The 72,089-nt window shown below is 32.5% G+C and overlaps 2 protein-coding genes across 2 annotated transcripts; both read right to left on the minus strand.

Moving 5' to 3' along the window:
- Positions 1-17,919: 17,919 nt before the first annotated feature.
- LOC132739968 (uncharacterized) lies at positions 17,920-42,692 on the minus strand. The gene is made up of 6 exons (XM_060727820.1): positions 42,062-42,692; positions 32,491-33,085; positions 27,967-28,125; positions 26,663-26,797; positions 22,715-22,784; positions 17,920-22,166 (listed from the first exon to the last, which is right to left on the minus strand). Exons 2-6 carry the CDS (start codon positions 33,064-33,066, stop codon positions 18,715-18,717), a joined length of 4,392 nt encoding a protein of 1,463 aa, XP_060583803.1. The 5' UTR covers positions 33,067-33,085; positions 42,062-42,692; the 3' UTR covers positions 17,920-18,714.
- Positions 42,693-52,456: 9,764 nt separating this feature from the next.
- Positions 52,457-55,469, minus strand: LOC132739967 (uncharacterized). The gene is made up of 5 exons (XM_060727819.1): positions 55,294-55,469; positions 54,835-54,921; positions 53,815-53,934; positions 53,035-53,086; positions 52,457-52,538 (listed from the first exon to the last, which is right to left on the minus strand). Exons 1-5 carry the CDS (start codon positions 55,337-55,339, stop codon positions 52,535-52,537), a joined length of 309 nt encoding a protein of 102 aa, XP_060583802.1. The 5' UTR covers positions 55,340-55,469; the 3' UTR covers positions 52,457-52,534.
- Positions 55,470-72,089: the final 16,620 nt, after the last annotated feature.

Raw genomic sequence — 72,089 nt, forward strand, 5'->3', positions numbered from 1 at the left:
AACCTTGACTATGTTTAATATGGAAATTGTTCTTGTTACAGTTCCATTAATTGCAAACAATTGTGTTTTATCTTATTTTATTTTTTATTTTACAAGTCAATGTACGGTGCATATATATTGTACATAGCATTATGTATGTACTGATGTACTGATAGCGTAGTGTTTGTTTTATAAGAAAATAGTGGGAAGTAAAATTTCAAAATTTCATACCCTACTGGAAACTAGTTTTGTAAGAGAGGGGAAATAAATAATATACAAATCAATTCTGTACAATTCTTTATTATGAGAAGTCACACATTCATGCTATCAAAACCAATCAAACAAATTCTTTAAGTAGTCCAGATCTAGAATCTAGCTCTTCATAATAATAACAAAACCGGCAAAACAACAATGCTCTCTATAAAATAAAGCTCCCATGACATATAGATTTATATATTGCTTATATTTTGTTAACATTTCTCTATACTGATATCCATGCAACTATTGTTGGATAAATTTATTTGATCTATCTGTTGTATCCATTCTGATGAAATTTTAACTTTTAAACCTATAAAAAATAGAAGACCAGGCATTTTATAAGACAAATATAAATCAATCAATGCCTTAAGTCTGAAGTAACTTATTAACATCCAATTCTTCATTGAAGCAAGCTAGCTAATTTCAATAAATAAACAAAGTTCCAAATAAAATGAAGAGAATAGTTGTAAAAATTTCAAGATTGTTTAGTTCTCTCCTGCCAGTTATATGCTAACATAACATATAGATCTACTGAATACTATTTGCAATGAACATTTCCAATTTTAAGACTTATAATCAATTGACATAACATAATCAATCATTAAATTATCTAAACTATAATTGCTTAAGCATTAACATAGCCAATAAAGATTTGTTATCATGCACATATAATTACATGTATAACAAGAGGGCCATGATGGCCCTGAAGTCGCTCACCTGTATATAGGCCCCCGGAGCCGGGCCAATTTAAACCCCGGGGCTTTTATTTGAACAAACTTGGTAGACACCCATTAGAAGATGTTTCATGCTAAACATCTAAGGTCTAGTTCGTTGGGTTTTTTAAAAGTTTTTCCTTTACACATATAGTTAAAAACAATGACACACCTTGGGCAGGGCCAGTTTTGACCCCATGGCTTTTATTTGAACAAACTTTGTAGACACTTACTAGAACTGGTTTCATGCTTAATATCTAAACTCTAGCTATTTGGGTTTTTTCAGAGAAGATTTTTAAGTTTTTGCTATACACATTTAAGGAAAATCAATGACCCCCGTGGCAGGGCCAATTTTGACCCCATGGTTTTTATCTGAACAAACTTTGTAGACACTCACTAGAAGATGTTTCATGCTTAATATCTAAACTCTAGCTATTTAGGTTTTTTCAAAGAAGATTTTTTAAGTGTTTGCTATACACATATAAGGAAAATCAATGACCCCCGGGGCGGGGCCAATTTTGACTCCAGGGCTTTTATTTGGACAAACTTGTTAGACACCCATTAGAACAATTTTCATGCTAAATATCTAAGCTCTAGCTCTTTGAGTTCTTTAAAAGAAGATTTTTTAAGTTTTTACTATATGCATATAGGGAAAATCAATGACCCCCTGGGGTGGGGCCAATTTTGACCCCAGGGTTTTTATTTGAACAAACTTGGTAGACACCCATTAGAACATGTTTCATGCTAAATATCATAGCTGTAGCTCTTTTGGTTCTTTAAAAGAAGATTTTTTAAGTTTTTACTATATGCATATAGGGAAAATCAATGACCCCCTGGGGCGGGGCAAGTTTTGACCCCAGGGCTTTAATTTGAACAAACTATGTAGACACTCACTAGAAGATGTATCATGCCAAATATCTAAGCTCTAGCTCTTTGGGTTTTTTAAAAGAAGATATTTAAAGTTTTTTCTTTCAGTTGCTATGGTAACCAGAGTTTGGCATGGAATTAAATTCTTTGAACAATTTTTAAAGGTGACCACCAAAGGAACATTCCTCTGAAGTTTGGAGTGGTTTATGAGGAGATGTCATTTAAAGTAAAAGTTTACGGACAAACGGACGGACGCCGGACGAAAAGCGATCACAAAAGCTCACCCTGTCACTTTGTGTCAATTTGCATCTTTTTCGATAACACAAATTGCCTTCTTGTTGTTATTACGATCAGTTTTGGGAATGATATATAGAAAAAGAAACAAAAACAAAACAACAAAAACAAAACCCATACTGTTGCAACCGAAACGCCACTTCACCATTTAAATGTTAGATATTTCATCGTTTCGTTACATGAAATTGAAGATATCTGATCAATAGAAATTTGATATTGATAATGCTTCTAAAATGAATTTAAATATGTGGGATTTCATTCTATTGAATTTTGATCGATTGTGTCGTTTTCAGTCACTGTGACTCTTATACTGATTTGTTTTACTTTAGAGTGTCTAGCTATTCTGTTCGATATAAAGAATATTTCATTTAACTAATACATTTACATGTAAATCGTTATTCATAAAAAATAATACAATAGAAGATGTTTTGTCACAGTTGGTATTTCTTTAAATAAATTATTTACTAGTATTTATAGGCGACTCTAATATTGAGTTTATTACGAGCTTATCTATTTACTAGCTGCTACATGTTTAGAAAATTCCATTTAAATAATAAGAAATACACATCTTCAAAAAAAACAACAAAAAACTGGAAAAGTGATACCTCAGAAGCATTAATTGCAACAAAACTACATGAAAATTGCAGACTCGGTTAGATTGAGTCTGTACATGACGGATACTGAAAATATGAAATATCCCTCACGCCCCTTACACCGGCTTGCGAGGTATTCAATTTTCAACACTTGCAGTGTTAGAATTAATAATCTCGAAGGCCCAGAAAAATGTAACTACTAAAACTTACATGTCAGTTTGCTTTTTATATAAAGCATTGATTTCATCCTTCTACATACACTTTATAAATCTAACAAAATGAACTTTTCACGTGCGCGCGCGCAAACACACACACGCACGCACGCACCAACACACACACGCACACTAACACACAGGTGAATCGCTATATGCAGGCTTTCAAGTGGCCAATAACAAAAAAGTAGGGATAAAAGTAGGACTTTTTTTGTAAAAAAGTAGGGAAAAGTAGGGATTTTCAGAGCATAAAAGTAGGGAAAGTAGGACTCTACTCACCTTTTTCCAAAGTTGATGCAAAAACAAATACAGACCCTTATCAACTAATATCCATGGCATTTTCTTCATTTAGGAAACCAGTCACCAGCGTCTTAATAAGGGATTCCACAACAGGATGAATCTGGACATGAACCTGGAATTGGTATTTTTTTTTATTGGATCCAATTCCAAATAACAACAGAAAACTATAAACAATGAACATGTCAGAACACAGACTATTAGCAACATTAAACATTAAGTAAGCATGTTTTTGTACACAGACTAGAAACAGGAAATGTGTTAAAACCTTGTTTAATTAAGATTGCATGATTGTTACAAAATACAAACAAGAAAAATGTTATGTGCAAAAACATGGTTTTAGCTATCATAATAATGTGAAACACAGACTAGAACAAGGATAGGTGTTAAAACATAATTTTTAACTAGCATGAGTAAATGTAAAAAAAGCAAAGGAGTTATGCATGAAGTTAACATGGGCATGCAAAATAGATACTTGTAACAATCAAAAGTAAATTTAAAGATATATACTCAAGCAGTTAGTATGCAAAGGTAGTATATGCAAAACTGACAAATATAAGCAAGGGTTTAAACTTCATAATGTATTAATTGCAGAACTATAGATAAAAGTATAGTAAAGCCTGCTACCCAAAGAAATATGTGCGCAAAGCATGTTTACATGTATTTATATAACTCTTAAATCCTTCACTAGCCTTAAATTTCTTAGCTTTCTGATCTTTTTCACAGTCTTTTAAAGATGGCATACTTTCAAGCAATTTACGCCTTTTTACATCAATCTCATTCCTCTTTTCTCTGCATTTTTTCCATAGCAGCCCTTGTCTGATCAAGATTTTTCTTCGCAACTTCAAGGAGCCCTTGGGCAATGCGTATCTTGTGAATATTCTTTTCCTTGATACCATCTGTCAGTCTGCTATTGGCTTCTTCAAACACAGAGTTGGCACGATTTAAATCCTCCTCCAGCTGCTTTTCATTGGCTTTCATCTCACCCTCTTTCTGACTCAGTTTTCTCTTTCTTTCATCATTAATTTTCAGTTTTTCTCTGTGTTCTTCCTGATCTTTTATGTCTGCAGCTCTTTTCCTTTTAACAAGTTCTGCCTCTGACCTTTCTTCTTCCAGTCTTTCCTGATATTTCGTGTATGATCCTTGAACATAAGATATCATTTTCTTGGTAATTGGCACTGTATGAACATTTTCATGACGACAGACAGCATCCCGTGTTAGTCTTAATCCATTAAATGCGGCAACAGACAGGAGTGACCTTTCTGGTGTCAGATTTTTTTTGTTGATAGAAAGGCTTCTTTCAACATCTGCATTGCCATGGAAAAGGCATGACGTCACAACTGTTTTGAGTCCTGGGTATTTCAGCATTCCTGCAGCTGTTTTTCTCTCCAAGATAATATTCCAGTATGAGTCTTCTCTCTTCAACATGCCATCTTCATTATATACAATAATGTCCTCAACACTTTCTTCTCTATACATTTTCCATTCACCCACAGCTTTTGTTACATCATCCCTTGTCAGATTTGGAAGAACTGATGCCAACTGTGATATCATTTTCATTGCCCGGTCTTGGTTTCGGACTTCTGGGTGAAGGCACTGAGCATTTTTAACCACTGGTTCCTGTATTGGCAGTTTCTTGCTTACTTCCTGGTAGAATCTTCTCATTTCCATTTGTACAAACCTCTGTTGGCCATTTTCCAATTTCAGCAATCCTTCTTTAACTTCTTGCCCAATATCCATTTCTGTCAATGGCTTGCAGTTATCCAAACTTTCACAGTCAATATCTACAAGCTTTGATCCACTCTTTCCAGAAGCGACTTCAAACTTCAAGAAGCGCATTAGTACTTTCTTTAGCAATTCTTCAGACTCTGGATATAACGTGTGAATCAATGGTTTTTGCTTCTGAAAATTTGTTTCATATTCCTGAAACAATAACCCAATACCTAACAGAAAGTTCATTTGTATTAATGTTTCTTTAGATTTTAGGGCTTGGCATATTCTCTTGTATCTCTTATTACTTTTTAGCTGTTTGATTGTGCGTTCTCTCTGGCTTATTTCTGGGAGATCTATCAAAAAGTAATGGTATGTGGGTTTCCAGTTGTCCTTTATCCTTTGAAGACAGGGCACAAGTGTAAGCCATCTGCATTGAACGTGTCTCAAAAACACATCTCCTTCTAAATTCAATTTGTCCAAAGTTGTTGCAAAATTCTCCTTTTGACACGGATGGGTCTTAAACCACTGGAAAAGATCAATGCTGAGATCTTCAGCCTGTTGAACATAAACATCCATTCCTTTGCGAAAGGCATAATGGACTACATGGATAGGGCATGCTATAAAGTTCACTAGCCCTTCGAGTTCAACTTCCTTCATATGGCTATCTATATACTTCCAGATGGTTTTGTTCACATTGGACCATCACTTCCTATTGATACAAGCTGGCATAGAGGGAGTTCATAGTTTTTTCATTCAAAGTGTCAAGCAAAGCAACTGCCACATCTTTTCCTTTGGCATGCCCAAACATCACTGATTTCAAATACTGGGTTGTAATCACTCATTGATGAGCATTCCAGAATCTAAGTAATATGTTACACTGTTTCCTGCCCTGTGCATTACCTGTTTCATCAAATGGAATGGTGTAGAACACTTTGTTGTCACAAATCAACTTGGCAATGCTTTCACGAAAATATGGACCAAGCCCATCTGAAAGCATGTATGATGCTTTTGTCCTACTCATTGTAAATTCTTTACTGATAGGCCCTGGAAACATGGTCTGAAAGAGAGCAGGGGTTTCATCACATGAACTGAATGTGATACCAGCAGATGCTACCTTCAAAACCCAGAGAATTTCTGCAGTGGTTACTTGCTCCTTCAAGGTCTTGTTCTGAAGTTCAATGTGCTTCACAGCATCACCACCACCTTGTAATTTACTTGGACCACTGCTTTGCGCTGTAATAAAATGTTTCTGTCCTCTCCCAAACCTAGTTTTTGCAAGTTCTTTATGTTTCATTCCCTGTAAATGATTCAAAAGTTGATTGGCTCCATTGTTTGAACATTGGACAGATTTGCAACAGAGAGAACAGTAGCCACTGTATTCAGAGTTAGAGTCCTTTTTACACCAGGAATAGAGTTCATGACTTTTTTCATAATTTTGTATTAACCATGCATTGTTAAATTTTGTGAGTCCATGTGGCATTGTCAATTTAATTGTTATAAATTAATGGACCTGAAATAATAAATTGTTAGTAAAATGGAATTTAAAAAGAAATCTAATGACACTTGCGAGAAATGTAAGTAGGTCTCAGATAATTCCAAGGTAGAGATGAGTATTAATGCCATATATAAATATATATATATATATATTTAAAGGTAGAGAGCCAAAAACCTGTTAAGTAAACTTTGGATGCAATAACAATCTCTACTAATAATTTGCACACTGAAAGCCTAAACACACAGTTAGTTATTCTTAATAATATCTGTCACATTTTGCGGTTCGGATCAGAATATCTGTCCCGAGGTGACCCGCCCATTGGGCGATAATGAAGCTTGCCGAGTTACCACCCATGGGCGGGTGACCGAGGGACAGATTATCTGATCTGAACCGCAAACATACGTCAGATGTTTTTTCTTGCATTTTCTACTATATTCCATTATATTTTAAATTCTTTATCTTTATTGAAACTACAATTGTAACTACTTTCTTACAACAGCATATGAATAACAACTTCATTCATAACGGTAAAATGACGTCATCCTAACCGTGCCATTGTACAGCACGCGACTCATCTGGAACCCCCCATGCCAGATGAAATTTCCAGCATGGATAAAACTCACGTAAACGCCATTCTGATTTGCAAGAATAAATTATCTGTTATAAGATAAAGATTCCTAATCCCCCATCATATTTAAGCTATCAAATTATATCTAATTAAAGCATACATATTTTCAGAAACACTCACTACATTTTTCCAGTATCTTTCATTTAATGAAAATTCGGGACAAAATGATCACAGTGAGCAACTTCAATACTTGCCAATATCCCAAACGTTGCATAAAATCTATATATGCTCAAAGGTGTTGGCAAGTATTGTCCCTCAGCAAAAGCATCATTGGGAAACAATTGAGAAGCTAGTCTGTGTACAAAAAACATATCATTATTTTTAAATGAAACAATTGAGAAGCCAGTCTGTGTACAAAAACATATTATAATTTTGAAATGAAATAATTGAGAAGCTAGTCTGTGTACAAAAACATATTATAATTTTGAAATGAAACAATTGAGAAGCTAGTCTGTGTACAAAAACATATTATAATTTTGAAATGAAGCATAAAAAATAATTGAACACCAAGTAATATTTCTATAGATGCAAACTCACCTAAAGTCGCTGATTCTGCCAAGTCAGCTCCAACCATCCTCATCATGGAACCCCTCTTGCGCCACTGATGACCTACTTCCATCAACTTTTTTCTACAATTAAACTAGCATCTGATTCTTATTAAATATGAGATAAAGATTATATCAAAATCAATCTACTACTAATACTGGATTTTTTATCAATTATCCTCGAGCTTTTTTCTTAAAAAAGTAGGGATAGTAGGGCATTTCAAGAAAAAAGTAGGGAAAAGTAGGGGTCAAACAAAAAAAGTAGGGAAAAGTAGGAAAAGTAGGGCCCGCTTGAAAGCCTGTATATGCCACCGCATCGCAGATACTGCGGTGGCATAAAAACTTATTGTCCCTTGGGAGACGATGACTGGATTATGCCATATTAATATTTTTTCGCATTTAGCGAGCAACAGCGGGAACCCTGGAAGGGCACTTGTAGCAATACAATGGAGTGCTAGGTGAATGTTTGAGCATTTTATTCAATCGACACGTGTGGAACTATAATGAAGATTACTTTTGATTTACAATCATTCACGTTTTAGAGCTAAAAGGATTCGAATTATGAATAGAAAGACCAGGAAAACTTAATGGGACTGTACATGGGGCTTACTAATAATGCAGCCGGATCATTATAGTATTAACATTACACACAATATTTAGAAAACTCTGAATATGTAACGTGGAGTAACAAGTTCTAACCAGCGGTTAAATTTATATTACGTCATATGCGATGGGTACAACGTGTAGGCCAGTGCTACACCTTGAAACCTTGACTATGTTTAATATGGAAATTGTTCTTGTTACAGTTCCATTAATTGCAAACAATTGTGTTTTATCTTATTTTATTTTTTATTTTACAAGTCAATGTACGGTGCATATATATTGTACATAGCATTATGTATGTACTGATGTACTGATAGCGTAGTGTTTGTTTTATAAGAAAATAGTGGGAAGTAAAATTTCAAAATTTCATACCCTACTGGAAACTAGTTTTGTAAGAGAGGGGAAATAAATAATATACAAATCAATTCTGTACAATTCTTTATTATGAGAAGTCACACATTCATGCTATCAAAACCAATCAAACAAATTCTTTAAGTAGTCCAGATCTAGAATCTAGCTCTTCATAATAATAACAAAACCGGCAAAACAACAATGCTCTCTATGAAATAAAGCTCCCATGACATATAGATTTATATATTGCTTATATTTTGTTAACATTTCTCTATACTGATATACATGCAACTATTGTTGGATAAATTTATTTGATGGATCTGTTGTATCCATTCTGATGAAATTTTAACATTTTAAACTTATAAAAAATAGTGGACCAGACATGGTATAAGACAAATATCAATCAACGCCTGAAGTCTTAAGTAACTTATTAACATCCAATTCTTCATTGAAGCAAGCTAGCTAATTTCAATAAATAAACAAAGTTCCAAATAAAATGAAGAGAATAGTTGTAAAAATTTCAAGATTGTTTAGTTCTCTCCTACCAGTTATATGCTAACATTACATATAGATCTACTGAATACTATTTGCAATGAACATTTCCAATTTTAAGACTTATAATCAATTGACATAACATAATCAATCATTAAATTATCTAAACTATAATTGCTTAAGCATTAACATAGCCAATAAAGATTTGTTATCATGCACATATAATTACATGTATAACAAGAGGGCCATGATGGCCCTGAAGTCGCTCACCTGTATATAGGCCCCCGGAGCCGGGCCAATTTAAACCCCGGGGCTTTTATTTGAACAAACTTGGTAGACACCCATTAGAAGATGTTTCATGCTAAACATCTAAGGTCTAGTTCGTTGGGTTTTTTAAAAGTTTTTCCTTTACACATATAGTTAAAAACAATGACACACCTTGGGCAGGGCCAGTTTTGACCCCATGGCTTTTATTTGAACAAACTTTGTAGACACTTACTAGAACTGGTTTCATGCTTAATATCTAAACTCTAGCTATTTGGGTTTTTTCAGAGAAGATTTTTAAGTTTTTGCTATACACATATAAGGAAAATCAATGACCCCCGTGGCAGGGCCAATTTTGACCCCATGGTTTTTATCTGAACAAACTTTGTAGACACTCACTAGAAGATGTTTCATGCTTAATATCTAAACTCTAGCTATTTAGGTTTTTTCAAAGAAGATTTTTTAAGTGTTTGCTATACACATATAAGGAAAATCAATGACCCCCGGGGCGGGGCCAATTTTGACTCCAGGGCTTTTATTTGGACAAACTTGTTAGACACCCATTAGAACAATTTTCATGCTAAATATCTAAGCTCTAGCTCTTTGAGTTCTTTAAAAGAAGATTTTTTAAGTTTTTACTATATGCATATAGGGAAAATCAATGACCCCCTGGGGTGGGGCCAATTTTGACCCCAGGGTTTTTATTTGAACAAACTTGGTAGACACCCATTAGAACATGTTTCATGCTAAATATTGATATAATCTCACTTATATACTCAGGTCGTATGTCATTATCGGCATTGTTTACATTTTACATGTACCGATAAACGCTTCTTGTGTTAATTTTGGGGACTGACAACTATAAATTACGTCAGATTTATAAAGAGAAATGATTTATTTCATTAATTGTTTACATATTTTCTTATAATCAGCGTACATTTAGCTAGAAAGTAGCATTTATCGTAATTTTACTCGATAAACTTTGACAGGTGTTGTTGTTGTTCGCTGATGCATTATGGGTTGTGTGACTTCCGTTGTCAATAGCAATTGCTGCCTAAACTCAGTAAACAAACCGTTTCAAAGTTATGTTTCATCATAAACAACAAACTTATAGTCAATCCATGGTACTAGTCATTTTTATTAATATTATATGTATCAATTTATCGTATTTTTATGTAAACTTTCATAGAACTTTAGCTAAGAATTGTTGATGTTCGGACGTTCGGTTGGTTGACAGCGTTCTTTGTGTATGGAATTGATCGTTTCCGAACGTCAAATGTTCAGATTTCGAACGTCGAACATTGTCAACCGACCAAAACGTACAGTTGAACATTTTTCGAACCTTCTTATGTTCGTTTTCTCAGATTTGGTATAAATAGGCCAGAAAACGATCAACATCAGTCAGTTTTCATTTAACTTTCGGTTAGTCTACATTATTGTCGTGTTCTTCTGAACGGCAAATTTTACTTATTTTAAGGCAAAATAAAACGTAGTCTTTAGATTATTATTTCACATTTAATCAATTATTGTCTAAGAATAATTGATAAGAACTTTATCATTTTTGTTTCACATTAATACGGTCACTGACTCGACCAAACTTTATATTTACGTTGTCATATTTTTGAGTAGAAATTAAACGGCAGTCGCGGTAATAATTTAGGTGAAGTCTATGTAAGACATAGCTATCGGATATTTAAGACTGAATTATATACATGTGTCGATGTTATTTACAATACTGTTATTTGAATATTTGACAATTTAATTTATTAACAGTTTAACACTAATTAAAATTAGTAAACTGTGAACAGTCTTTCTTCTTTGTGACTAAATTTTAATCTTGAACTGGCGTACCTCCAGAAGTAAGGAAGTGTTATCAAGTACTGTGGAGTACAGTGTCCTAGCCATACAGAGTCATACAGAGTAGCCCACTATTGACAGATGTCATAATAGCATATTTCAGCTAAATAGATCTATATTTAGACTTTGAGAGTCGTCTGAAACAAGTATCATCAGTCCCTCTAACCCTAACAATTTCTATTTTATATAGAACATTGTTATATTTGTGATCGTTTCATTGTTCGTAAATACAATATCGTTCTCTACAGTCCAGTACGATCATTGGTCACCAAGTCTTGAGCACGTTACCACATTTTTAAGAGGATTAAAGGGGCCTGGTACCATATAGCTGGACCGTAGCGTAACAATATCATAGCTGTAGCTCTTTTGGTTCTTTAAAAGAAGATTTTTTAAGTTTTTACTATATGCATATAGGGAAGATCAATGACCCCCTGGGGCGGGGCAAGTTTTGACCCCAGGGCTTTAATTTGAACAAACTATGTAGACACTCACTAGAAGATGTATCATGCCAAATATCTAAGCTCTAGCTCTTTGGGTTTTTTAAAAGAAGATATTTAAAGTTTTTTCTTTCAGTTGCTATGGTAACCAGAGTTCTGCATGGAATTAAATTCTTTGAACAATTTTTAAAGGTGACCACCAAAGGAACATTCCTCTGAAGTTTGGAGTGGTTTATGAGGAGATGTCATTTAAAGTAAAAGTTTACGGACAAACGGACGGACGCCGGACGAAAAGCGATCACAAAAGCTCACCCTGTCACTTTGTGACAGGTGAGCTAAAAATTTACTGGAATTATATATTCAAATCCCAAGTAACAAACAAACATGTCTGATGTATGTGCTCATAAGACATAACGTATCTAAACATGAAATAAACATAAACATTCATATACCTAGTAAACAATTAATTACATCTTCATATGATTATATGTTTACTTATATACCAAATGAATTTACTCTACAGATACATGAAAAGTTTAAAGGCACATTACGCCTCAGATTTTTATTTTTGTAAAAAAGGGCAAATAATTATGTGTTTATAATGAAGTTATAATAGATTTAGAATATGTGATATTCTTATCACCTGACAAAATATTGAGTTTGAAAAGAAAATATGATTAGGGTAGCAAAATTGTAATTTGACTTCCATATTAAATACTTATTCATCATTACTGTACTAGTTGCTAAAATGCAAAAAGAGATGGCTCAGATGTATGGCCAATGATAAAATGTTTTTGAAAAATAAAAGTGATAGCATTTTTAGGCTTAATGGGCCTTTAAATCTAACTTGTGTAACCAATTGAAGAATTACATAGGCATTTATATATTGTTATAGTATACAATAAACATCTAATAACATGTGACTGTACATATATGTACTGGATACATTCAATAAACATTTCATGTTACAAATATGTGTAACATTGTTTACATGGTACAAAATTGTGACAACAAGTTTAATTAGCCAATAAACAACCCAAATTTATGATCGTTTTACTCAAATATAGTAATCAGTTAAATAAATATAGACTTCTGTAATGAATATTTATTCTTTATTATGATAATAACTAAGTTCATAATGAATGGCTGTCGGGTTGATAGAGGATATTGTATTCAAAATATCGCGAATATTTGCAAAGGCCCAAAAAGTGGACCTTTCTGCTAAAATAAAAATTTGCTTTTGTAATTTCAAATACACATACAGTACCGTGGAAAAAATCAAATGGAGGACTAAGTGATGGATTCTTAAGCACTGCACTTCAGGTCAATGAAAAAGAGTTGCATACTAAATTTGGAGTCAATCAAACTTAACCAAGGACCAAATAAGGCTCTGGACAAGCCTATTAAGTATGAAAATTAACAAAGGGCAATAACTCAAAAATCATGGAGTACAGAGTACTGATTCTTGTGCATTGCACTTCTCCTCAATGTGATCTATAATCGTATGAAGTTTCAAATTGATAGGTTTTATAGTTTAGGAGAAAATGGTTCGGACAAAAATAATTTATGAGAATTTACAAAGGGCAATAACTGAAAAATAAAGAAGTGCAGAGACCGAGTCTTGTGCACTGCACTTCTTCTTAATGAGATCTATTATCCTATGAAGTTTTACGTTCATACCTTTCATTGTTTAGGAGAAATGGCCCCGGACAAAAATTAAGTATGAAACTTAACAAAAGGACAATTACTCAAAAAGATAAGAAGATGCACTGCAGTTCAGGTCATTGAAAGAAGCAGGCATACCAAGTTTGGAGTCAATCTGAATTATAGTGTGAACAAGCCTTATGGACTGTTGCTGTTACCGCCGACAGAAGTAATCACTATATGTCGCCTTTTTCAAAGGGCAATAATTCTGTCAAAATCGATGTCTTAGTAATTTTCCTTGGACAGTGACCTATAATGCACTCAAATATGAGCCTAAGGTTCCAATCCATCCCCATCTGTAGTTATGGAGATACCAGCTTACATGCAAAAACTTAAGCATGAATTTTTTAAGTCAAAATTTGCAAAAAGGCAAATCAGAGTAAAAAGACTTGTGTTTATTACGTTAGATGACCACAGAAATCAAGCATCTCAACTCATTTCCTTCAAGTTCAGAAGTTTTAGATACTAACTTGCAAGCAGAAATTCAAACCAGTGTGATGCCAATTATACACTTGGATAATTAAGTAGCTCTCCTTAGTCTTTGAATAGTCCAGCTTAAATGATTACTAGTATTTTAGCAATGATCTGAAATTTTGCACACAAGTTATTGAAATAGATTTTTATCAAATAGTATGAATCTTTGAAAAATACAATTCCTATCCTATCTTGTCAAAAGATCTCAGTGGAGAACCTTTCACTAAATTGAGTTATATTAAGTAACAGTATAAACTCATGTACACACCAATACTTGGCATAATTATAAGCAAATATAAAATATAAAGGAATCTCTAAAATAAAGTAAATGTTTCTTCTCATCTCAATGAAAACAAATATATATATATACACCATTTACTTGTCCTTTATGTCATACATGTATAATCATATTTATCATATCACTGAAAATAAAACATACTGTTACCCTGTCTATATATCATATTACTGGTATTTATATAATTATACCATATACTTGTCATATATATCATATAACTGGTATTTTTACAGAATATTCACTTCTCCTACATTCATATAACTGGTATTTTTATAGACATTCACTTCTACATTCATATTACTTGTATTTATATATACCATATCCTTGTCATGTTTATCATATAACGTTTATTTTATATATACCATATGCTTGTCATATATATCATAAATCTGGTATTCATATATACCATTCAATTGTCCTTTATATCATATAACTGGTATTCATTTGTATACCAATCCCTCGTCCAATATATCATATAACTGGTATTTTTTATACCATTCCCTTATCTTATATATCATATAAATGGTATTCATATATACCATTCACTAGTCCTATATATCATATAACTGGTATTTATATAATACCATTCCCTTGTCTTATATATTAAATAACTTGTATTTGCATGTTACATTAATGTTATACTTTCTGACCTTGTACAATAAACATTTGTTTAATCAAATTTCAATTTTACTTATTAATTTATACACTTGTTTATTTACATATCTATTTTGTATTAACATGTATAATTAGAATATTACTTTTTTCAAATCATTTGTTTTCACAAACTATACCTGATCTTTAAAAAAATAACCTTTATCCTTAATAAGATCAATATTATACAATTATTGATTGGTGAGCCATTGAATATGATGTGATATTCACCGGCAGATGACATGTAGGACCGGGGCGATAGCCGAGGTCAATATGACTTTCTGCCGGTGAATATCACATCATATTCAATGGCTCACTAGTAAATAATTGTTTTATTATATGAATAGGCTAAGAATTTAAAAAAATCACGAAAAAGTACATCCTTAATATACATGTACAAATTTTGCCTCGTTGAAGCGCGGGAAAAAAGACGCACGTGTTAGGCATGCATGCAAGACTACGCGAATGCTGCGCATACAAAAGTAATTCAAGTTTATACTCATCAATCCGGTTTAGCCTTTAAGTATAACGGTAAAGTTATGATATTTCAATCGAGAAATATGACATAAAGAACAAAACGCAACAATTATTTTTTAATTAACACAAGTAATTAACAGTCTACGGTGTATGGTCATTGAATAGTAGTCTCAATCTATTTTTAGACTTGGAAAATCCAATTCAGCCAGTTAATATGATACTAAACCCAGTGAATATGATTTTATAAAAAGTTCTGTTGACTACAGTTTGGACCAATGAGATTGCAGCTATTTTTACATCATATAATAAACTATAATATTTAACTGCTTTTCTTTCATTTATTTATTCATTAACACAATTTGAATGTTATTTTCTTCAATTTAAATATTATAAATACATTTCGTTAAAATGACAAGAAATCAATATTGAACAACTAAATATTTTGCATGATTTATATTCTATCATAATGCATTATATTCATTCTTTAACTTTACAAAAATATGTATATATCTAACTTGTCATTAGTATCATTTTTTATGAAAATAAAGAAACAAATTCATGTCCTTTTAACATTAAATAATTTAGTTTAAACACTATGTTTACTGCAAGTATCTTATATCACTGTTAAAAATTCAAGCCATATTTTTGTAGAAAATGAAAAAAACAAAAATAACAAACACATTTATCTTTACTTTTAACATGGACTAATTAAGTTTAAACACTTAGTTAACTACAGTACGCTCACCGCGGGTTTTGCTTTTTCCGCGATACCACCGCGGACGATTTTTTTTTATCGCGGACAAACGCGGGGGTTCGTCCGCGATGAGAAGCCTAATTTCTCCGCGATCCCCGGTGTTTAGTTGTTTCCACCGCGGACAAAATTCTGACGACTGTTCTTCATTCATCGATAAAATCAGTCACCCGTTTCCCGCGGGGGAAAGCCATGGTCAGTTGGTCAGTATAAATTTACCTCCAAAAATAATAGACGTTTTATTATTTTTTAACGTCATCTTTTTTACACAATGGCTTGAAAATTGACCACAATCGTCTCCTTAAATGTTATTATACGTTAAATTATTTGAAGGGAATTTGAAATAAAAATAATTACAGCTGTACCTGTTTTTGTTGTTGTTTTTAATATTCAATTGTATGTACTTAAAACTACATGTTGTCTACAAATACTATTATTCCTATGAACAATAATATCTTAAGATAAAAATAAAATGAAATAGTTTTAACTTGAACATCGGTCGATGGAAGTTCTTAGAAAATATCTGCCATAGGTGTGCTTGTTTGCCTTAATAATATACATGTATGTACATGCATACTGTTCATAATAAAATAACAAAAAGTATAACGTCAAGTTTAACAAAATTCTGCAAAAAAATCTATAAAAAAATAAAAAAAAAACAAAAAAAACAAACTACTAAAACAAAAATGAAAATAAACTCCAACAGTTGATACAAACTTCAAAAAATATACATTACGCTCAACCTGTAATTAGATAAATCAAGAATATCATTTAATGTATATTTTGGTGAAATAAACGCTTTCTTTTAATGTTCCAAATAAAATATAAGACTTTATGATCAACATGCAAATAAACAGAAACAGTAAAACGCATCTGGCAATTGAAAGAGACGTCCTGGAATATTCCCTGAATAAATTGTTGAAGGTTACGTTTTCAAAGTTTTTAAATAAGAAACAAAAGCTGGCATATAAATTGTTGCAGTATCTTTTTAGTCCCCTACCGGTTTACCGGAGGGGACTTTAGGTTTACCCTCCGTCCGTCTGTCTGTCCGTCCGTCCACAAAACTGGATCCCGCAATAATGCAAAAAGTACTGAAAATATTTTAATGAAACTTGATATATTGATAGATGGCAGTATGGAGATTATGCACGTCTTTTTCTTTTCTTCCTATGTTGAAAATTCTGGTTGCTATGGCAACAAATAGACTGAAAATATGGCAAATTTTACACATAACCTGGATCCCGCGATAACGCAAAAAGTACTGAAAATATTTTTATGAAACTTGATATATGGATAGATAGCAGTATGGAGATTATGCACGTCTTTTTCTTTTCTTCCTATGTTGAAAATTCTGGTTGCTATAGCAACAAATAGACTGAAAATACGGCAAATTTTACACATAACCTGGATCCAGTGATAACACAAAAAGTACTGAAAATATGTTTATGAAACTTGACATATGGGTAGATGGCAGTATGGAAATTATGCACATATTTTTTTATCTTCCTATGTTGAAAATTCTGGTTGCTATGGCAACAAATAGACTGAATTTCAAGATTTCTGATTCTAGTTTTTAAGTTTTTTCACTATAAGTTCTTTATTTCTTAAGGTATTTTCTTCAAACTTTAAATATAAGTTGCTTGTCATCAACCACATCATATGTGACAAGGTTTACCACTCTAGCACAAAATTTATCAGAATTACCTCCCTTGAACTTAAAATCTTCATGAAAAAAACATTGTTTTTTTTAATAACTTCTTTTTCTGAATGTATCTACTTCAAACTTCATATAAATGTTTCTTATTGTCACTCAACATTTGTGAGTGTTCAATACTCTAGCAAGACTATTTCCAGAATTATGCCCCTTTTGAACTTAGACTTTTTTTTGAGAAATTGGTAATTTTTACTCCAACTTCTTCAATCATGATAGGATTTTAAAAATGTTATATTTTGATAACAGGGATGTTTAAAAAAAAACTTTAGAGTGTTCCTCAGTCCGTCTGTCTGTACATAAAAACTGTTTCCTGTGATCACTTTTAAAGAACTTTTTCAACAAATTTACTTAAAATAGGAACCTAAGTGAATGGCCAATGGCCCTTCAGAATGTTGCTTGGGCTCTTACCGGTAGGGGACTTATGGATTGCTTGCAATACTATGATAATTGCTTGTTCATAAATGTCATATGCCGAATTTTTCATTATTTGACTTCAAGTTTCTCACTACCATGAAATTGCGACGACAATGATTTGTCTTGATGTCGAATACATATTATACATTACCCAACACAATAACAAGAAGAAGAACAAGAAATACACTGCATTTGTACATGTACTTTTATTACAACAAAAAAGAAAACAAACAAACAAATTTTACATATAGTTATATGTACAGTACATGTTACAGTACGTACGTATACTGATGTTATACTGATGTTTAAATACAGTAATTAATTTTTAAAATTTAAGGTTTCCACCGCGTTGACCGGTGTTTGACCGCCGCGTTCCTCCGCAATTTACCACTGCGTTCCGTGGGGGAAACGGTTTCAGCCGCCGATTTATGTCCGCGGTGGTGAAAATTTTCTGTCCGCGGGGTCACGCGGACAATATCTGAGCACATTTTCGTCCGCGGTAAACCTCATCCGCGGGGTCACGCGGGTTTTGAAAAAGCCGCGCTGAGCGTACTGTACATGTATACTTTATCACTTTTTTGTTGAAAATTCAAACCAAAAGTAATCATCATGCTTAACATGTATATTACATGTATCTCACATTTTTGTAGAAAAATTAAAAGATATTCCATCATAAAGTTTAACATGAAATAACTGATTCTTATCTTTTACATGCTGTATAGCATTATTTCCCTTCCCTCCTGTAAGTCCTTGTGTCATCAATGTTAACATATCATCATTACACTCCTCACCATCTCCTGTTATATAACAGAACCCTACTCTCACATCTACAGAATGGGGAATACTAGGAAGACTATCAACAAACTTGTGCCATGTTGCCAAACTCATTATTACACAAATAAGCATAATGTCCTTTAAACTCTTCATCTCTGAAGGTAACTCTATTATATTGTCAGTTAGCCTACAACACTGTAACTCAAGCTTACTGAGATTGTGTAACAATGGTAATACTCTGACTAGTCTCTCTGTTATATTGGCATGATATAATTGAGATTTACTCAACTTATCTCCAAACAAAAGCAGTTCTTTTAATTTGTAAGATTTTTTAATTATATCAAATATTTGCTCATAATTACTATCTTTCAACTCAAAAAATCTAAATATTTCAAGGTTTGTAGCATCAACATCTATCACTCTAACAGTAAATTCCAAATGAAGGTAATGAAGTTGTTGATGTTTTGATAAATTAACATCATGCTGGTTCTTACACTCACAATAAACATTATCAAGATGTATTTGTTTAAGATGAGTGGTTCCCTCAAGAAAATTACAGAATGTAGTAGTATCATCATGACTCATTATTATACAACTCATACTTATTGCTACAAGATTGACCATACTAGGTAGGTTGCTAACAACTGTTTTACACACTGGGTAATATATGTCAGTGTCAAGAGACAGAGATTTTAATGTTAAAGAATTTACTTTTATTGTCTCAGAAAGACAATTGTTTATCTCATCAATTGTCTGTTCATTATTCTGTGTACCATCACTTTGTGTACTTGAAAAAATTTCTAATGTTATTGCAATTTTTTCAAGATGATGAAACATTGGTAAATATTTTGTAAATCTAACATTTTTTGTGTTGATGTCATGTACATGTACATTAATAGACAGAACAGAGTCAGGAAGGATTTGATGCTGATCAATACTTGAACAAATCATATCACAATACTGATTGAATATATTAATGGTCAAATCTCCTATATAAAACACAGGATTACTTCCTACACTACATGTTGCATTTGATTCTTCTATTACCTCAAACATTAGCTTTTGAATATCAGTAATACAACTATCAACCATATAAGTGTCACTATTAAATGTTCTCCTGTATTCCTGTACACAAGAGTCTTTTGACACAGTACCATATATGTATTTTGAAATAGGTGTTGCTAATCTAGGTTCTAGACCGCATAGCATAATGACAACATTTGACTGCTCTAAAATGTCATTTACTGTTGAACATTTCTGAAAAACATCATTAATAAACTTTTTGGCTAATTCAACATTTCCTGTACTACCTGATGAAACAATTTTTGTATTGAAATTGATACCAATATACACTGCAGCCAGAAATTCTTGCATTGATTTGTGAATAAAAGAGAACAATGAGCTTGGTGGTTCAGATACAGATAAATTTGGACATTCATCTTCTGTAATTATTCCAAGTTTCAAGCAATTTTCTCTTACTTCATCTGATATTTCTAGTTCATCAAACATACAAATGTCAAATGTCAAGGACTTATTCTTAGGACAATTAAAAAGGGTCTCAAAAGCCAACTGTGACACTTCATAAATGAAATGTCTGTTTAAACTTAATTTGGTTTTATCTGCTAAATATTGAGGGAGGTTTACTTTCTGGGTACCCTTCATGAGTCGAGTACTTGTTCCTGTAGTTTTCATGTCATTCCAGGTGAAGAATAATTCTAACATACCGGTGTAGATGGCACATCTTGAGGTTTTATCGAGTTTACCATCAAACCATAGACATATCAGTTGTTGAAGCATAATTGGTACCTGTTTAAAACTTTCCAGAGACTCTTCTTCGAGCTTTTCCCTACAATCTCTAGCTTCTTTATTAGCATGACTTCTTACATTTAAAAATGAGACTGTCCTATATACCAGTTCCCTTTCACAACTAAAATCAAACCCATTCAGTTTCAGTGACTGTTCAATCTCCACATCACTTGATCTTAACATATGAAATTTCCATGGTCGCGAAGTAGTTACTATTGTGTACTCCTTAAAGATGCTATGTTCTGGGACATTTTCAGAGGACCATTCATCTAAGCCATCAAGCAAAATCATAACCCTAGAGGATTCTTCTTCAAGAAGTGTGTTTAACATTTTCATTTGATAACGTTTTTGAAGCATTTCATCAATAGTGTCAATGTTTTGATACTGTCTAAGAGGGATGTAAAATAAAAAATCAAATTTTTTCATCTCTTTTACACCATTGAATTTAAGTTCATAACTTTTGCTGTCATATTCAGAGTCATCACTGTCATATTCAGAGTCTGTCAAGTCACCATCAGAGTCATCTTTGTCGAATTTAAAGTCTCTCAAGTCATCACTGTCGAATTCAAAGTCTGTCAAGTCACCATCAGAGTCATCACTGTATAATTCAGAGTTTGCTACATCATCACTTTCATCCTGAATGTCATCACAATCATTTCCATGTTTCTTATCATCGACCATATTATTTTCATTTTCAATATCTCCTCCATATTCCTCATTTACCTCTTCATTTACAATGTCACTTCCATGTTCTTTATGTTTCTCATCACCACCTTCATTTTCATTGTCACCTCCATGTTTTTCATGCTCTTCATTATCACCTTCGTGCTTGTCATTGCCACCTTCATTTTTACTGTCATTTCCATATTTCCCACTGCTATCTTCACTTTCTTTGTCATTTTCATGTTTCTTATTATCATCTCCATGTTCTTCATTACCGCCTCCATGTTTTTCATTTCCGCCCTCATGCTCCTCATTTTTATTGCCAGGTTCATTTTCATTGCCACCTTCCTTTACATTACCTACCCCATGTTCTTCATTATCACCTTCATGTTCTTCATTATCACCTTCATGTTCTTTATTATCACCAACATGTTCTTTATTATCACCAACATGTTCTTCATTATAACCTTCATGATCTTCATTGTCACCTCCATGTTTTTCATTTCCGACCCCATGGTCCTCATTTGCATTGTGGGCTTCTTGTTGCTCACTATGTGCCAAACACCAACAGTTGACCAGATATTTACAAAAACTAGTTTTTCCTGACCCTGCATCTCCTAGAACATACACAGATTTTTGGGGGACTCCATTATATGTGAACATTTCAGACATTGTTTTAACCTCAATGTCCTTTATCTCTTCATTTTCTCCTTTCATTTCCCTAATAATTTGGGGTCTAATATAAATCTCATTAAAGCTATATTTTTTACTTTTTGGTTGTAAAGGTATTGTAGGAACCTGCAGCAGGGTTTTGTGATACTGTTCTATCAGATTTTTCCGCCATTCTGTAATTCAAATGATAATATGTAATTCCATTTTTAAGAACAAATCAATGAGTAAATATTACAGAAATATATTAAAGAAAAGGAAGACAGCACTGAGGGCCTTCTTGAATTATTAAGACAAATCAGTCAGTCAGCAAACATTAAACAGACTGAAGCTCATCAACAGAGAGTCAGTTATACAATAAACCTGAATAAGCCTATTCATATTCTATACAACATATCTGATTAAGCCTTTTCATATTCTATACACAATATCTGATTTAGCCTTTTCAAATTCAATACACAATATTTGATTTAGCCTTTTCATATTCTATACACAATATCTGATTTAGCCTTTTCATATTCTATACAACATACCTAATTTAGCCTTTTCATATTCTATGCAACATTTTTCATATTCTATACGAAATACCTGATTTAGGCTTTTCATACACTATACAAAATACCTGGTTCAGCCTTTTCATATTCTATACAACATATCTGATTTAGAATTTTCATATTCTATACAAAATACCTGATTTAGCCTTTTCATATTCTATACAACATACCTGATTTAGCTTTTTCATATTCTAGCTGTTTTTGTTGAGGAGAATCTTTTTCTTTGAGTTTATTTATCTCCTACAACATTAATTATCATAAAAATTATCATTATGTTGTTTTTTTTTTCAGTAATAAGCATACAGTGGCCCAATATATCTCAAGAACGTCAAATCAAATTTCCTTCATTGATTATAAATTTAAATTGCAATGGACAATTTGTCTACAAAGTTTTCATTTTGACATTTTTGGTGCAATCATACTTATTGTTATTTAGACTGTATTTCCATTTTTCAATTTTTATGAAAAAAAAATTAATGCCATATTTATCATATTTTTGGTCTATTATTTGACATAGCAACCAAATTTTTCAACATTATAGAAAAACAACAACGTGCATAATCTCCAGATTGACATCTAGCCATATCTTAAGTTTCAAACATTTAGAGCCGGATGAACTGGGTGTTGCTCCCCGAATAGGTTTTGGACACAGAAAGGTATACCTCTTGCAGTGTTTGAGTTATGTTACAGACAAAGTTCAAAGTGTAAAAACAACCCAAATGTTGCGCGCAACACATTGTCTCAATATGGTGATCATTTCTGTGAAATAGTTGTAAAATCCGACTTCAAATAACAAAGTTATGGGCCGGACACGATTTTGCTGCAAAGTCATGCTGAGACCTTGACCTTAAAGGCAGCCACCCAATTGTTGCGCGCGACACATGGTCTCAATATGGTGATCATTTCTGTGAAATAGTTGTAAAATCCGACTTCAAATAATGAAGTTATGTGTAGGAACCAATTTTGCTGCAAGGTCATGCTGTGACCTTGAACTTAAGGTAGCGACCCAAATGTTGACTTCAAATACTAAAGTTATGGGCCGGACACGAATAAGGGACATACCTTCGGACAGACGGACATTCTTACCAGAGCTACATTATGGGGTTTTCTTTGGTTATTTCTTTTTTTCTTTTTAACCCAACAATGCAGAAAATAACCCCACACGAGAAACAGAATAAATGACATCAAAGACATCTTTTGTTATGAGAACAATAGACCAAACCCCATAATGTACCTCTGGTTTGTACAGACGGACTGACAGACGGACAACCCGACGACTATATTATGCTCCCCCGAAATTTTTCGAGGAGCATAAAAAATATTTGCATTACTTTTTCGTTATCATGGGGTCCAGTTTTTTGGATGTTATACGAAAGTTAACCCTTTAAAGACCCCTCCAGTTAAACCTGTATGTGACTTAACAACATTGCTTCAGAGGCAGTATCGCTCTATGATGCTGAAGCAACTCCTTGTTTATCAAGTTCAGATAACAAGTTTACTGATTAATATACTTATATCATAATTTTATAGATCTTTTAGGTTTGTTCTGACCTGCAAATTCTTACCATGTGACAGTACAGGACAATATAACGACCTGTGACTATGGAATCAAGGTTTGTATCAAACAAAAAGGGAAACTAACTAGAACTATCACTAAATGTGAAGACTGCTTCGAAAATGAGGAAGTTACAAGTAACAGAATACCTTGTAAAAGAATTGAAATAGAGTTATGGTTGTGGGCAATTAAAGATAGTGTTGCATTTCCTTACAATATGGTTGACCATTGATGAAGTTTTATTGAATTACTCTGTAATAAATCCAGAAAGAGTTATGCTTCTTGTGCATTGCACTTCCTCTCATTGCACTTGACCATTGTATGAAGTTGCATTGAATTCTAAACATTAGTTTTAAGTTATGCAACGGACAAGGAAAAGGAACAAAGGGCAATAACTCTACAAATACTGAAGATGGAGTTATGGTTATTGTACACTGCACTTCCTCTCATTCGCTTGGCCATTGTATGAAGTTGTATTGAATTGCAACTACTAGTTTTCAAGTTATGCACTGGACAAAAAAGTAACAAATGGCAATAGCTGTAATAAGTCAAAATAGGGTTATGCTTCTTCTGCACTGCACTTCATCTCACTGCCCTTGACCATTGTATGAAGTTTCATTGAAATCCAAACATTAATTTTCAAGTTATGCACTGGACATTAAAAAGTAACAAAGGGCAAAAACTCTTAAATGAGTCAAGAAAGAGTTATGGTTTCTGTGTACTGCGCTTCCTCTCAATATACTTCACTGTTGTATGAAATTGTATTGAATACCAAATAGAACTTTTCAAGTTATGCTCTGAACAAGTAAAAAGCAATGAAAAAGTAACTCAATAATTACTCTAGACAGAGTTATGGTTCTTGTGCAATGCACTTCCTCTTAATGTGCTTGACGATTGTCTGAAGTTGTATTGAATTCCAACTAGTAGTTTTCAAGTTATGCTCCGGACAAGGAAAAGTAACAAAGGGCAACAACTCTGTAATTAAAGAAGATAGAGTTATGGTTCTTGTGCACTGCACTTCCTCTCAATGTGCTTGACCATTGTATTAAGTTGTATTGAATTCCAACTATTAGTCTTTCAGTTATGCTCAGGACAAAAATATGCAATGAAAAAGTAACAAAGGGCAAGAACTCTGTAATTATTTTAGATAGAGTTATGTTTTTTGTGTTCTGCACTTCCTCTTATTTGCTTGACCATTGTATGAAGTTGTTTTGAATTCCAAGTAGTAGTTTTCAAGTTATGCCCCGGACAAGGAAAAGTAACAAAGGGCAATAACTCTATAATGAGTCATGATGGAATTATGGTTCTTGTGCACTGCACTTCCTCTCAATGTGCTTGACCATTGTATGAAGTTATATTGAATTCCAACCATTAGTCTTCAAGTTATGGTCCGGACAAAAGAAAGCAATGGAAAAGTAACAAAGGGAAATAACTCTGTAATTACTTTAGATAGAGTTATGATTATTGTGCACTGCACTTTCCCTTATTGTTCTTGACCATTGAATGAATTTGTTTTGAATTCCAACTAGTAGTTTTCAAGTTATGCTCCGGACAAGGAAAAGTAACAAAGGGATATTACTCTGTAATTAGAGAAGATGGAGTTATGGTTCTTGTGCACTGCACTTCCTCTCAATGTGCTTGACCATTGTATGAAGTTGCATTGAATTCAAACCATTAGTTCTCAAGTTATGCTCCTAACAAGGAAAATGCAACGGACGTCTTGACCGATCAACAGACCGACCAACCGACCGACCACCGGGTGACTCCTATATATACCCCCAAACTTTGTATAGGGGTTATAATAAAGTGCTTTGGCTTTGATAGTTGTATTTTATTTGTTGTCCTAAAAATTATAATTGATAAATTATATAATAGATATGATGGTAGTATATAGATTTAAACTTTAGGGCATTTTCATTAATGATTCATGAAACCTAGACCAGTATTTACTGTTAACTTGAAATTGTATTGTTAATAAGCTGTCTCGAAAACAAGTGTCTCAAAAAAGCCACCATTTTCTTACAGTCAAAATTTACTTGAATAAAAGCCTATCTAAACAATCAAACAGAATATCAGATGGTTCAAATCTTTAGGATACATACACAGTGGTTCTTCTTGCATCAAAGATCTGTCGAACATGCATTGGCCTACTTCCAGAATGAGATAATACAATTCCCTTGTGAGTTCGTTAACGTCGAATTTTAAGGTTATACCGTACATCGGATTGCTCTACATGCTTTTAACAGCATAACTTTTATAACTGATAATGATTTTCTTTCTATTATGTAGGGGATATACTCCAATTTATATTCTGTGTTTTTATGCAAATGTATTCAATAAGTTATAAATTTTTTATTTAGTCCGGTTAAATTTTTATCATCCCTTGTAACAACAGACAACTGGCATCATGAATTCATAAAGATTGCTTACCTTATTGTGAGCCTTGAGAAGCTGATAATACTGGTCTGTCATACAAAAATTAGTTCTCTTAAAATCATGTATGTAAGTTATACATGTACTGGTATATTTACCGGTAACTAACAATTAAAACTTAAAGTTTTACCTCTTTTAGTTTTGACATCTGTGTTTTGAGGTCCTCATATTCCTCTTTAGTTGGAGCATTTTCCATTTCTTCCTTGATTTGTCTCAGAATTTCTTCAAACCCTTCAGTAGTTATAATGAAGTCTTTCTCCTTCAGCTGATGAAAAAAAATTAGTGCTTTATTTTCTTTTGGAGAAAAATATGAAGCTAAGGGATTTATAATACACAACATTATATATAAGGTCAAACTTCATTACAAAATTATCTGAATTGCTTTTTTTTAACTCTCACACTTTTTCAGTGGACATCTTAATTCTACCTTTATAACAGGGTGTTTGGTATAGGTATCTGGCTTATCAGCCACTTATTTTCTTACTTTTGTTCATTTCTACATAATTATATTTCAGTGTTACCAGAAACGAGCCGAAAAGTTTGAATTTTTAGTAGGTTCTGGATTTCATATAAATTAAATACTTCTCATTATCTTATTTCACACTTAAAAGCTTGACTGGTTGAAGTTCTAATAGGGGTCAAGATATATGGTTGTATCAGCTAACTGGAAGATATTTACATTTTCAGTGCCTATTCTAGGAGGGGGATGGGGGGATTCACACATATTTTTGAGAATTCCCCCCTATTTTGTCAGAGGCAGGGGGAAAAGTTTACATAGAGAAAGAAGAAAAAAAAACAAATGTAATAAATTTTCACTTTTCGATAAAACTTCTCCCTGTTTTTCAAATCCTAGAACAGACACTGCATTTTGCAAAATCGTTTAGACTTCACAATTTACAAGTACGAAAATTCAGAGGTATGAATTATACAGGTCACAGCTAATTTGAAGATACAAATGTTTTGCAGGTTTTAAGTATAATAAACCTTCACCATGTTCACACCCTTTTTCAATTTCCGGATATTAGAAGTAAATATCTAATTGATATTATCCAAACTTAAACACAAAATTTTTTGTAATTCAGAATTAAGAAGTTCTGAAATTCAAAGGTATGAATTATATAAAATTTCGGAAAACTGAAAATTGTTTTGATTTTAGAAGTTTTCAGATTTTGTAAGTTACAGTGTACAATCAATTAGATCTCTTTTCTTTATATTGTAACAGTTAAAAGGTACATATTAATTATGTATGTTAATGTGACTTTATGTGACTTTCTCAATTATCTTAAGGAAATTATCTTTTGAATTTGACTATAATTTACCAGTTCAAACTTTGTTACCTAAACTTTGTCCTAAATTAAGAGGCTTGTTATCTTAAATTATTATATCTTCACTTCATTTAGATTTCAAACTGACATATTTCAGTATTTAACTTACATCCTGAAGTTTCTTCACCGCTATTTGGGCATCTGATCGTTGAAATAGCTCCTTACCATCTTGTAGAAGTCCTATCATATCGTCAATATAGGAATTTGCCTCACTTTCTTTTAATTCCATACTACTTGAGTGAAAAATATCATTCCTATACTGACGCACCTATCAAATAGAAAACACAAGTCCAATATTGTTCTATTAATAAATATACAGTGTTAAGCAATACTAATTGTTTTGTTGAAAATTGTTTGCGTACCTACCTACCGTACATATAAGATGCAATTATGAATTATACCTATATTTTTAGAAAATGCCACATGGCAAATTTGGGATAATTGTGTCTTTAATTTTCTTTTCAATTTGGGACAAAAAATTAATTGTGAAATTTATCATTTGGGAAAAATATGCCAGCAATAATTCAAGATGTTAAAATTCTTTTAACAAAGCTAAATAAATCTTATTGAAACCGATCAGAAATTAAAGATGTCCAAAACGTCCAAAACAGTGAGCGAATTTTAACCCAATGACTCTTATTTGAACAAACTTTGTAGACACCCATTTGAAGATGTTTCATGATAAATATCTAAGCTCTAGCTGTTAGAACATTTTTTTTTATTTTTTACTATACAGTATATATATATATATATATATAGGGAAATACAATGACCCCCACCCTCAGGACGGGGCCAATATTATCCCAAAGGCTTTTATTTGAACAAACTTGGTAGTCACTCATGCTTTATTATAATATCTAAACTCTAGCTCTTTGGCTTTTTTAAAAGAAGATTTTTTTTAAGTTTTTACTAAATACATATAAGGAAAATCAATGATCCCCGGGCGGGGCCAATTTTAACCCGATGGCCCTAATTTGAAAAAAAGGTAGACACCCATTTGAAGACATTTCATGCTATAAATCTTAGCTCCAGCAGCTGTAAGCGTTTTTTTAAAGAATAATTTTTTTAAGTTTTTACTATATACATAAAGTGAAAAACAATGACCCCCTTGGGCGGGGCAAATTTTGACCCCAGGGCTTTTATTTGAACAAACTTGGTAGCACCCAATAGAAGATGTTTTAAGCTTAATATCTAAGCTCTAGCTATTTGGGCTTTTTAAAAAAATATTTTTCAAGTTTTTGACTAATATCTAAGTTCTAGCTATTTTGGGCATTAAAAGAAGATTTTTTAAGTTTTTACTATATACAAATAAGGAAAATCAATGACCCCCCGGGATTTGGCCATTTTTGACTCCAAAGCATTAATTTGAACAAACTTGGTAGACACTGACTAGTTGATGTTTCATGCCAAATATTTAAGCTCTAGATCTTACGGTTTTCTGAAAGAAGATATTCAATGTTTTTTCTTTCTGTTGCCAGAGTTCTGCTTAGAATTAAATTTTTTGAACAATTTTTGAAATTGACTACCTAAGGAACATTCCTGTGGAGTTTGGATGAAATTGGCTTAGTTGTTTATGAGGAGATGTCGTTTAAAGTAAAAGTTTACAGACAGATGGAAGCCGGACGAAAAGCGATCACAAAAGCTCACCATGTCACTTTGTGACAGGTGAGCTAACAAGAGCTGTCACAGGAGACAGCGAAGCTCGACTAATAAAATACTGGACGCAGTAAGGAGGACAAAACTATGAAAGAAAAATCAATTATGTATAATTATGTATTAAGTTATAGTAAAAAAATAACATTTGTTAACATTAATTCCAAGATCAAGGGGAATAATTCTAGAAATAGTCATGCTAGAGTTATGGACCTTGTCACACAACATTTGTGTAATGATGAGAAATATATATTTGAAGTTTGAACTAGATACCTTAAAAAGTAAAGAAGTTATTATATTTCTTAAAGAAAATCCTAAGTTCAAAGAGAGATAAATCTGTAAATATTGCTTCAAGAGTTATGAACATTGTCACATAAAATGTAATTGATGATAAGGAATAAATATTTGAAGTTTGAGGTAGATACCTTTAAAAATAAAAAAGTTATAATAAAAAATAACATTTTTCTAGTAAACAAATCTAAGTTTATGGGGTGATAATTCTTACAATATTGGTGCTACAGTTATGAACTTTGTCACATAAGATGTGGATGATGATAACGTAAATATATTTGAAGTATGAAGTTGATCCCTTTAGAAATAAATAAGTAACAGTAAACAAGAGGCCAAGATGGCCCTGAGGTCGCTCACCTGTATATAGTCCCCCCAACCCCCACCCCCCCCCATGTTGCAGGGTCAATTTAACCCAGGGGCTTTTATTTGCACAAACTTGGTAGACACCCATAAGAAAATGTTTCATGCTAAACATCTAAGCTCTAGCTCATTGGGCTTTTAAAAAGAAGATTTTTTAAAGTTTTTACTATACACATATAGTTAAAAACAATGACACCCCTGGGGCCGGGCCAGTTTTGACCCCAGGGCTTTTATTTGAACAAACTTTGTAGACACTTACTAGAAGATGGTTCATGCTTAATATCTTTACTCTAGCTATTTGGTTTTTTAAAAGAAGATTTTAAGTTTTTGCTATACACATATAAAGAAAATCAAAGACCCCCGGGGCGGGGCCAATTTTGACCCCAGGGCTTTTATTTGAACAAACTTTGTAGACACTCACTAAAAGATGTTTCATGCTTAATATCTTAACTCTAGCTATTTGGGTTTTTTCAAAGAAGATTTTTTAAGTTTTTGCTATACACATATAAGGAAAATCAATGACCCCCTGGGAGGTGCCAATTTTGACCCCAGGGCTTTTATTTGAACAAAATTGGTAGACACCTATAAGAACATGTTTCATGCTAAATATCTTAGCTCTAACTCTTTTGGTTCTTTTAAAGAAGATTTTTTAAAGTTTTTACTATATGCATATAGGGAAAATCAATGACCCCCCACTATATGCATATAGGGAAAATCAATGACCCCCCAGGGCGGGGCCAATTCTGACCCCAGGGCTTTAATTTGAACAAACTTGGTAGACATCCATTAGAACATGTTTCATGCTAAATATCTTAGCTCTAGCTCTTTGGGTTCTTTAAAAGAAGTTTTTTTAAGTTTTAACTCTTTGCAAATAGGGAAAATCAATGACCCCCGGGGCGGGGCCAATTTTGACCCAAGGGCTTTTATTTGAACAAACTTGGTAGACATCCATTAGAACATGTTTCATGCTAAATATCTTAGCTCTAGCTCTTTGGGTTCTTTAAAAGAAGATTTTTTAAGTTTTTACTATATGCATATAGGGAAAATCAATGACCCCCTGGGGCGGGGCCAATTTTGACCCCAGGGCTTTTATTTGAACAAACTTGGTAGACACTCACTAGAAGATGTTTCATGCCAAATATCTAAGCTCTAGCTCTTATGGTTTTTCAAAAGAAGATATTTAAAGTTTTTTCTTTCGGTTGCCATGGCAACCAGAGTTCTGCATGGAATTAAATTCTTTGAACAATTTTTAAAGGTGACCACCAAAGGAACATTCCTGTGAAGTTTGGATGAAAGTGGCCAAGTGGTTTATGAGGAGATGTCATTTAAAGTAAAAGTTTACGGACGGACGCCGGACGGACGACGGCCGGACGCCGGACGAAAAGCGATCACAAAAGCTCACCCTGTTACTTTGTGACAGGCAGGGCCAAAACACCATTTTTGGGGAAGGGGCCTCAGCCTTTTTCTTGGGGAAATATGCGTGATTTTGGCATATTTTGGGAAAAGGGGTCTTAAATTTAACACAAAATTTTAACAAGTTCTTCAAAATAGAAAAGCAAAAAGCACTGGGAAAAACTAATAAGGCAGTAAAAGACCCTAATTCAACAACATCATTTAATTTTGTTCTAAATTCTATGGGAAATTTCAAAAGACTGGGGAATTTTGAGGACCAAACTGGGGAAAAAAAGAGGCTAGTTTGGTTGGGGAAGCAGCCTATATTCGGCCTCTACATAGAAGGGTTCTTTGGCCCTGACAGGTGGGTTAAAAATAATATTTTTTATGGAAAATTCTAAGTTCAAGGGGAGATAAATCTGAAAATATTGGTGCTAGAGTTATAAACCTTGTCAAATAAGATGTGGTTGATGATAAGGAACATATATTTGAAGTTTGAAGTTGATACCTTAAGAAATGACAAAGTTATAGTGAAAAATATTTTACTGCACCAAAACTTTAATCTAAAATCCGGACGCGGACGCCGACGTCGGGGCGAGTAGGACAGCTCTCCATATACTTCGTATAGTCGAGCTAAAAATGAATTGGGAATGGAGCCTTATATGGACCCATGGGATAGGGGGAAAATATACAAATCTACACTTGTACATGTTTACAGTAAATATTAACCACAAGCCTTGTGAATTGTTACATCAAATTCTGCAATAAAAACGATTGGTAAATTTTTATACATTTGTTGTCAATCATTAGTGAATTACTCCATTACCTTCATAGTTAAATTTATATTTTCTCTGTTACTTTGATGCTGAATATACATCATTAACATTACAATAGAGCTGATTAAAGATAAGTAAGAGAAATTTTAATAATGATTTACCTTTGAAAACAGGTTGTTTGTTCCTGTGACATTGCATGCAATGTGGTTATGAAAATACTGGTTATTTATTATTAGATGTAATAACCCAGTACAATCAGTTTCACTGGCAGATTGCTTCTGCTCGTACCCTGGAGCATTTATAAAACACTGACAAATGCTCCAAAGGTCTATCGACCACTTTTGAGCATCGCTGTTTTTCCAGTTAGGTGAAGGTGGTGAAGATGCATGATGTTGCACAATATAGTCATAGATGGCGCCACATATTTTGTTTGGACAAGCAGTTTTGCCCTTAGTAAAGCAACAGCTGCATCTTACTTGCCCAAGAGGACAAACTTTGTTTCCAGCAGTCCCTACTGACTTATGGTCTGGTTTTAGAGTATCAACTTGACAGCTGCCACATGTCGCAGTTGATGGTAATGATTTTGAAGACCTAATGTTCTGTAAGATATCCTTATGTTGTTGGTCAGCTATGTCATTACAAAATGGTACCAGTCCCTCTTTTAAATATACAAGTCCTAAACCAGCCTTTACCCACTGTCTGTAGTTTTCCTTCTCTAACTGAAGTTGATGTGCCATCCTGATAAACTACCAATATCTAAACAAACAAACAAAAAATTTTGTTAAAATTTTATATGAATTGTTTAGACTTAAGAGCTTTGTAACCATCTGAATGAAGCACTGACGGATGACAGACACCAGACAAATTGTGATTACAAAAGCTCACCTTGAACATTTTGTGCTCAGGTGAATAAAACAAACAATGATATACAGTAGACTTGCTGAAATAAAAATCACACAAAGACATTTAATCAATTTATTTTGACAAAGTTCAAAAGACCTGGCAGACTTTTTATCTCATCAAAGAGGCATGTCGGCAATCATCAGCAGAAAATAATTTTGTCATTATCATTGCAGGAAATTTTGTTTTTGTTTTTAGCTCACCTGTCACAAAGTGACAGGGTGAGCTTTTGTGATCGCTTTTCATCCGGCGTCCGTACGTCTGTCGTCCGTCCGTAAACTTTTGCTTTAAATGACATCTCCTCATAAACCACTGAGCCAATTTCATCCAAACTTCACAGGAATGTTCCTTTGGTGGTCACCTTTGAAAATTGTTCAAAGAATTTAATTCCATGCAGAACTCTGGTTGCCATGGCAACCGAAAGAAAAATCTTTAAATATCTTCTTTTAAACAACCCTAAGAGCTAGAGCTTAGATATTTGGCATGAAACATCTTCTAGTGAGTGTCTACCAAGTTTGTTCAAATAAAAGCCCTGGGGTCAAAATTGGCCCCTCCCCGGGGGGTCATTGATTTTCCCTATATGCATATAGTAAAAACTTAAAAAATGTTCTTTTAAAGAACCGTAAGAGCTAGAGCTTAGATATTTGGCATGAAACATCTTCTAGTGAATGTCTACCAAGTTTGTTCAAATAAAAGCCCTGGGGTCAAAATTGGCCCCGCCCCAGGGGGTCATTGATTTTCCCTATATGCATATAGTAAAAACTTAAAAAATCTTCTTTTAAAGAACCCAAAGAGCTAGAGCTAAGATATTAAGCATGAAACATCTTCTAGTGAGTGTCTACCAAGTTTGTTCAAATTAAAGCCCTGGGGTCAAAATTGGCCCCGCCCCGGGGTGTCATTCATTTTCCCTATATGCATATAGTAAAAACTTAAAAAATCTTCTTTTAAAGAACCATAAGAGCTAGAGCTTAGATATTTGACATGAAATGTCTTCTAGTGAATGTCTACCAAGTTTTTTCAAATAAAAGCCCTGGGGTCAAAATTGACCCCGCCCCAGGGGGTCATAGATTTTCCCTATATGCATATAGTAAAAACTTAAAAAATCTTCTTTTAAAGAACCCAAAGAGCTAGAGCTAAGATATTTAGCATGAAACATCTTCTAATGAGTGTCTACCAAGTTTGTTCAAATAAAAGCCCTGGGGTCAAAATTGGCCCCCCGGGGGGGTCATTGATTTTCCCTATATGCATATAGTAAAAACTTAAAAAATCTTCTTTTAAAGAACTCAAAGAGCTAGAGCTAAGATATTTAGCATGAAACATGTTCTAATGGGTGTCTACCAAGTATGTTCAAATAAAAGCCCTGGGGTCAAAACTGGCCCCGCCGGGGGGGGGGGTCATTGATTTTCCTTATACATGTATGTGTATAGCAAAAACTTAAAAATCTTCTTTGAAAAAACCCAAATAGCTAGAGTTTAGATATTAAGCATGAAACATCTTTAAGTAAATATCTACAAAGTTTGTTCAAATAAAAGCCCAGGGGTCAAAACTGGCCTGCCCCAGGGGTGTCATTGTTTTTAACTATATGTGTATAGTAAAAACTTTAAAAATCTTCTTTTAAAAAACCCAATGAGCTACAACTTAGATGTTTAGCATGAAACATCTTCTTATGGGTGTCTACAAAGTCTGTTCAAATAAACAAATAAAAGCCCTTGGGTAAAAATTGGCCCGGTGTGGGGGGGGCCTATATACAGGTGAGCGACCTCAGGGCCATCATGGCCCTCTTGTTTCAGTTTGACAGAAGATCTGAGTAAAATAAAAATCTGTGTTAATCATTTAAATCATTTACATCTATAAGAGTGTCTTATTGTTTATAAAACCTTATTTCAAAGTGTTTTCAATAGTCCTGTGAAAACCCCCCTACATTTGCTTTTCACTCACAATTGGCCCCCACCTCCCTCGCCCATCAAAATAACGGGGTCCCAGTCATAATATTTTGCTGACATTGGCAATATATGATTATGTAATGCTTTGATCTAAAATTTCAGGGGTGGTAATTATTGACCTTTTTGAAAACCTAGCTAAACATTGTTTTCCGGTACATTATAGATTAAGCTCTTAATTAGGAATAACACCAACCAGTTCTTAATACAATTTCATGATATTTCTATTTTTCTATCATTGTTTTACCGTTCTAGGTGAAAAAATTGACCTGTTTTAAATTATCAGTATTCCTCCAATATTGCAAATTTTTCAAAAAATAAAATGTTTATAATGAAAATCAATAAAATTAAATCAGTCGTACAGTAGTGGCATCTTCCATAATAAATAGAGATATTTTCTGCATGAACTTGTGTATTTACTTTATTTTTTTATGGAATAATTCATATAATGATATTTAATTACTCCTTTGAAATAACAACAAAACATATTAAATACAATAAATTTGTTGTCCTAAGTGTCGCAAACAAGAAGTAAGTAAACTCAATTATATCCAGTAATTAAATATCATCAAATGACTGCAAAGATATTCAAATATCCGCATGTACTACACAAATTACACCAACTCGAACTATAGAAACATGATACAAAAAATACAGGTATGAACTAAAATATCAATTCACACAAAGAGCGGTGGGAGGGCGGGAAATTTGAAACTTCAAAGCGACACGAAAAATACTAATAGCAATGATAAATGGTAAGTAATCAGTATAAGTACTAGAAGCGTAGGAAATCAAACTCCTATGACCAATGAAAAGTTGTTATGATGTTGTGATCAATGCTTGGTAACCGTAATTAAAAATAGAACTACGAAAATTCTTCGGCTGAATCCGACAAAAGTCAGAAGTCATCCGAGTAATATAATAACAAGTTTCAGTGTCCTAAGTAGTTATTTTAAGAACTTAAAATAATTCAATTATTTTCTTACAAATTAAGAAATAATATTATTGTTTTATTTCCCTTTAATTTAAAAAAGGATAAAAACATAGAATTTGTTAATATTACACTCCATTTGATGAAATTCCCCAGAGGTATGTACAGAAAGTACCGGAAAACGGAGTTTAGCCCAAGGTTTTCAGTATAATTTTGTATACCAGGTTTGTTGAAATTGATTTTCAATACATACATTGTGTTTGTGTATAATTGAATAATATTTTAATTGAGTAGTCAATATGCTTATTTATTGTATAGAGGGGTATATTTACCTTTATTTTCTAATTATTTGCTCATATTTTTCAATTATTGATAGAATGTCAAGCCCCCGTGAATAAACATAGGGGGCAGAATGAAATACCCAAATATACCCAAATACACACAAATATTGCAAAAATATACCAAAATATTGCAAAAATTTACCCAAATATTGCCCAAATATACGTAAGATAAATGTTTTGTACTAAAAAGTGCTGTCTTAATTATGAATTACAATATACATTTTCACTAAAATTGATAGAACATAGTATATTACCCAAATATAAATTTTCGTATCATTGTGTTTTGAAATAAAATATACACAAATACAGTATGTATACTCCATTAAAGCTATATATATATATATTTTTTAAATAATACGATGGATGAAAATTCAACAAAATTATACCCTAAAAATAAAATGTAGACAACAAATATTATATGTTATTTTGGTTTTGGAGTGATATATGTGCATATATTACCTGTTAAGATTTTATATCACCCGAGCCGTCAGGCGAGGGTGATATTTTATCTTGGCAGGTAATATATCCACATATATCACTCCAAAACCAAAATAATAATTTTATTACCCTTCCCCTGCCGAGTTTAGACGATTTTTTAAAAAATCATTGCTGCTTCAAATGAAACGTCGAAATAAGATTCCCTTTAGGATACCTCTTCATCACAACATGACGTCACATAAATACATGACGTATTTTTCCCGTACCTTACGAAAGTAAACAAGAGAAAAGGAGTAGTCTATTGAACGCACTTTTTTGTAATTAATATCAAGCTTTCACAAGGTCATATTTGTTTTCGATACTGATGGTAATATGTATCATTACTCTACTTTGGTAAATATTGATCATTTGACAGTTAAAAAGTGCTTTTAAATCGGAATTTACACCGCGTAAAATCGAACCGTACGCGCATCACCTCAGCGCATGTTGTTTACAACGTTAGGTACCAAACGGGGAAATTTAGTGTGTATATTACCCGTCTGGCTCGGTTATATCAATTTCTTTCGGGTGATCAATATCCAATCAAAAAGGCGGAAACAATCTGGAAGGGTAATAATATCATATCTTTATCTTAAATTGCAAGCATAAATCTGCTTCCGCGAAGACATTTTGAAAACTCTGGTCACTTGATAAAGCCTGTGTATCGAAACCTTTCATTCCATATTGCCTTGAGCGAGAACCAATGAAAGGTCTCAATACATGTACACCATCTTTATCAATTGACCAGAGCTTCCAAAATGTCTTCGCCAAAGCATATTTCTGCACTGATTTGAAGAATCCTTCGAAACAGACGATTGTAGAGCGCTTCACGACCATTTGTGCAGGTAGGTAATAGAAACTATGTTGTGTTATTGTTTGCATGCATTTATTTGTACCTCCCCCTTTTTATCCCCCGCCGAAAAATTTCGGCGGAGGATATACAAATAGTCTCCGTCCGTCCGTCCGTCCTTCCGTCCGACATTTTTGTCCGGAGCATATCTCTAAAAGTATTTGAGTTATCAACTTGAAACTTCATAGGTGGATAGATCTCATTGAGGAGGAGTGCAATGCACAAGAATGATAACTCTACCTTGCATGATTTTTGAGTTATTGCCCTTTGTTATTTTTCAAAATTGATTTTTGTCCAGAGCATAACTCCAAAAGCCTATGAGATATTAACATGAAACTTCATAGGTGCATAGATCTCACTCAGGAGGTGTGCAGGGCACAAGAATGATAACTCTACCTTTCATAATTTTTGAGTTATTGCCCTTTGTTATTTTTCATACCTAATTTTTCACCTGAGTGGAGCATAACTCAAAAAGTGTTTCAGATATCAACATGAAATGTCATAGGTGGATAGATCTTATTGAGGAGGAATGTTGTGCGCAAGAATGATAACTCTTCCCTATACAATTTTTGAGTTATTGCCCTTTGTTTTTTTTTATGCTATTTTGTCCAGAGCTTATCTCAAAAGTATTTGAGGTTTCAACTTGAAACTTCAAAGGTGGATGGATCTCATTGAGGAAGAGTGCAGTGCTTAAGAATGATAACTCTACCCTGCATTATTTTTGAGTTATTGCCCTTTGTTATTTTTCAAAATTAATTTTTGTCCAGAGCATAACTCAAAAAGCCTTTGAGATATCAAAATGAAACTTCATAGATCTCACTCAGGAGGTGTGCACTGCACAAGAATGATAACTCTACCTTTTATAATTTTTGAGTTATTGCCCTTTGTTCTTTTTCATACTTAATTTTTCAATTCAATTTTTTTCTCAAAAAGTATTTGAGGTATCAACTTGAAACTTCATAGGTGGATAGATTTTACTGAGGAGGGATGCAGCACACAAGAATGATAACCTACCCTGCATTACTTTTCAGTAATTGCCCTTTGTTATTTTCAGCCATCAGTATTCACATAGGTTTCAAATCTGTAATCACTATAGCCATCAGTTTTCATTACCAAAAGACCTCTTAAAATGGAATTATTCCGCTCTACTACATATACATTCTTCCAATGAGCAAACACATTCGGTGGGGGATGGCCATGTTGACATGGCTCTTGTTAAATTTATGTTTCACCTGAAGAATTTGGTGTTGCGACATCTCGTACGACTAAGCAATTTTGTGACAGAAGTTAACAGATTGGAATAAATTTCTTAAAGTGGGTTAAGGGAATCAGAATAGAGTTAGTGTTTATCAATTGTTGATTGAATAAGCTATGCAACACAGTATAGTTTGTGGAAATTTTTTATTTAATTAGACGAAAATCTCGCATGACTTTGTGGGTGGTCGAAAATTCTCTATTAACTGAGTAATGCCCCTTGTCTATAATTATATACATAGTGTTGTTTTGGGCGCATTTTTTCACCCTAAAGCAACCTGTACTGGTTTCCTAGCAGTTTCCGGCCACAAATCGCACTTTTTAACAAATAAAATAAAAATCAGTCTACGGAGGGGTACAAAACTTTGACAGGACAATATTAGGTACCTGTCCAGCATTGCCATGTGTTTAATGTTGCACTTTCATTTTACTTTTAAATTTGAATATAGGCCTGAAGTGTAACACCTTTTTTCACTTTTATTAAAAAATTCATAGCAGTTTTCCGGACCTTTTTTATTTTGAATATAGTTCAGTACCATGAAGCAACGTTAAGATGGTTTCATCAGACAAACAGAACTTCCCAACCTTTTCCGTGTCGTCTGAAATTTTTTTTCCGAAGTATTGATTTACCTAAAATGGGGTCTTACTTATTGTGCATGGATATTCAAACTAGAATTCCCCAGGTGTTGCTTATTTTTGAAAGTCGTAAGTTCTCTTATGTAACATTAAATAACAGGCAAAATTTCAAAATATTTCAATCGTTTTACTATTTTAAATGCTGTTTAGCAAAGAAAACAAATGTCTCTCTGATTGATAAAGTAATGTTGATGCCTTACTGGTAAAAATAGACTGTACTGAACGAAAATGATAAACGTCCGGAAAACTGCTAGGGGACGGAAACTCCTAGGAAACCAGTATGTGTTTTTTTACGGTTATTAATCGATGAATGAATGTTAATTAAAAATTAATTGGATATGTTTATCTTGTTTGAATGTAATGAATTTCCATATTTTAATTAGTTGCTGCAATAAGTGTTGTTTTTTTTGTTTTCGCAGGTTAGACAAAGAGATTAAAGGTGCTATTTTCCAACCTATATTTTTTCAGCAGTGGAGGTCAAACAGACTAGGGCAACCATCTAAAACCACTGTAAAAATACAACAATAGCATTTTACCGCATAATATTATAATTATGCTTCATTTATGAAAGAAATAAAGAATAGATACAGCATTTTTTTTCTCTACTTTGGGAATGGTGCCGGTACCAGACTGATTTGGAAAAAATGCGTTATTTTGACTTAAATTGGGATTTTTTTTATGCATTTTTTCAGCTACAAATAAGATTGGTCATCATGAATAAAGACAGCTAACAGCTTCTCCTTTACAGGTAGAACTAAAATTCTACCTGTACAATAGTTATTGAGTGGTGATTTATATGAATATGTTTTGATTTAAATGATTTCAGAGAAATCACTTGGCCTTGTGGGAATTTGAAAAGCCATTTTGGGAATTTTAACATTGGAAATTGGGAATTTTAATGTCTATTTTCTATTGGGAACAATACCGTTTTAGGGTAGTAGTTATATAAAGAAAAAAACACTGAGATAAACTAGTTTTCACTGGTTGATACTTTGCAGGTCTATGCTCATGATATTGATGAACAACGTAAGTAAAAGTATTATGGTGTACTGTCTCCTGTAGTGTGTAATTAAAACCAATCAATGGCACACTCAATAAAAATGGCACTTATGGATGAAGTCAAAGTAGGATTGTTCATGAAAAGGAATAGTCCAATAGATTAGACGTTACAGGCTTGTTATAGTTTTATGTTGGTCAAGCCTGACGTCTAATAGTTATTGCTCAAAAACGCGTAGCATTTTGAAAATTTAAAAAAATGTCTGTTGACTTGCCTTTCAAGCTTTATTCAAGAGCTTATCTTCTGTTCTTTCAAATGCATGGTCTATCATTAACAAAAACTTTAAAACAATGTACTTATCAATTAAAAATAAAATATACATCCAGTATCAGTCTATTTCGCTCATCGGCCATATTGGTTAAGTAAAGCGTTTTACAGATTGATTCCAATTTTTTGAACGGAAAAATATATTCGAACACACTGACGGTGCATGGGCAATTATTTCGTTGAAAAAATATTCCTTTAGAAACTTCTGGACTCATTTAAACGCTTGCATTTGAATTAGCCAATCAGATTTCGCGCACTGTATGGCGGCCATTTGTATATTGGCTGTACAAGGAATTTAATTAAATGAGAGGATTTAATCATGACTTTTCGGATGTGACAGTTCAATTATTTTGTAAAAAGGTATTTATTTTTTAGTTTTGTTCATAAATAGGTCAAAATTAATGTGAATACACGCTGTTTTAATTGTTTAAATTCATTAGATCTAAATCGATGTCTAATGTCAATTTTTTTGCTACACGATTTTGCAGTGATCTGTTACGACCTAATGTAACATGGAAAATGAAAAATGTAAAATATCAGATTAATGAATGATAAATATGAAATAGGTTACGTATAGGTCTTATAATTAGGACTAGAAAAGGAATAGCTGGAAAAACAGCTTAAATTTACCCATTTCATGAAGGTAAGAGATTTTTTAAAAACTTACAACATTTTATACAATACAATCACATGGTTTTTATAGACGCATCCAAAACAATCCTTAAGGGCGTCGAAACTGGACACTCGAGGATAGGGGTGATTGCCATTTCTACTTTCGTTTTCGGTACACACGCGTTTTGATAATCCTACCCACACACAATAGGACTGGCCGTTTTACAATCATCAATTAATATAAGGAATTCATTTGAAGAAGAGCTTTACAATAGTCTGATTAATGCTTGTTGCATTTTAAAACGCGGAAATACCCCAAAATTTATTTTACTTCCTAGTTTCGTTTTCAATTGAAAAAACTTTGGTAATTTACCTGGCCGAGTTACTTATTTTTGTTTATTATGTTATCATTTCATCTAAGTACGAAATAATTTACTTATTGGTTTCAAAATTCACAAGGTACTTACTGCAATTTCTTCAAATTTTGAGAAAATATTACCCAGGACTTTTTTCCGCCATACTGATATTTTTCCAAATTTATAGCGCATGCGTACTGAAAACTAATTTACGGACAGGACGGACCGTGAGACAGGTCGGACTGTGTTTTGTTTAGGAAATAGATTATGAGTGCATTGTTGTAGAATAATGCACAGTTTGAGTTCAAATGCGTAGTTATATAATCACGAAGGCCGATAGGCCTGAGTGATCAATTACAAAGCATTTGAACGAAAAACGTGCATTATTATACATTATCACACACCCGTGCCGATTTTGCGACTCCGTAAATAGGTATGGTATCGCACGGCCGTGCATATATTTTGACGTGACGTCATTAGCGTAATACAAACATAGTGTAAAGACGCGCTAAATGTTAGCGTTATACTATAGGCGCGTCAATGAAAAATGACTCTTATTTCACTTTAAATGGTCTTTATTTTGGGTATGTGATAAATAGAATATTAAATTCGTGTAAGTTCAATACTGAATTTATTGCACTCGTTGAATAAAATAATATTATGCTCGCCAGAGGCTCACATAATATTATTTTATTCAACTCGTGCAATAAATTCAGTATTGAACTAACACTCATTCAATATCCTCTATATATAATGCACGAAGAATTAATATCTATTTCCATTCTATCACGTTAAGAAAAAATATAATAATTATTGTTAAGTTGGACTTTATGTTTGGTTTTTACCTCAGAATTTCCAATAGAAACGTTCTTTAAAGGCTGTTCCAGTGGGTTGAAACAAAACTGTCGTTAAATCTACCGTGTAGAAACATTTTCAGAAAAACGAATTTTGAAAACGTTGATAAAACTCTGTTTGTTTATTTTATTTCACTCTATAACTTTTCAAGCGAAATACAAATTATTAAAAGTGAAATAAATGTAAAAATTAACTCGTTTGCGACATTAAAATAGCGTACTTGATTTGATTGTTTTGCACGTGATGTTTGGCGCTACATTGTGATGTCACGTAAACAGCACTTTAAATAAATAAACGTCTGTACAGCGTTAACGACTGAATTAAAGATATTGGTGTTCGGATTCATTTTTATAGTTAGACCATTTTCTTTCATTCTAGGTAGTTTTCACAACCAAATTCGACAAAAAAATTGTTTTTATTTAAACAAAATGGCGCCCTCAATGTGAAAATACACAGTGAGATAATAAGAACGGCGAGTGCATTGATGTAGAACAATGCACGCTTCGGGCCTTCTTTGTTTATATAGAAACATTTCCGATAGTGTTATCTAGAATGTTGTTTTTTCTTCTTCTTTTTTGTTGTAATAGTATTATAAAAAATATACATATATTAATGTAGAATAAATTTGTTTAATGAAATTATAATTCTACTAACTGCATCGTGTTGGACATTATGCAGGTGATAACTGACCAATTATTTGGACATTACATTAAATAATAAGAGGGTAAAACTTCTTTAACAATACGATATAGAAAAGGCTTGCTATTCATGTGTGACATTTGAAACACAATAGAACACAATAGCGTAAAATGATGATGAGTGACTTTACCAACATGGACACAAAAGGTAGACACAATTTGCATCGTACACAGAAAAGATGACTTATTTATTATTTTATATGATGACAAAGTCAGACAAACATATAAACATGTACAAAACTTAAAAAAACGCATGTTTATCGATATATTAATTTATACGCATATAATATAACACAATTACACAGGGCCATTAAGGCTTGCGCAGTTAGATCAAGGATTTTTTGGTAGAAAGTGTCATGTTGAAATATTCTGTCCATATATAATAATATCAATTTTGACTGCATGCTCCTGGTTGACCTCTCCCCAATTTCGACCAGTTAGTTTGTATTAGAAATGTATTTTGTGCTTTGTCTAAAAGATATGCTATGCTCAAAATTTGATATTTGAAAACATTGATAATTGCTAAACAGTCTCTTTGTAAATATAAAATAAAAATAATTTGACTCACACAAAGCAGATATTTTATGCTTTAAATCCTACACAATATAAATGGACACACTATGAATATATAATGTCATTAAAAAATCCCAACTTTACTTGACCCGTAGTAGGAAACATAGATTCCTATACATGTAGTTTGTACGCTATTTAATTCAAATAAGACATATTCCAGTAAGAATTTTATAGATTTCAATACATTTCAGCAATAAAAAATAATTCACACAAAGATGAGCATGATATGAATTGATACACATATGTATACATTGTATATTAACTAGTTTTTGGTTTTCCTATAGTAACGAATTAACTATAATTTTAATAATAAATAATTTTCTTCTATACAGCTTAAATGTTATGAATGGTAATAAAAATATTATAGTTAAGTTTATCAACATCAGCGCAGAAGGAAAATATGCTTTACTTATGAGATTTTTTTTAATCCTTCCTCACTATCTTACGCTAGCTGTTTTATACGTAAAATTGCATGGGTAAATGTTAATAATAATAATAAATATAAAGTTATAATATGAATAAGGCAAAGCCTCGAAACGAACTCTTTGGCAGAAATTATAGTACCTACACATTAATATTAAGTCCTTTTATGTTTTCAGAACAGTTTGGATTGCACACGTTTGGTCGCACTTAACACAACCACACACTATATACGGCCATTTAATGTTTTATATAATACTTAAATTGAATCCACCCATCAGAGAACATTGATTAGAACCATAACAGGACAGGAAACCAAAAATCGATATTTTATGCACTAATTCCTTTATCCTGGTTCCCTCTCCTATTATGGCTCCCATTGAATTGCAAAGGAGACCAGTCTACGCATCCGTTTTAAATGAGAATTGTTCGGCTTTTATTCTGGTCTATTTCAAATAATTTTGCAATACTTCCGGCGAAAGTTTTCAAAAGCAGGTACTCGCGTCACCGTAAGAGCAGGCCTTCGGGTTCTGTCGTGCGCACATGATAAATGTATACATGTTTAACTAGCTAGATGTTTAAATTTTTAAATATGAATCTGTTCAATATGAAAATGCTTAAATATACATGTTTATTATGACATTGATATCAAGAGATAAATAAATAAATAAAAAAGCAATATTAAATTTGAAACCAAGCACGGTCCGCCTCGTATCCAGTCATGCTTCGCCCTGTCCAAAAATATGGTCCACCCTGTCCAAACATAAGGTCCGCCCTGGTTCGGTCCGCCCAGTCTCAATCCTCTAGCACTGTCTAAAGCAGTATATTCAGACTTTGTTAACAAAATTATCTCAATCCTCTAGCACCGTCTAAATCAGTATATTCAGACTTTGTTAACATAATTATCTCAATCCTCTAGCACCGTATAAATAAGTATATTCAGTCTTTGTTAACATAATTATCTCAATCCTCTAGCACCGTCTTAATCAGTATATTCAGACTTTGTTCACATAATTATCTCAATCCTCTAGCACCGTCTAAAGCAGTATATTTAGTCTTTGTTAACATAATTATCTCAATCCTCTAGCGCCGTCTAAAGCAGTATATTCAGTCTTTGTTAACATAATTATCTCAATCCTCTAGCACCGTCTAAAGCAGTATATTCAGACTTTGTTAACATGTCACACTCATCTTTAACACCGTCTGAAGCAGTATATTCAGTCTTTGTTAACATAATTATCTCAATCCTCTAGCACCGTCTAAAGCAGTATATTCAGTCTTTGTTAACATAATTATCTCAATCCTCTAGCACCGTCTAAAGCAGTATATTCAGTCTTTGTTATCATTATTATCTCAATCCTCTAGCACCGTCTAAAGCAGTATATTCAGTCTTTGTTAAAATAATTATCTCAATCCTCTTGCACCGTCATAAGCAGTATATTCAGTCTTTGTTAACATAGTTATCTCAATCCTCTAGAACCGTCTAAAGCAGTATATTCAGTCTTTGTTAACATTATTATCTCAATCCTCTTGTACCGTCATAAGCGGTATATTCAGTCTTTATCAACATAATTATCTCAGTCCTTTAGCACCGTCTAAAGCAGTATATTCAGTCAATTATCAACAAAATTATCTCAATTTTATTTTCGTGTATTATTTGTTTTATACAACTCTCCTGTGCATCGGTCGAATTTTCAATTACCTGCTAAGGGATCTTAGTTTTATACAAGACAGCAAACGTTAAATTGCGCTTCAAAAACATTATCCCGTCTTTTTGTTTTTATTCTTAATATTTAGTTTATCATCTTTATATCAGTATCAAAATATCGTATCAAGTAACATGTATCGTTGTTTTGTATATATAATGGTGGTGACTGTATGCACACAAATAGATTAAACTAGCCCTAAATACGCTAAGCCTTTTATTTAATGTCACAGGGTGAGAAAAATATGCAGCTTGACCTCGTACGGAATACCGTACCGCGGCTCTACCGCCGCTTACACATCTTCTCCTCTAAATAGTGAACAGTTCTGAACCGTGACATACTCCCCTGCTATATTGAAATTCGTCCTGGAATTTCACAGAGTTATAGAGCAATATGAATTAAACTCTGAGCTATATTCAGTCACGGCCCCCCGTTGGGCGCCAAATGTTACAGGGTGAGAAAAATGTGCAGCCTGACGGGACTCGAACCCGGGACCCTCGGAATACCGTACCGCGGCTCAACCGACTGAGCTATCTGGCCGCTTACACATCTTCTCCCCTAAAAAGTGAACAGTTCTGAACCGTGACATAAACAATTCATTAATTTTATCGTTTATTAAGGCATCCACACAGAGCAATTAATGGTGCTTAATTTAATGCTACTGTTATGACAAATCTTCTGTTTTACATATTCAACTTTAGTAATTAATTATGTTTTTACATTCGAAAGCTTTTAATTCATTATATATCTGTCAGGTATCAGCAAGTAAATACATATAACTGCTATAACATTTGTAAACCATAGAAAACTTGAAAGTAATCTCTAGTTAATTCATTTAGTTTATATTTGATTTTTTTTACATGTAATTTAGAGAAATAATACTATAAATTACTTCTCTTGACCTTCATTTGGAAAAGATTATTGTCTTATATGAAAATATATTCTTTAATTGTACGTTCGGGAATAGTTTTAAGACAATACTTTATATATTTCCATCATTACCATGCAAAACAGTGTCGAAAAACACTATCTTTATTGTTGTTACATTACAGACACTGACAAGAAAAGCATTGATGCAAAGCATCAAAGGGCGTCCAAGCGAGAAATGCAAAAAGTGAAGATGAACTATAGTAGACATATGATGTCAAGATATTCTTATAAACTTTTCAATGGTTAATTGGTTTTTACCAAAATGAACGGACGGAAGACATTGTTAATTATGAACTTTGATTGGCATGCTAGAGATTAGAATATTACTTGTTATTTCTTTATGATCGTGATTATTAATAGCAACGGATATATACATGTATACAATCATTTATAATCCATATGTGTAACGCATGATCAACACCACACTTGTGGAATTGTCCCTTATTATGTAATCGCTATTAGCAAAGACCCCATCTTAAGGTATCTGTTCACACTTAGTAAAAATATGACACTGGTTATATTACCATGTCATGTTGAGCATTATTGTTTATTATACAATAATTGCAATCTATTTTAATAACAATAATACAGATTTTATGAATATTGTTTTCCTCTCTTTTTTGTGTTTTTATGTGCTATTTTAATACTGAGTTTTTTACGTTTACTACTCTTTTTTATTGAAATTGTAAAATAAATTTTAAAAATTCATTTGTCATATTGACCGACGATTATAAGTCAAAACTTAACTGGAAAAAGTCAGTAAATTATGGGTTAATCTTTCAATATAATTATAATATTGTTTATTCTTAAACCATGCACAAGTACATTTGTATTTTTCTTTATCATTTTCTAAATTATCAATCAATTAAATAATTAATAAAATCTAATTTGTAACTTTGAATAATTCCTCGGCATCTTTACTAAACACGAATGACAAATTAAATAAAATGTTTCAAAGTTGATAGTGTCATATTAAAACCATAAAAATGTACCTTTTTTCACAATTATTGTACATATTTATTGCTGTTTTTTTTATCTCATATAGATAAAATGAAACATGCTATTGTTGTTGTTATTGTTTTTTTTTTTCGAATTGTATGTTTATGTATAATAATAATCAATAAATTTGAGAGTTGATCTATGTTTATTAATTATTGTAACCAAACTAAGTGACAAACATTCATTTTGGAAAAAAGCTTATTTATCTGTAAAATATTTGTTCTGTTCTGTAACGATATCAAACATCTACTCCAAAACCGGGAGAGACCGGACAATAAACGTGTGATACTATTCGCCGGTCACTAGTATCCCGGTCAAAATAGACCGGGAGAGACCGGAATTACCGATAGGAGTACATGCCTCTAAAAATAGATTTTCGGAATATTTAGGTCATCAACTCATCATTCTATTTTAACATACCATGATAACCCACTGTGTACTACAAAACGATAAATAAAAAAACCGAAGAGACGCATTTGAAAATGTTTGCATTGCGAAATCCTCCAGTTCGCTATTTATTGTACATATCGCGACATTTCATTTCAATTTTAATTAATAATAATCAAGCACCCTCATACCGATCGGAATGATCGGCTTTTATTATGACCGACTAAAAGGCTCGAGAAGTTGCTGTCGCCCTTTCTCATTCCATAAAGGGGTGCCGCGCTTCGGCGCAGATGCCAATAACTTATCATGTTATCAGAATTACATTTGTGGCATGTTTAATGTATTTTAATGGTTTTATTGTGTACCGCTCAAGCCTGTGCTAGGGAAGAAATTAGACATTAGATATGTATTATGACTTTGATGTTAAGAAAAAGACGAACAAAATAGTAATTCGGTACGAAACAACGATATTGCAACAAAAACGTTTACATACTTTTGGCTCATATCTTTAAACTCTTAAACAAGATCAATACATTAGGAACATTATAACAACCTTAAGTGCAATGACACTTTCAATAAAACATTCTTTTTTATGCCCGTGTCGGCTAATTTGGTTGTGCTCTTTTGTATTTTCTATTTTGATGTCCTGATTGATTTGACAGTAACAGTTGTTAAAGTTATAGTTGCGCTCATTCCCTATTCTCACAGCCTTTTTGCCATCTTCTGTATTTAGTTCGGTGCCGTTTCGGGTGTCTTGCTTATGCGATGTTGTAATAGGGGGCTCCGTTGCATGAACGTTGTCTTGCTTTTTTGATATTTCCTTAACTATTAACAATATTGATATCTTTTAATTTTACTCGTAAACTACATTGTACATGTAATTAAAAACAATGCAATAAATTTTAATGGCAATACCCGGCTAATTGTTTCATTATTTGTATATCAAAAAATATTTAGCAGTAAAATCTTCGCCAAATAGTCTGGTCTTATATTGCATTAAAATAGTTGTGCCTGTAATGATTTACATTAAGAAGCAAGCCTTTTCCATGTTGATTATTTGTCATATGTAATGTCGTACATACGTAACATTAGTTCGCTTGCCTTTTCATAATAAATGTCTGAGAATTATAAATTGTCTGAATCATATCTTTGATGACTTTGAAGTGCATTGGGTATTATATGAAAAGGTTCGTAAAAATTCAATTACAATACAGAGGGAGACGTGTCTGCAATTTTGTATTAAGTCACCATTCCACTATGAATTCGAACAATTTGAAATATGGTATCAATCGCCCTTAGTCATTGATAAAACCATAGGCACGTATACAAGACTAGACTTATTGACGTGGAAACTAAGAAAAAAGACAGTGCTTTTATAAAAAAATGAAATTGTGTAAAAATAAATGGGGTTTTGTAGACACATACATTTAATAGTAGAATGACCTTATGGAGGCTTTGAAGTTTCAGGGCAGTAAAACCTAATTAGAATCTTTCCACTTGCTTATATAATTTACTTCAAGTAATCACGTACTTTAGAACCTTAAAACAGCAACTATGGAATATGTGAGGTTAAATATAAGTCTTTGATTATGATAAAAAAATATACAAAAGAACAGCTGAAAGAGATTTATAAATATTGTCATGGATATGTGTTAACGTTATCATATGAATCATTTTACAATTTAGGTACATTAAGGAAATCATATACCTTATTTGTTCATCTCAACACTTTTCAAATTAGCTTGAATAACTTAATAGAGTGGTTATACGTTTTGCATAAATATCAAAAATCAAAGAATTAAAAACCGTGAATAACAAGATGATAAAATAACTCTCGTTTAATTGATTATGTGGGCACAATGAATTATATAAAACTGACAAAAAACTTGCATTGTGGAAACAAATAAGCTTCTTAATTAATTTCGTTTAGGTGATCCTTAATGCAATAATTGAGTCAGTCATTCACTTTGTTGTATATGCTATTCAATTTTGCTAAATTTCTGTTCAAATTGTATCATCTTTGATCAAATTGTTTATTCGTGAGGTTAGGGCTAGCTTTATTGATTAATGTCGCCGATAATAATTTTCATAAAAACAATAAAATATTAGACTTTGTTACCATGGTCCAGTTTTGAATTTGAATAAAAAGTCTTTGAACTGTAAGTCATCGTTTCATATATTGATGTTGCTGTCATTTTGGACATTGATTTGTAGATGATAACGCGATGTGTTCAGAAGGTTGAGCTGCCAAATAAAGTCAACTTCAATATTCAGACTTATTGAAGTGAGTACCGCTCAAGCCGGTGCTAGGGGGCGTGAGGGATGTTGCACTTATTCATTATCTCTAATGTACAGACTCAATCAAACCGAGTCTGCAATTCTTATGTAATTTTGTTGGGATTAATGCTTCCGAGGGATCACTTTGTTTCCAGAATTTTAGTCAAATATTTAACATACAAAATACGTATACCTCATTCATATAACGATATTCACAAAGAATGCAAGCAACACAACATCAATATTAAATAGCAAGTGTATATAGATTGATTATTTCTATCATGCATTATGTAAGACAATATATTTCGATATATGGAACATGATACAATAATAATTTTTAATAAAATAAAATAAAGGCAAAACAAAATGTTGTGGTTAGGGTAACATGTCCTTTTAAAATATGTAGGGTATGTAGGCTTATATATACTTTAAATGATGTCAGAATGAAAGTGGTTTAATGTCATTTACTGCATTAAGATTAATTCAGTTTGTCTTTACTTTTCTTGTTCGAGCTGAAAATGTGATACGGACTCTAAAATACTAACGAATCGTGCTGAAACATTGATATGGTTGCTATTCAATTACCTCACCAACATTTACCAAGAAAATCATAAAAAAAACTTAAGGGTCAAACGATTTTGCGAGGAAAGATAGGGTTACCTTAATCACAACTATTTTTAGGCCTAATTATATGTTCAGATAGAGTGGACACCAGAATAGGACCACTTCCATTGTGTATGCTAGCTAGATTGATAGAATCCAAAAGACCAGGCGTATTTGAACCTACAGCCTACAACGATGAGGAGAAAGTGGTTTAAAATCGACGATTTTTACATGGTGCCGACGGAAGCCTCTATGATCATACATCTGCTTGTAAATAATACATGAAGTGGCAGTTGTGGTTCATGTTAACAAGTATTGGTGACTTAAAAAAGCAAAACATAGTAAGAAATAGAAAGAACAGTTAGTGTTTCTAACAATTTATTTAGAAAAGCCATTTAAAAGTTTTTTTCTAATCATTTTTGCTCTCGATGCCCCTAAAAGGGACCATTCATGTTAATTTGAGCACACTTGAAAAGTAAACAGCTAAGAAAGCTACAAACAATATTTGCTTATAATCCATATATCAGTTCAGTAGAAGAAAGTGTTTACAGAGTGTTTCTATTTTCAGCTTTAGCGGCCCCTAACAGGGGCCAATCAAATTATCTTGAGGAACCTTGATAAACAAACCCTCTAAGAATGCTACAGACAAAGTTTGAAACGGGCATCTTGATTGAGATAGCAATATCGTAATAAGTATTTTAAAAAAACATAAAATATATAATTCATGTATACCATGTATTGTATATTATTAGATAAATGGGTACATTTATTTATACCTTTTTCAATCTGCAGAGGTTCATAATGTGTTTGAACAATTTCTGTACGTTGATCGTTTCTTAAAGATTCGTATGTTGATTGAGAACTAATTAAGAAATTGAAAAGAAAATCGTATCAGACTATTTAAGTAAACAACTTTGGTCAGTTTTAAACATATGTTTTAATGGAAAGATACCGTCGCATCTTGTTTTAGGTTTCCTTATCGATGATATGATTAAAGCCATTGACAGAAATCCGGAATAGGTTGAAACACCCCTATTGCTGAGACAATGGCAGTAGTCCAACACAAGATAGATGACCCTTCACATCCGTGCATTCCAATTATCTTCTATACTGATGTCTGCTCTACTCGATGACTTTCATCTTGATATAAGGAAAGTTTTTATTGCAGGCATTAAGGGTAAGGATATCATTAGGAGATACTTGTTCTGATGAAGAAGGAAGTAAGTAATTCTTACCTTTATAATAAATATCATATCAGAACAGAACTGAACAGGACACAACTTTTAATTTTCATTATTATACAAATGTAAATCGTCTTGTTAAAACGCAATGAATTCATATATACAACATAATCACATACCTATATGGCGTGTGTTTATAATAAATATAAAGGGCCATTTTTTCTTAGGGGATTAACTACAGTTGAGAGTTCAAAATTGAATGTTTTAGTTTCAAAGCTTCTTTAATATATATGATATATTATCAAATTTTGAGTAATATACATGTATATCATTTTACACGATATAAAAGCAGTGAAAGTAGCTATACAAATTAAATAAAAACGACATAGGGATATACATTTTGGTGTAAAAATATCTTTAATATGAGATACGAATAACTTTCTAAACACCGTTACCTGTTTTGTGATTCTTTAACCTCCCCTGCGTTGCCCCTGATTTCACGCCGATCTACAATGACCAAAGACATACGTTTAATATAGATTTCATTTTAATTCTGGTAAGTTTTTACATAAATGAATCAAAAGTAATTGATACAAACATGTATACTTGTTGAATTTCGTCACTACGTATTTCTTGTAGTGACAACCTTGGCAAAACATGAATATTCTAGGTAGCATATAAACTGATCAAGTTAAGACACGGACATGTTAATGTGAGTAACTGCCTGTATTAAAGAAACTTATATTTGTGGGGCATGATATACTTTTGTTTTAATGACAAAGTTACGAGGCTTTTAACATGTACTAAACTGACACAATGTACATTCGAATGTACAATGTAAACCAAATTGTATATTCCCTGGATGCAGCGAACTGTTTTTACCCACTTCTCCAAATGGATGCTTTATCTGCGCGTACAAGCCTAAAATGTTGTGCATTACTGGTTACCCGACTTTACGTAGCGAACCCCGCGGACTTTGAAAGTATGTTTTCAAAAACATTTTAGTGACAAACAACAATATCAAATAACAGTATAGTGACATGCTTTAAGGCTATGATGATTGAATCAAAAACCAATACAAATTTCAACGCGCGCAAAAAAGAGAGATGATATCACCGACAAAATATTCTATTATACGATGTTAATGCACTGTACTTCCTTATAAGAAATAACACATAATAAACTAGTACGCTTGTTCATTGTTTAGATACAAAGGATACAATTAAAGTAATTACCTTCACAAATAACAAATCCTTCCTTTATTGCTACGACACAAACAAACACCGAAAGTATTACAAAGAATGACCATCCACTTATAGCCAATACAAGAAGTGTGTTGTCTCCTTCGTCTGACCCTTTAAGAATACAAAATATGCAAATCAAGATCAACAAGGAAGGACGGCATTTAAGACTTTAATTGATACATAATATGATTATGAAAAGAATTGTCATAACAATGTCCAGGAAGTCGTTTTTCTATCATAATAATAATAATCATAATAATAATAATAATAGTAGATATTATAGACACAAAATGCGATGTTTTGTCATCATAATTATGAATTAATAACATATATCTGAAAAACTTGTACAACTGCAAATGATTAAGGGAAAGATAAATGAATGATGGAATGAAATATATGGATGCATATGTTAAAATCGCGTTATATTATCACTGAAACAGTGAGAAAAAAATCTGGAAACAAAGTGATCCCTCGGAAGCATTAATCACATACAATTACATAAGAATTGCAGACTCGGTTTGATTGAGTCTGTACATGAGGGTCAATGAACAAGTGCAACATCCCTCACGCCCCCTAGCACCGGCTTGAGTCGTTCTCAATTCTCAACACTTTATAGTGCTTGCATCAATGATCCCGAAGGACGAGAAAATATAACAACACTGAAGTGAAGTACGGGGCAACTTTTTACAGCTGCCACACAGCACTTGACACCTGCTGTTGTGAAGTATAAACGTCTGGAAACAAAGTGATCCCTCGGAAGCATTAATCACAACAAAATTACATAAGAATTGCAGACTAGGTTTGATTGAGTCTGTACATGAGGGACAATGCACAAGTGCAACATCCCTCACGCCCCCTAGCACCGGCTTGAGCGGTACTCAATTCTCAACACTTAATAGTGCTGGCATCAATGATTCCGAAGGACAAGAAAAATATAACAACACTGAAGACTTTCACTTGAAAATTGAATACGGTGTTTAAAAATTGATTTGCAACATAAAAAACACAAACCTTTTACATCGTTGCATAAATCTTGCAGTGTGTTTGGGTCTAATACACAATCCTTGCTACATTGTGTGTTTTCTCCATTCACTGCAGCTTGTAGAATGATAAAATAATGTTATTTTGATCACCAGACGAACGTCGAAGGCTCGTAGTTTGAAAATAAAACGCTATTGTTTTTTGTTTAATCTGACAAATGAAATGATATATAATAATGAAATGGCGTTTTGATATCTTATATAAAATTTCTGACTGTTCTTACTTAACAACAGTTTGTCAACTTTAAGTTATTTTATACACTTAAATGATTATGTCTTTTGTTCTCATTTAATGGGTTTTTTAACTGCTATGTTTGTTTGTTTGATCTTTTTATTTTAAACAATACTCTAGACATGAATTAATAGGAAGTTGATCTTGTGTTGGTCATTATTGTAGCCGCAAGATGGAAAAGTGTCCTTTAATACGTACCGGCAAAAAGAGGTGTAAAAATAATTCCAAGGTATAATCCTGTCATTTTGTAATTAATTTCATATAGAGTCCAGTGCACTCTCTACGATAAATCTTTATTAGCACACTGATTTAAATTTCTGTAATTTGAAAATTCGCAATGAATAAAACAGGAAGTAATTAATAGCTTTATCTTTGGTGAATATGTTTAATCATTCATAACATGTTATGTATATTGCATTTACATAACATCAACTCAAAAGTTTATGTTAACTTCAAACAGGAAGCTATAAAACCTTTTTCACAGGGAATCAGATCCATTTACAGGTGTTATATATATATTCTATCTCCATTGTAATGATAGCTTGGTGTTTATTTGAATCTTTATTAATAGAGTCAGCTTCCTGGATAGTGCCTTTTAATAATATAAAGGTCATGAGCCCGCAATGAAGAAGCCTTGTTCAATCGGACAAGTTGATGATCTAAAAATTAATACGCCAGCAATGTCTTTTCTAAACCATTTTTTACGTTGAAAATATTACGCTTCATGAATAAAATTTTAAAGTGTTTAACACATGATTTGTTTAGCTGGATAGTAACAAAAATGTCTCAAAATTAATGTTTTGTTTTAGAGACAAACTCTCAAATCGCGCAGTCGGTCCATCAAACCCGCTTTCCTGGATAACTAGATAACTAGTTTCTCCGCACGTGACCCACTACTAATCCCTTATGGTTTAAGAATCAACGGTGAGAAACAAATGACAATAAGAATGGAATGTCCGAGATCATTTGTCCCGGAGTAATTAAAAAATATAATAATAATAAACAAAATAATAATATACTAGTATCTAGCAGTCAGTGGCACATACACTATTTGTATGTATGGTCTTACTACCTTCTGATGACGCAGGGATGTTATTATCGCCGTTAATATTTAAACTATTAATGATAATTTACCAGCATGACATAGAAACCACAATTACATCATTATGAAACGTTTGCACGCAATTCGCGGAAGTGTTTCAATAGACTTGTGGGTGTGTTTAGAAATAAATTGTTTTGATATATAGAGTTTAGAGAAAAGAGCATAATAATGTGTTTTCAATTGATCTGGTTAATAGAAATATTGTTGAAATCATTTAAATAGTACAAAAAGCTCTTTATAATGTTTTTATCTTAAAAAAGATATATTGACAAGATACTTTTAAAAACAGAAATGTGTCTTTTTCAAAAGAGGAAAAAAAGTGAGAAAAAAAATCTGCATATTTTATAATTCTTTTACATTTGACTTAAAATAATAGATAAAAGCAATTTAAAAAATTGGCTATATTGAGTTTTGGTATAATGTAAAAATGTTCTTTCTAACCTTCCTTTTTTGTTATTAGATGAGAGTTATACATCTCGTGCAATATCTGTTGTAAAACAGACAATAATGTTTTGATGCGAATACAGATTATATTTAAACAAGTCTGAAAAGGACAGTCCTTAAAACCCACTATCTAATCTTGCCGGAATTGGCAACAGAATATCCTTTCCACAGACAAATCAAGAGTAATGCAAAAACAATGCATTGGAAATAAGCATTATTTCAAAATAAGGTAAAGGAAATGAAAACAGTTGTCAAGCAACTAGTGAACAGTTGAATACAGCTTTCCGCAGCTGAGTTGACATTTAATCATCAAGACCAGAAAATTACATACAGATTAAATGATAATTTTACAAAAGATTTTATTGTAAATGTATGGCTTCAAGCAAAAACAAATGATCATCTGACGCATAAATCAGTTATCTTGATTGATTTAGTGTAACGTACAGAATTGAACATGACCGCTTGGTATTATTTGAAGAAATATTCGAAGAAATATTTGTAGCGATCATTTTGATGTTATTGTCTGTGCAAGGATGCTGACTTTGCTAACCATTGCATATTTAAATGTTGAATTCTGCTTCAGCCAGTGCAAGAGTTTGTACCGTCCATGAACACGCTCAATCAAACAAAGCCTACAACATTTTCAATTTTGTTGTTTTGGACTTTCTTTAAGGATTCTTATTTTCTATATTTGTATTACTCTCTGCAATGCTTCATGTTGAAAATCGGAATGTCATTAGAAACGTTGATTTCTTTTTATAAAAGGTGACCATATTGCCCATCACAAAACGAAGGAAATGTCTGCTTATATGTATTCTTTTAAGCGAAATATTGTGTCACATTGTACCTAGAATATTATGACACCTTGTACCTAAACTAATGGATTGAATGAATATTCTAGATTAATTTTGTGATATTTTTAATTCTGCTATTCTACAGTTCGGAGCTTTTGAACACTTCAAGACATCCATTATAAACTTGCACTTCAAAGTTACTGAAATCATTTCTCTACGATAACAGGTTTTCCACCACAAATCAATTTATATGAGCACCCAGAAGCAGTTTAATTATTTATCTGGTACTACAAAGTTCCCGTTTGAGCAATTTGATTTTGCATAAAGGCTAGCTGATGTTTATGGCAAAGCAACAATATACGGTAAAGCAAATAAACAACTACATTAAAATACCTTAACGTTTATGTTCAAGGGAAAGGAAATTTAGAATAATAATAAAACACTTTTAATGTATATGTGTATAAAACATTTTACTGTTTTCTACATAATAAGTGACGATATGTCCTATATTCATATAAAAATGTACGAAATTACAATAGAATAAATTATATTTTATATCGTCTAATGTATGTTTTCAAGAAAACTGAAATGCATTTTTAAACTGAAATAGTCATATTTGTTGATTAAGCCGTTTAGCGAAATTTAAAACTAAAAATAACTAAGTGTCCTTGAATTTAAGAATGTTATTAGTTATTCAAAATATTTGTCATGAATTTCTTTTTTCTATGTCTAAGAATTGAGACAGGTAAGAAAGAACTGAAGTTTGTAACATAGGCTTGGTATTGGTAATTAAAGCTATTAATTGTAAAAGCCCTTTGGATAACAGCAGGAATATGCTTCGGTTAAGATCACTCTAAAATTGTGAATACAATAGAATAGAGAAAAACAGAATCCCTAAAGAAAGCACAAGAAGGCAAAATTGAAACTATTGAAGGTTTGGTTTGATTCAGCCTGTTCACGGACGGTACTGAAAAGTGCAAGTTATAATTCATGACCCCATCACCGTCTTAAGCGAAATACAAAAGTAAAACACGAAAGTGGTGAATTTTTGAATTAAGAAATATCCGCAGAAGTGTCCATAATGGCACCTTCAATGTGACACAGTAGTGCCTGTAAGATTGATTCAAATTTAATGATATAATACGACCCTTTTATTTAATTAAATGCAGTCTATCGCATTTTTGAATAGCTTAAAGAAATGAATTTAAATTAACTCTATAGATAAACTGTGTTTTAAAGGATTTGTAGACAACATTTAAGGTTTAGTAAATTCTCATCGTAAAAAACTGTTGATGATACTTTCATACCGAGACAAATGAAACGATCGGGAAAAAAAATTTAAAACTTAAGATTATTACAATTTGTATTTTACAATGTATAAATATTTTACGCTGAGTTCATATATTTTTTCGCAACATGGTATTCATTGGTAAATGATGATATGTAAAATACAATGCAAATAAATTTGTGTAAATAAGCTTGACTTGTTGATGTTATCAAAGAGTGTGTTATGCATCTATGTTGAAATGTGACACCTGAATGAAATACTTTCAACTGTGAAGCACAGGAAGTATAAATAAAACAATACCAACTGAAAATATCCCCTTTTGTTTTTTTTTTTTTTTCTGATAATTGGTATATTATTGACTGATTCTCTTAGAAAAAATGTTTCGCTCGATGTAAATATTCAAGACTCATAAAAGCGTTTTTGTAAACAGTGCAATCCTTATTTACAGCTAGCCTACCTTTATTTTTGTTACTTAATGTATATATTTTGTCGGTCGGTTAATGTATACGTTTAACTTATAGGGCAATAAAATATGACTTCTTTGCTATTTACGGTTATCATTAACGGTTGACTGTCCCTGTTGGCTTAAAGCAAGTTCTTATGCCCCTTGAAGAAATAATTGCTTAGGATAATCACCCTTATGATAGCCTGTCTGCTTTTTATTTGCGATGCCAAGAGTACAATACACATACCTCTTGAACTGTGATTTTAACTGAATCTAATTCCAGTATTCTTTTTGAAATAGCAAGACAACATCATTGAAAGTTCTATGATCACCGCAAAAATGAACATTTCTATGTATATAGAGGATATTTGTTTAGTTCAGTGTAAGATCGGAATATATTTCACCGAGTGAGCACCAAAAGGTATATTTCACGAGTGGCGCAGCCACGAGTGAAATATGAACTTTTGGTGTTTACAATGTTAAATATATTTCAATCTTACACTAAACTAAACAAATTTTCTTTTTATTATATGCAAAGAAACGTTTTAAAAAGATATTTAACCTAATACTGAATGAAAAGCGCGCCAAATAATAATACAACGTGACGTCATTTACTACGTCACGTCATTAAGTTGGTTTCCAGTACTGTGCACGCTGGCATTTCACTGAAACAACGTAAGGGGCTTAAATTCAAAACAGTGAAATTATCAAAGTGGTAATTTCACTGTTTCAAACAGTGAAATTACCAGTTTTATATCACTGATATATTGCTATAAACCACCGAAAAGCATGTAATAAATGTAAATAACCTCATGATCATTATAAAGTGAATTTATGCAAAACCTGGCTCTAGGTACCGGATAATAACTTGCATTTATTACAGCTATCTATGATTAGCCTCATCAAACGAAAACGAGAATGTGTTGAGCGACATTAAAAGTCTAAGTTTAAACTACTCCAATATGGCCAAGTTATTGTGTGATTCCACTTATACGTCAAGTTTGAACTTTAATAACACATCAGTTATATCTGTTCCGTGCGAAAACTGAAAAAAAAATCAAAGATGTTATATTTTTGACCCTTGAAGATCGTTCAATAAGACATTATTATTTTGTGTGCATGATTGTTGTGTTGTTTTTTTTTCCCTTCTTTCTGGTTGGCTGGCTCCGTGTCATATTCCCTGATTACCTTTCAAGATTCCGTTTTTTTAGTCCTGCACACTGTTTTCTCATTGTTTTACTTAGGGCCCGGTCATATACTGCTTTCTTGGAATGTGACGAACGTGTAATATCGAAGGTTCCATGATAACTTCCGTATAAACACATCTGTGGATGTTCTAAACTCAAATTTTCACCATTGTCTTTCACCATTTTTTTCAGCCACTAACGGGCATCGGCATTCCGTGAGCTAGTTGGATAGCTATATCACATGGATGAACCCAAAGAAGCTTGCACGGCTTAAATAGTGAGAGGCAAGTGGTTTGAAGTCAACGACGTTAACAACAAGGCAATAGATGTCCCTTCACTATTTTCATGTTTGTTTATGGACAGTTCTTGGAATTGTAAGCTACCGTGTACACCCCTAGCACCTAAGCACAATTCAACATTTCAAAAAATCGCCATTTTCATGTTTTAGATGTTAAACAATTTAAAGGATTATGTGGTTTTTTTTGTTTGCGGTTAACGGCACACCGACAAAGTACTGGTTAAACTGCACCGAATATTGCAAGTCGGTATAAGTATTAAGAATGAGTCGATTAGATCTTGTTAGCATACAAATTTATTACCTTAAAATAAATCGATCTAAGTTAAGGATAAAACTGAGGCAAAAGTTCTATAAGTGAATTAACTCGATTAAATCTATCTCAAACCTTTGCAAGCTCATGGGACAACAGATCTATTACAGAAGTACTAAACAGTAATGTAAACATTCCCCAAAAGCTAATTTAAATCTAATATTCTCTTTCAACTTATAAGAATTTTCCTAAAATATATTTCGTTTGGTATTGACCTGTGCTTTTTTAAAAATTTGATACAGTATGTGCATGAATAAATTAAATGCCCACATTATTTCATATTGCGAGTAAATTGCATTTTTGCTATTATGCTATTATCAAAAAGAAACTGCATTTCATAAGGCGATGCAGAAGATACAAGTTTTTATCTAGAGGCAAAAAGGTAAAACACTTGATTAATGCAGTTTGCTACATAAAGCACAAATCGTATAAACTGAGTTGATTCAATTTATTTACCCTACAAGGATAATGTAAAAAATGCCCACTTACGCAGTATTGCAATGCTTGAGAAAGGTGTGATAACCCGCTATCACGTCAATAAGTCATTGTACCGTCTCAGCACTATACTTCTGTTAATGCATATTAACAGAAAAACGAAGAAGCAGATATGATCGTCCCGTGCTGATTCTAAAATTCGACAAAAAAGCAGTTATTGAACACCCAGCAGTCGAGCTATTAAATTAATTAGTCTGGCTTTCACATTTCTGAAAACAATTTCATCAGTGTCTACACGCTAAAATTCAAGTTCACAATCACACATTTTTATTAGCTTAACTATCCAACTGCGCATTTTTTATTTTCTATAAGTATTCTACTAATCGAATGACATTTGCCTTTTACAAATGTACAAAAATACTAACTTGAAAACAATGTGGTGAATTGATAATTAATTTACTCTTCCATTTACTTCTATAGACCTTTTTACACGACATGGTCCGTAGCTATGAAAGAATTACATCTTTGAGTATTTTCTAGCGCACGCGCAATTTGCGTAAGGCAAAAGATCATCTCGACATACATAGAAATGTAGTAGGCGTGACTCTGCAATAACGAGTTAGTTGATTTTATACGATATAACCCAAAACAGAAATTGCAGATTATTTTTTTCTCGAATTATGTATTATTCGTTATTTGATATTCGGTATTAATAATTAATATACAGTACATATTAATCAAACACGGAAAAACTTCTCTCTTGTTAATTGGATTTAACCAGAATTGTATATTATAAAGAAATGGGCGAACGAAAGACATTGTTCATCATAAACTGTGGTAGGCTTGTTAGAGATTAGAATATTAAATGTATGTTCTTTGGAACATACAAAACAGTAGTCAAAATGAACAAAGTCTGTTTTCCTTATTATTATAATTTCAACAAATAAACAGACAGTATATAAAATAGTAACAAAAGGCACTATTATAGTGATATTACATGCATTTTTTCATGTCAAATTAAAAGAAAATGTTTTCTTTTTAATACCTGGAACTTAAGATACAGTAGTTATATTTCAAGTCCATGATAAATACTGAAAGTAGAACACACACTCGAATGAAAAAATTTGGATGAATTGACAAAATTCAGTTTTTTTTTGTTATACACGTTATAGATGAAACATTATTTATCAATATTATGGAAGACTGTTACCTGAATTTTATGGGAAAATTCATTTACATCATGTTCGTGGAATCAAAGATATGTATAAAAGCTACTTGACATTGGTGATAAGTAAAGGGCTATTGTTAATTGATTTATTGGGAGATCAATTTACAATTTTGATTGTCAATTGCTTCAAAATCCTCATCTGACCCATCACTGTGTTTACATTGCTATCAATAAACTCATAACATATCATGTTAAAACTGCGGAAGAATTAAGTATCAAATATTGATTCACACTTTCAAAACATTACACGGACAAGCCTCAGTCTTTTTGCGTGAGTTGCTTGAAGTGCACGAACCAAGGATAAATCTGAAATCAAAAAGTGAAACAACAACACTTGTTCTTCAAAGATGTCGAAATGTTATGAAGGGAGACAGGTCTTTTCAATGTTCTTCGCCAAAATTATGGAACACTTTACCATCAAGTCTAAGAGAAACTGAGACTTTGGACTCTTTCGAAATTCTTTTAAAACACACTTATTTAAACTTGCATACCAATTATAACTAGGATCATAGTGAAAAAATACGCCATATATTTGTACGAATATATTGTTATTATGTGTATTTTATTTACTTTTAAGCTACAAAAAATATTTTCTTTTATGTAGGTTGTGTTTTATATACTTAAGATCGCTTTTACGACTTATTTCGGGTTTAAAATCGGGAAATAAAGTGGTCCAAAGCATTAATCGCAACAAATATTACATGAAAATTGCAGACTCGGTTTGATTGAGTCTGTATATGAGGGATAATGAATAAGTGCAACATCCCTCACGCCCCTAGCACCGGCTTGAGCTGTTCCCAATTCTCAACACTTAATAGTACTGGCATCAATGATCCCGAACGACCAGAAAAATATAACAACACTGAAGTGAAGTACGGGCAACAATTTTCAGCTGCTACACAACACTTGACACCTGCTGTTGTTAAGTATAAAAATCTGGAAACAAAGTGATTCCTCGGAAGCATTTATCACAACAAAATTACATGGAAATTGCAGACTAGGTTTGATTGAGTCTGTCCATGAGAGATAATGAAAAAAGTGCAACATCCCTCACGCCCCCTAGCTAGGGGTCGTGGACAGTAACTTGTACTTTCCAGTTACGTCCATGAACAGGCTCAATTAAACAGAGCATGCAACATTTTCAATTGTATCGTGTTGGGCTTTCTTTGGAAATTCTTTTTTTCTCTATTTTATTTTTACATGTTTCAAATATTATATAGTTTTTATAATGTAGTTTATTTCATGTCTTTTGATGTTGTATCAATGAAAAGGGTGTTTTAAAAGTCTGGTATAATAAGAATATTAAAACGTTTCAGTTAATTTTCTTAACCATTGTGACAAATATAATGATTTGCAATTAAAAAGCTTTAACAAGAATTGAATATTTAATTATTTTACAGCGGACTGCAACATACAAATCTTTTTTTTTTTATTATATCCCCACAAAAAAGGAAGTTTGCGGGGGATATATAGGAGTCAGATTATCGGTCGGTCGGGCCGTCTGTCCGTCGGTCTCCTTGGTTTCCGGACGATAACTATATTTTGGAATGAGGTAGTGTAATAAAACTTGGTACATAGCAATCTTATGTGGAAACCCCGGTTGGTATTGCTTTTGAACACCCTAGGATCAAGGTCACTGTTACTCAAAATAGAAAATGGTTTCTGGACAATAACTAGTTTGGAATGAATTATTGTAATCAATCTTGATTTTTAGCAAGCTTGTGTAAAGACCCCGGTTGATATTCCTTTTGGACCCCCTTGGGTCAAGATCAATGTCACTGTAACTAAAAAGAAAAAAAAACTGGTTTCCGGACAATAACTAAATTTAAAGTTTGAAATGAGATATTGTAATCAAACTTGATATTTATTATAAGCTTACGTGAAGACCACGGGGACACCATGGAGCCAATGTTAAGGTCACTGTTCTTAAAAATAGAAAAATAAATTTGGGATAATAACCAGAGTTTGGAATGACATATTGTAATCAAACTTGGTATTTAGCAAGCTTAAATGAAGACTCTTCATAGGATATGGATTGCTTTTGGGTCCCCTGGGGACAAGGTCACCTTAACTTAAAATAGGAAAAATGGTTTTCGGGCAATAACTAGAGTTTGGAATGATATATTGAAATCAAACTTGGTATATAGCAAGCTTATGTAAAGACTCCGGTGGGGATTGCTTTTGGACCCCCTGGGGTTAAGGTCACTGTTACTAAAAATAGTAAAAATGTTACCGGACAATAGCTAGAGTTAGGAATTAGATGTTATATTCAAATTTAGTTTAAAACAAGCGTATATAAAGACCCAGGTTTGGATTGCTATTAATTGAAATAATTCTTTGTACACAGTTGTAACTTCATAAATTATAGGTGTCGCAGGGTCATATTGATGAATTAATGTTAGATATTATTTGTAAATGTATGTCACGTATTGTACACCGTAGATTATGTGAAGTCCTATATTTGTGTCCTTTTCCTATATTCCATACATTCATCCTTTTATTCATTTACTCATTCATTCATTTCTTCATTCATTCATTCATTTATTAACAAGTATGTACTAACCATTGGTACGGGCCTCAATCTTATATATTCTATTTCTGCACTAAGTACCTTCACGCATGCGCACTCCTACTGAAGATTTTCATGGCGCGAGCCAGACTTCGTATTCATCGATAATAAATATTTTCTGAGAGCGTATTTCTGTATTTTTATAGGTAAATATGAATGTCTGTATTGATCCCATACTTGTTATTTTGCCTCCGTGGTCGAGGGGTTAGAGTCGATGACTTCTAATCCAGTTACCTCTCTGGCGTGGGTTCGATCCCCGGGAGATGCTTTGGTAGTTTAGCGCGGAGGAAGGTAGTCTAGTACTGGTGTAACTCTCCAGGAACGATGGTTAGGAAACTACCCGCCTATATGACTGAAATGCTGTTGGAAAAAGGCGTAAAATGAAACAAACAAACAAACATTACATTTTGCCATTCATGATTTATGTCATTTGTCATTATTTTGTATTTGCACTCCTACTGAAGATTTTCATGGCGCGAGCCAGACTTCGTATTCATCGATAATAAAAATTTCTGAGAGCGTATTTCTGTATTTTTATAGCAACCCTCAAGCCCGGAACCTCTTAGCAGCACCTTTTCCATATCGTCAAGAGTGGACTGCGACATAGGTATAGTTGTTTTTTTTCTTCAGACCACTTATTTAATTTGTCCAAAAGTCAAGGTTGCTAGTGGCGTTATTAATCACCTCTAGTGATAGGTCTAGTTACTTTAGCTAGTATTTATCAGTAAAACATGTCTGTCACACTGAAAATTATAAACTATTTTTAATAATGAAACTGGCTTAGAGAGTCAGTCGTATTAAGCACAAGGCCACAATTTACTATATTTTAGATATGTACCTATATATTTACCACATAGGTTTTGGCTAAAACGTTAGGTAGTTGTAAAGTTTCGGGGTTTTTTTTGTTTGTTTTTCTTAAATAATTTATGTATAATTGTAGTGAGATAGTGTGAAACTACTTTACATAGATCCAAATTAGCGATCTGTTCAGTGCTTAATATTTCACTATTTTTATCCATAGAAACATGCCCTCAATGTCGTATCTAAGCCGTCTTTACTTGCAAATTGAAATCACTCATTTTGTTGTTCATCTAAAACAAATATTCCAATATAATGCAAATTCATTATCGAATTATTGACTTTATTATTGTGTGTCCATGCAGAAGGATATTATGCAATCATACAGTGCATTAATATTTGTTGTTACACAGATATCGAAAGCAAATAATTTTTATATTAGATCCCTAAGGAAACAATTATGCATATACAAACAATAGACACAGATCCAAGTCTCATATCCTCGCTAAATTGTTTCAGAATAGCATGCATTGGCAGATGTTTAATGTTTCATTTCAAATAATTAGTAAATCGGAGCACAGTGGCATGCCAAGATTAGAACACACTTTTTTTTCGAACTCCTGAAGGAGATACAGACATGATTCAAAACTAGTAAATCAAAGTCACTCGGCTGGACAAGACCTTAAGAGAAAGCTGTTTTTATCTCATCTTGCGATAGAATGTATTAACTTACTTAATCTACAAAGAAGTAAAAAATTAAAAAAAAAGAAAAGAATATGGTTTCAATAAAATAATTTACGTTGAACACTATTCGGAGGAAAGGACAAAACAATCTTCAGCCACCGGTACTTTTTTGGAAACGAGTCCGACTTCAATAATTTGTAGATTTGAAGTAGCTTGGTGATAGTATGGTCCGAAAATCCAACCAAACATTTTGTCCTCATTTATTTCTGCATTTAGAACTTTAGGACTTTGATACTCGGGCTGTTGCTAAGATATTATGAATAGACCTTGTGTTAATGAAGTGGCCTTTAAGCAGTACAATGGAGTGCTTTGTGAATTTCTGCGCACTTTTTTACAAACGACACGTGTGGAACTATAATGAAGATTACTTTTGATTTACAATCATTCACGTTTTAGCACTAAATGGATTCAAATTATGAATAGAAAGACCAGGCAAACGTAATGGGGCTGTACATGTTTACTAACAATGCAGCCAACTCAAGGGGAGCGGTGGCCTAGTTGTTAAGGTGTCTGCCTCTCAACAAAGGGATCATGAGTTCGAGCCCATCGGGTCACGACGACCATGTATCTTCATATGACACCAGTACTGGTTGGTTCCAGGAAGCGGACCCGAAAGTGATTAATATAAGTTGCAAGAACTTGTTTCGAAATCGAGCTTAAATAAATATATTATATCCAATATTGCAGCCGGATCATAAAATTAATTTTAGAAAACTCTAACCAGTTGTTTAATTTATACTACGTCATCTTTGACGTCACATGCAATAGGTAAAACGTTTGGCACACTTATCTATGTTTAATATATAAATTGTTCCTGTTACAGTTCCATTGCTAAAAAGTGTTGTTTTTTTATGTTATTTTATTATTTATTTCACGAGTCAATGTCTCATTCCTAGTACAGTGCATATTATCTTGTACATAACATTGTTTATGTATGCTGATAGCGTAGTCTTTGTTGAATAAGAGAATAGAGGGAAGTAAAATTTCAACAAGTTTTAAACCCTTAACTTTTAAGAGGGGAAATAAATAATACACAAATCAATTCTGTACAATTATTTATTATGAGAAGTCACACATTAATGCTATCAAAATCAACCAAACAAATTTATTTTATTTTTATAAGTAGATTTATTAGCTTTACATAATAATAACAAAACCGGCAAAACAACAATGCTGTCTATAAAATAAAGCTTCCATGACATATATATTTATATATTGCTTACATTTTGTTAACATTTCTGTAATAAACATGCAACTATTGTTGGATAAATTCAATTTAACCTTTAAACCTATAGAACAGACAGTTTATTAGACAAAATATCAATCAATCAATCAAGCCTGAAGTCTAAAGTAACTTATTATCATCCAATTCTTCAATAAAATCAGCTAATTTCAATAGACAAACAAAGTTCCAAATAAAGTGAATTGAATAGTTGTAAAAATTTCAAGATTGTTTAGTTCTCTCCGACAAATTATATGCTAACATAATAACATATAGATCTACTGAATACTGTTTGCAATGAACATTTCCAATCCTAATATTTATAATCAATTGACATTACATATTCAAGCATTAAATTATCTAAACTATTATTGTTAAAGCAATATAGATTTGTAATCATGCACATATAATTACATGTATAAAATGTACTAGAATTAAATATTCAAATTCCAAGTCACAAACAAACATGTCTGATGCATGTGTTCATAAGACATAACATATCTAAACATGAAATAAACATAAACATTCATATACCTAGTAAACAATTAATTTCATCTTCATATAATTATATGTTAACTTATATACGAGATGAATTTACTCTACATATACATGAAAAGTTTAAAGGCACATTGCACCTCAGAAATGAAAGATTTTTATTTTTGTAACTAGAACTCCGCGAGTCGGATGTGTCGCCTTGTGAACAATATAGTTTAGGAGAAATGGCCAGGACAAAAATGAAATATGAAAATTAACAAAGGGCAACAACTCAAAAAATAAGAAGTGCAGAGCAGCAGTTTCTTTGCACTGCACTTCTTATCAATAAGATCTATCATCTTATAAAGTTTCAAGTCTATATCTTTTATAATTTATGACAAAAATAAAGTATGAAAATTAATAAAGGGCAATATCTCAAAAATATGTCCAGAGTACCGGTTCCTGTACACTGCACTTTTTCTTAATGAGATCTATCATCCTATGAAGTTCAAAGACCTTAGCTTTTATACTTTAGGAGAAATGGCCTGGACAAAAAAAAAAAAGTATGAAAATATACAACGGGCAATAACTCAAAAAATAAAATAAGAAATGCAGAGTACCGGTTCTTGTGCACTGCACTTCTTCTTTATGAGAGTTATCATCCTATGAAGTTTCAAGTCCATAGCTTTTATAAATTAGGAGAAATGGCCCAGACAAAAAAAGGTGGAAAATTAACAAAGGGAAATAACTAAAAAATTAAGAAATGTAGAGTACTGGTTCTTGTACACTGCACCTCAAGTCATTATAAGAAGCATGCATACCAAGTTTGAAGTCAGTCCGACTTATAATGACTGACTTATGCTCCGGACAAGCTTAAGGTGATGCAGACAACGACGCCGACGAAAGTAACCCTTATATGTCGCCTATATGTCAAGGTGACACAAAAAAGGGCAAATGTGTGTTTTATAATGTTGTTATAATAGATTTAGAATATGTGATATTCTTATCACCTGACAACTGACAAAATATTGAGATTTGGAAAAAAATGGGTTAGGGGGGCAAAATGTTTAAAAAAAAATTGTAATTTTTTCTTCCATATTTAAATTTTCTTAATTTTTTCACATTTTTGTACCAGTTCTAAAAAAGGGGAAAACAGGGTGAGTCTGATATATTTGGGCCAAAATTTAAAGAGCAAATTTTTTTGAAAAATAAAAGTAAAAAGCATTTTTAAGGGCTTTTAAAGGGGCCCTTTTAAATCAAAATTGTGTAACCAATTGAAAAATTTTTACAAAACGGGATGTATATTTAATTTAATAACCTGTGGTTATTATGTACTGGATACATGTACTGGATACATTTTAAAACTTTAAAGTTAAAATTGTGTAACATTTTTTTACATGGGAAAAATTGTGGGAACATGATAATCATTTTAAATAACACGACACCCAAATGTGAATTTTTTTTTCTCAAATATTGTAAATCATGAATATCTATACTTTAATCTAAATGTTACCATTATATTAACATTAACATTATGATAATAACTTAGTTCATAATGCATGGCTGTCTCCAGGTTGGAAGAGGATATTTTTTTCAAAATAGCGCCAATATTTGTATACTAAGGCCCCAAAAGTGGACCTTTCTGCTAAAATAAAAACTTGTTTCCATGAATTCAAATACTCATACAGTACCGTGGAAAAGATCAAAAGGAGGACTCTGTGATGGAATCTTAAACACTGCACTTCAGGTCAATGAAAAAGAGTTGCATACCAAAAATTTGGAGTCAATCAAACTTAAAAGGACCAAGTTAGGCTCTGGACAAGCCTATTTAGTATGAAAATTATCAAAGGCCAATTTAACTAAAAAACCATGGAGTACAAAAGTACCCCTTCTTGGGGCAAGCCTTCTGCCCATGAGATCTAAACCTATGAAAATTTTAAAATCGATGCTTTTTTTTTTAGGGGGAAAGGGCCCGGGCAAAAATAAAGATGTGAAATTTAAAAAAACAATTAAATAAAGATAAAAAATGCAGATAACTAAAATTCTTAAAAAAATTTATTTTTTTTTAATAAGATCTATCAATTTAATTTAAAATTAAAGGGGTAAATTTTGTCAAAATCCCTGTCTTACTAATGTTTCATTTTAAAAAGGACCATTTTGCATTAAATATGTTGGGCCCAAAAGTTCCAAACCTCCCCCCTCTGTAGTTTTGGGATCCCGCTTACATTCAAAAATTAACCATGAAAATTTTAAAGGGTTTAAAAGGGGGGATAAAAAAATGCAAAACAAAACGGAACCAAAACTTTTGCCTTTTCAGCAAAATGACCACATAAAAACAAGCATCTAACTTATTTCCCTTTACTTCACGTTTTTAATTTTTTAATTTCCCCCACAGAAATTTAATCAGTGTGATAAAAAAAAATAAAAAAACTTTGGGAAGTGGGGAGCTGTCCCCTTTTTCTTTGAATGTTCAGCTTTTAAAAGATAAATAAATATTTTTTGAAAAACAAAGGAGCCAATGATCTGAAATTTTTTTCCCTAAATTTTTTGAAAAAAAGTTTTTTTCAAAAGTATTTAAAACTTTAAAAAAAATTCCCGCCATTTTTGTCAAAAAAACTAATGAAAGTCCCCCTTTTACTTAATTTAGTTAAAATTAATAAAAAACAAAAAATTTAACATCAATCGTTTTGGAAAAAAATTAAGAAAAAATAAAATAACCTTTTTCCAAAATTTGCAAAATAAACCCAAAAATTAAGGAAATCTTAAAATAAAACAAGTAAAAGTTTTCATCTCCAATGAAAAAAAAGTGTCCATTTACCTTTGCCCTTTTATGTCATAATAATCCTATAAATTCATATCACTGGTAATATAATATACTGTTCCTTGTCCTTTATATCATATAACTAATATTTTTATAAACCATTCCTTTAATCTTATATATAATTCAATTATACTAATACTGGTAAATTTATAATAGACCCAAAATCCTTGCCATATATATCATATAACTTGGTACTTCATATCCATTTAATTTTCCTTTTATCATAAAACTGGGTATTCATTATACTCTATAAACCAATTCCACGTAAAATATAATGAGCCGTGTAACGACAAAAACCAACCATAGGTGGGGTTTGCGACCAGCATTTTGGATCCAGCAAGCCTGCCGCATCCCGCGCAGTTCTGATCAGGGATTCCATCTGTTCCTAAGAAATTTCTTAATTGTTATATTTTGTAAGCGAACAAGCGTGGATCCCAAAACAGACCTTGGGACCCCGGTGGTCTGGAAACCAAAGCTGGTTTGCAAAAATTAAAAGGGTTTGGTTTTTTCGTGAAAGCCGGGTCCATATAAAAAATAACTGGTATTTTTTCCCAAAACCAAAATTCCCTTTCATATGCATAAAAAACTGGAAAATTTATATGACCAAAATTCCCCAAATCTTAAAAAAAAATAAATAAAAAGGGATTCAAAAAATACCTTCACTTCCCATTATCATAATTGGTTTTTTTATTAATTCATTTCCTTGTTTTTTATTCAAAAAAACTTTTTATTTTTTATGTTTTCATTTAAACTTTTTTTTTTTTCCCGCCCTTTTTAAAATTAAACATTTTTTTTATGATTTTTTCCAAATTAAATTTTTTTAATTTTTTTTTTT

The sequence above is a fragment of the Ruditapes philippinarum genome, unplaced genomic scaffold, assembly GCF_026571515.1.
Source record: "Ruditapes philippinarum isolate M1 unplaced genomic scaffold, ASM2657151v2 ctg3447_1_1_1_1, whole genome shotgun sequence".
Classification (NCBI taxonomy): domain Eukaryota; kingdom Metazoa; phylum Mollusca; class Bivalvia; order Venerida; family Veneridae; genus Ruditapes; species Ruditapes philippinarum.

What these genes read in the sequence shown, in the direction of transcription:
- LOC132739967 (XM_060727819.1), bottom strand. Translation starts at nt 55,339, where the DNA reads ATGACAGGATTATACCTTGGAATTATTTTTACACCTCTTTTTGCCG. An exon ending in TTTTACACCTCTTTTTGCCG is followed by an intron (nt 54,922 to 55,293) that starts GTACGTATTAAA and finishes TCATTCTACAAG; the next exon opens with CTGCAGTGAATGGAGAAAAC. An exon ending in AGGATTTGTTATTTGTGAAG is followed by an intron (nt 53,087 to 53,814) that starts GTAATTACTTTA and finishes TGGTCATTGTAG; the next exon opens with ATCGGCGTGAAATCAGGGGC.
- LOC132739968 (XM_060727820.1), bottom strand. Translation starts at nt 33,066, where the DNA reads ATGGCACATCAACTTCAGTTAGAGAAGGAAAACTACAGACAGTGGGTA. An exon ending in CAAACAACCTGTTTTCAAAG is followed by an intron (nt 28,126 to 32,490) that starts GTAAATCATTAT and finishes TCTATTTGATAG; the next exon opens with GTGCGTCAGTATAGGAATGA. An exon ending in AGATGTCAAAACTAAAAGAG is followed by an intron (nt 22,785 to 26,662) that starts GTAAAACTTTAA and finishes TTAATGTTGTAG; the next exon opens with GAGATAAATAAACTCAAAGA.